Source organism: Haematobia irritans, chromosome 3 (assembly GCF_050003625.1).
Source record: "Haematobia irritans isolate KBUSLIRL chromosome 3, ASM5000362v1, whole genome shotgun sequence".
In the NCBI taxonomy this organism is placed as follows: Eukaryota; Metazoa; Arthropoda; class Insecta; order Diptera; family Muscidae; genus Haematobia; species Haematobia irritans.
In genome coordinates this window covers 81,698,694-81,770,782 of record NC_134399.1, presented here as the reverse complement: position 1 = coordinate 81,770,782, position 72,089 = coordinate 81,698,694, and the positions used below count along the sequence as shown (strand labels likewise).

Below are 72,089 nucleotides of genomic sequence, written 5' to 3'. Positions count from 1 at the left end.
CAAAATCGCTAGAAGTTGCCAAATCAACCGCTACAAATGTAATTAAAGTGTTTGGGGAACGTTTGTCAACAGCCAGTAAGTCTGGATCGGGGGGAAATCGAAAACCGGAAGCCGCTGAGACGACAAAGAGAGTTGCCGGTAGTTTCAAGCGAAACCCTAACCTCTCTCTCCGAGATGCCGCAAATAAGCTGGGTGTATCGTCTACAACCGTGCATCGAGCCAAAAAACGAGCCGGACTATCGACTTACAAGAAGGTAGTGACTCCAAATCGCGATGATAAACAAAATACGACGGCCAAAGCGCGATCCCGGAGGCTGTACACGACGATGCTGACGAAGTTTGACTGCGTGGTAATGGACGACGAAACCTACGTCAAAGCCGACTACAAGCAGCTTCCGGGACAGAAGTTTTATACGGCAAAAGGAAGGGGAAAGGTAACAGATATTTTCAAGCACATAAAACTGTCAAAGTTCGCAAAGAAATATCTGGTTTGGCAAGCCATCAGTACCTGTGGCTTGAAAAGCAGCATTTTCATAGCTTCCGGGACTGTCAACCAAGAAATTTACGTGAAAGAGTGTTTGAATAAACGTCTGCTGCCTTTCCTGAAGAAACACGGTTGTTCCGTACTGTTTTGGCCGGATTTGGCATCTTGCCATTACGGTAAAAAGGCCATGGAGTGGTACGCCGCCAACAACGTGCAGGTGGTTCCCAAAGACAAGAACCCTCCCAACACGCCAGAGCTCCGCCCAATTGAGAAATACTGGGCTATTGTCAAGCGGAACCTAAAGAAGACCAAAAAAACTGCTAAGGACGAGCAGCAGTTCAAGGCAAACTGGCTTTCTGCGGCGAAGAAGGTGGACAAGGTGGCTGTACAAAATCTGATGGCAGGTACCAAGCGTGAGGCCCGGCAATTCGGAATTGGAAAAGCGAAAGCCTAACTAAATATTTGTCCTGAATTTTGTACTAATTGAACTTGAAAAAGAAATTTAATTTGATTTTTTAAATAAACGATATCACCGATTTACACGCGTTTTCCCTTGACCAAATTTTGACCGTATCACCCTTAATATATACTTTATGGAGTCTTAGAGCAATATTTCGATGTGTTACAAACGGAATGGCAAAGTTAATATACCCCCCATCCTATGGTGGAGGGGTTAAACGCACTTCGATGATCGCAGAACCCTGTCAACGAAAACCATGATATTAAATTTCTTTTTGGACTTCGACCCACTTTTGGCATAATATTCAGAATATAATCGTATGTTTCCGGCTCGTAATCGTTGACAGTCTAAAATGCCCTTCATTACGTAGTATATATGGTCGCGATCATTTATTTTTATAGCGTAAGTAATTTGGATTTAATTGTATCTTAAATTTGGAATAGAAAACTTGCATCGCCTATCTTGTAAAGTATTTTGGTCTGATCTTATGAAAATGTCAAAAACTTTGTATAGGACAGTCCACGCTGAAGGGTATACGAGTTGCGGGTCGTCTGAACTCAGTTCAATTTTTACCTATTTTAAGAACCCCTAATACGAGTAAATTAACGTTTATTAATGTTTGGATGTATGTCAATGGTTATACAAATTCATTAACATACTAACCTAATGATATTATCTCTTAGAAGGTGGATGTGTAAACACATGTCTGTCTATCAGTTAAATGAATGGACAGACAGACATACAAACGAATGGCAGAGCAGAATTGAATGTCTTTTGCATAAATGTAACTTTATGACATACCCAGATGCAAATTAATTAATAGAATTTTTGATCCCCCTTCCTTCTCCCATACAACTGTTGCTTGTTGTGGCGACTCTGGTGCTGGCTTAGATTTAAATTCACGCCTGGACTCATTGTGAATCTATGCATTCTAATACGATTTTAATTGATCAGCGTAACGTTAAGTATTATTAAGAGTGACAGGCCTGAAACGCCATGGACTTACTCTGGGGCAGGTCTGAATGATTGCTAGTACTAGGTTGTATGAATTGAATGGATGCACGCCGAGAAAAAAATCATTTCTTTGTACATACCTACAACAGTTACTTAAAATTTCTTAAGAAAAGCGATGTGTTACAAACGGAATGACAAAGTTAAAAAGCTAACATACCCCCATCCTATGGAGGTGTGTATAAAAATGTGCTTACAATAAGTATGTATATTTTGGTCCAGTAACCCTACCGACAGTTTTGCATTTTTTGGAGATACTTATTGGTTTCACCCTTAAGTTGAAAAGATGGTGGACGACGTCGACATATTATCTAAATAGAGTCAGCATTGGTGTTACTAAATTAAATAATTGTTAGAGTGTCTTTTTTATGCGTCTATATTGAAACACCCAGAAAAACAATTTGGAAGTTCTTCTAAAGGCACAGCTTTAAAGGCACTTTCAAAGATGTCCTCCAAAAGATGATCTTCATTTTAACGACACAGGAAGTTCTTTTAATTCATTTTTTTATAACTCGCTTTTTTCATATTTTTAATGGGTAATTTTAACTTTTTTGTTTCAAATAGGTTTAAAACAGAATAAGAATTAACAAAATGGTACAATTAATTTAAATTTTGTCGAAAAAATGATGACAGATATTTTCCCAAGCAGATCAGTTCAACCAGTACGCTTCGCGAAGATACCTATGAAGACGAGATCTGATTCTGGATTTATAAGAATAATTTTTTGTTTGAGTTTTAGAGGAATCATAAACATCTCTTTAAAGTGTGCAAGAAAATGATGAAATAACGCCTTGATTTGAAATCTAAAATCTATAGATTTTTATCTCAATTATTTAAATACGAGAAATAAAATCTGGAAATGAAAATTCAGTTTCAAGCAATTTTCATGATCAGTGTACCTTCTGTACCCTCAAGATCTGATCTGATCGGTCTATATGGAGGCCTTTCCAAATGGACCGATAAAAACTATTCATATACACTTTTTTGTGGGTCTAAAATGCAAGTATATTTTCAATTGGTGGCAAATCGGATAAAAACTAAAATTTCTAGAAATCCTGGGAGTTAAATTGGGAGATTGGTCTTTTGGCTATGCCAAAAACTTGGAGGGATAAACACAGTATAAAAACTACGGATTCTAGAAGCTCAAGAAGTATAATCGGGAGATCGGTCTATATGGGGGCTATACCAAAACATGGTCCGTTAATCACCATTTTCGGCACACCCCATTATGGCCCTAAAGTACCTCTAGATTTCCAATTTCAGGCAAATTGGATAAAAACTACGGTTTCTATAAGCCTAAGACCCCAAATCGTGGGATCGGTTTATATGGTAGCTATATCAAAACCTGGACCGATGTAGCCCATCTTCGGACTTGACCTGCCTGCAGACAAATGACGAGATTGTGCAAAAATTCAGCACGATTGCTTCATTACTGAAGACTGTGGCGTGATTAGAGCAGACAGACAGACAGACAGAAAAACAGACGGACATGGTTATATCGTCTTAGAATTTCTCACTGATCAATTATATATATATATATATATATATATATATATATATATATATATATATATATATATATATATATATATATATATATATATATATATATATATATATATATATATATATATATATATATATATATATATATATATATATATATATATATATATATATATATATATATATATATATATATATATATATATATATATATATATATATATATATATATATATATATTTTATATAGTCGGAAATCGATATTTCGACGTGTTATAAATGGAATGACAAACTTATTATACCCCCATCGCCATTCTATGGTGGTTGGTATAAAAATATAAAAGTTATTTGGAGAAACATCACAAAATTGTTCAATTCACATCCAAAACACTTTTCGGATCACACTATAAGAAGAAATATAAACATATTGAAATATCGATTTCCAACTATATAAAAAGTATATACTTATTTTGATTGGGGAGAAACTCTAAGACGATCAAACGATGTCGATCGCACGGATGAAAAAGACTGTTTTTCATATGTTTGGCTATAAACATTATATGTTTGGAACACAAATTTTTAAACACAATATTTTTGAGTGCAAGCATATAATGTTCATAAACTGGCATAACATGTTTGGGACATATATGTTAATATGTTAGAACATATTATGTTTGGAACATAAAATGTTTGTAAATATAATATGCTTGGATGCAAACATATATTAATTTAGAAATAGCCTATAAACATATATGTGTTTAGTAGCTTGGAGCGCTATTTAACAGGGAGCGATATTGAATTAAGTTGGTGGTTGTTGCTTGTTATTACAAAATTAACATTTTATTTTTCCTTGGGCAATTGATCAGCTACTTCTTTGATCCCCGTCCGGCAAAAGGTAAAATTAAAATAAAAAAAATCATACAATTGAATAATTTCTTCTACAATGTTTGTATTACAGAAAAAGGTGCTAAGAACTAAAAAATCTCGTGGAAGTGAGAAAGATGTGGGGGAATATACAATTGGGCAGAAACAAAATTTTGAGCATTCAGGTCGAAAACCTATGTTGTTAGCACCTATATTACCTGTTTATTTACATAATTCATTATGATTGTAAATATATAAATAAATAAATAAAATTTTGAGAATTTTTTTTAAGCATATAATAATTTTGGGTACAAAATGCTTCGAAACATATTATATGTTCATATAATAACATCTTGTTTTTTGGAAGACAACATTATTGAATTTGGATGCAAAAATACAAAATGTTTGGAACTTAGACTACCCAAACATATATTGTTTAGACCAATATGCTTTCAAACATATTATATATTGGAAGAGATCAAACATATAAATGTTTGGGCAATACCCAAAAATGTATATGCTTGAAGCAAAATATGTTTGGGAGTATATGTTACAGAAGCGATTTTTTGTGAGCGTGCGGTCTGTTATACAGCCTTCATTAGTTGTGCTATTGCTCTGAAATTTGGCACTGCGTCGCTGTTTGTTTGCAAGCAGACCGAGTTCGAAGATTGAATTTTTGGATTCCTAATTATATATAAGCCCTCATATAGAGCCTCTCAGAGGAACGAATGACACTATCATCTGGACGAAAATACAATGAGGGAAAAAGTAGTGTAACACCAAGGCAACATATTTCTTGCGAATCGAAAACGCCGCTAGTCTAACTCGATTTTTGTCATCAAGTTAACTTTTGATGTTGATCAAAATCGACTTTTTATGTTGGTCATCATAAAAAGTCGATTTTGAAATTTTTCACCTAGAGAAATGTAAAAGTAAATTGACTTGCGACGTAGGCTAAAGCACAGACGTAAGCGCATAGGAGAATATTGGGGCAAAGTTAGATGAAAGGGGCATACAGACACATAGCGCGAGGTGGAAGGACTTGCAAAAACAAACTATGCTAAAAAGAAAAGTGCTGGTGGACTATTGAAGAAATGTTGGACGACATACGAAATCGGTGAAAGATGCAATTTGTATGTTTTTTTCGTAAGGAAAAATATTTATCAAAAAAAAAAATTGCAAAAATTTGATAAATTTGTGCATTGATAATATTTTATAAATGTGAATGTTATTTACAGATTGGAATCGATTTGGATCAAATAGTAGAATTTTTTTATCAACTTAACATAATGTTGATACATTTTATTTAAATTAAGGAGTTTTTTTTGTCGATATTAAACTTACAAATACAATATAATTGTTGAATAGTGGATTTCTTTATCGGTTTTGTGAGTGACCAAATGCCTAAAATATGTTTGTTTAATAGTGGATATATTTATCAATTAAAATTAGAAAACATTTTTGATAAAACTCCTACAACTCTAGACGTTTAAAAAATGTTTAAAAAAGTTTATGGCAAGAAAATCGAAAAATATTTCATTTGGATCTTAGTATTTATTTTTATCAAATAAAATTATTTTTTCGTTCTGTGTATTTGTCTCACTATGTTTACAAGATATAGAGCCCTTCGTAAGGTGGAATAGGTTATTCATGATGTGGCCCAGAATCACTGTTGTTATGAAAATGTCAAATGATCGTTGTTAAAGAGTTGCCAAACCATCATATAATTTTATACGAATATGATCGCGCTTTTCTGCGTGTACATAGAAGCCGTTAGGCTTTCGAGGAAAATAAAGTTGTAAATAACGATCATAATTTCCATTGATCACAAACTTGTTAATTCTTTGTTTAGGCATGGCCAACAGCTTTGACAGATTTAGACAAATTTTAATTTTTACTCCATTGGCAACTTGTCACTTAAATCGAGGATGGTGATTTCAAGGTAGCGGAATTAGAAATTAAAATAAAAATTGCATGACAGAAGGGCTAACATTCAGATAATCATGACAATTTTAAAAGGCTCTACAATTGCGCAGTATGTTTGTGGCATTTCATTAAAATGGAATTTGAAATAATATAAGACAAGTAAATATGACGCAATACTGCAATGAGGCTGAATCATATTCCCATTTTATAGACCTGTGGTTACACTGAACACAAAGCATGAACGGTTCCACAGATTTTGTCTAACTAATGATTTTGGTATTGATTCCGATGTAAAGAAGCGGAAAATTGAATTAAGCATATTTTTAAGACACAATTCTCTTATAATTTTGAGTTTACCGTACTTGATTCTAGGAAACAAATTTGTATTTATTCGTTCTTCTGCTTCTTTCTTCATGTGCTACCAAAGACCCTTAAAACTGTATTAACGACAATTTAAATTTTCAAATTCAGACTCGACATCAAATAAAAATTATGCTTTGTAAAAAACTTCTTTAAAATTAAGTGTTAACATGGCCGATGACCGATTTTTTTGCTTTATAGTTAAGATACAGAAAGTCAAAATACTTAAAGACGATTTCGTTAATTTTGAATTTTGAAGAAGTTTTCTGAATTAGTAAAGTCAAACTGTCTTTAGTCAAACAAAATTTTCTTTTTATCTCTATGGAAAATTTTGTCAAAATTTTGTTTAGGTTAGGTTAAGTTAAAGTGACAGCCCGATTAAGATTCAGGCTCACTTAGACTATTCAGTCCATTGTGATACCACATTAACTAAAAGTACCTATTACATATGGGCACTTCTAGTTTTAACTGCTGAACCTGCTCGATTATTTTTCTTCGCTGAACCAACCAGATTGTTCCAAAAACATTAGCAGACTGCTTAAGTTAACGTTTTCCAGATCCGCCAGTAATCTGAAGCTATATGCTCCTAAAAGTTGCTTGCGCTTTACACAAAATGCAGGACACTCACACAAGAGGTGTTTAATTGATTCTTTTTCCTCCGCATCATGACAGCTCATACAATAGTCATTATACTTCGCGCCAATAGTTTTTGCAAAATCGCCAATCAGGCAGCGACCCGTTATAGCAGATATCAGGAGTGATATCTGACGTCTCGAGAACATTAGCATATCTAGTGTGCGGTTTAAGTTTAAATGGGGCCATATTTGCTTGGTGTCGTTACAACCCTTGCAATTCTCCCATCGAACATTTGCCATCATAACAGCCTTCTCACGCAGTATGAGCTTCAGGTAGCTAAGGGCATACCAACAAATTCTAGTTCCCCGGGAATATGTAAGGTAGTCCCTAGCCTTGCCAACTCATCCGCTTCGCAGTTCCCCTGTATGTTCCTATGGCCAGGCACCCATATTAGGTGAATATTGTGCTGCTCAGCCATCTCATTGAGAGATTTTCGGCAGTCGATGTCCGTTTCCGAGTTGAGGAACACAGAGTCCAAGGATTTTATTGCAGGTTGACTGTCTGAGTATATATTAATGCCCACATTTTTTGGAACATTACCAAAGTGTAATCCACTACGTTAGGCACATCTGGCATTATTTTGAGGACCGAACTGTGACCGTAACTTTTTGCCGACCACAGCGATAGCTCGCGCAACCGCACAGCCGTTGTTGCAGCTGACTGTTTGGCCAAAATGTCTAAAGGCAATAGATGCAGCATGACATTAAGGGAATTTGTTCCTGTCTTGCTGAATGCGCCTGAAATACACAAACACGCCATACGCTGAACTTTATCTAAATAAGTCGGTTTCTGAAGTGCCGGCCACCAGACTACAACACCATATAGCATTATAAGTCTAATCACTGCCGTGTATAGCCAATGTACAATTTTTGGTTTTAGTCCCCACTTTTTCCCTATTGCCTTTTTGCACGAGTATAAAGCTACCGTTGCTTTCCTCGCCCTTTCTTCAATATTAAGCTTAAAGTTCAGCTTCCTGTCCAAAATAACGCCAAGGTATTTTGCACACTCCCTAAAGGGAATTTCAATACCCCCTAAGGAAATGGGCATAACCGTGGGAGTTTTGCGATCTTTGCAGTACATGACTAGTTCTGTCTTTGCAGGATTTACCCCAAGACCATTATCTTTCGCCCATTTCTCAGTCATCCGGAGGGCTCTCAGTATAATATCTCTAACTGTTGATGGGAATTTTCCCCTGACTGCTAGCGCCACATCATCTGCGTATGCCACCACTTGTATCCTTTCTTTTTTTAGGGAAACCAGAAGGTCGTTTATAGCAACATTCCAAAGAAGAGGTGATAGAACTCCTCCTTGAGGAGTGCCTCTGTTCACATACCTTTGAATGTTTGCTTGTCCTAGTGTGGCTGAAATGCGTCTCTTCCTTAGAAGTTCGTCTAACAGCCTAAGTATACCTGGATCAACATTCAGAGTTGTCAGTCCATTTAATATCGAGCTCGGATGGACGTTATTGAACGTCCGTTCGATGTCTAGAAACGCCACGATTGTGTATTCTTTGACAGATAGTGAGCTTTCAATAAAGCTGACTAGTTCATGTAATGCGGTCTCAGTAGACCTGCCCTTCGAGTATGCATGTTGTCGTTTCGAGAGCAAACTTGAATCGACGCTAGTTCTAAGATAAATATCAATCATCCTCTCCAGAGTCTTAAGTAGGAATGATGATAAGCTGATTGGTCGGAAATCCTTCGCATTCGAGTGAGAGGCTTTTCCCGCTTTAGGTATGAAAACGACTTTTGATTCTCTCCACTGTCGTGGAATATATACTAAGTTGATACATCCTCAGGTCCGGGGGATTTGAATGATCCAAAGCTATTTAACGCCCATTTTATTCTAGATTCTGATACAATTTCCTCGATAGGAAACGACCGCTGAGCCACTGTGGCACCGTCAGTGCATGGTTCAACCGTCTGATTTCCGGGAAAATGTGTGTCCAATAGTACCTCCAGCGTCTCCTCACTGGACGTTGTCCAATTGCCCTCCGATGTTTTAATGAAACCTGGAGCGGAGCTCCTGGATGCTAGCACCTTCCGTAGTCTGGAAGCCTCGGACGTATTCTCAATGCTGCTGCAGTAATCATTCCAAGAGTTATGCTGAGCCTTTCTTAGTTCTCGCTTGTATCCTCTCAGATTCTTCTTGTAAGCGTCCCAATCCTCAGGGGCTCTGGTGGACTTTGCCTTGTTAAAGAGCTTCCTGCAGGATTTCCTCATATTACTTAATTCCGTAGACCACCATGGTGGTCGATTTTTCCCCCTTGGCTTCCCTCCAGGGCATGCAGCTTTCAGTGAGATGTTGAAGGCCTTAGTAATCCGCTCCACTGCGTGTTCGATATCTTGCACATTTCTCATATTTGTCTCTGTTATTTCCGGTATCATCATATTGAACGATTCCCTATACCTATTCCAGTCAGCTTTCCTAACATTTGGCGGAAATATGGTCTTGGTGATATGAACATCAAATTTGAAACTGATGTAGCGATGATCTGAGAAGCTGTGTTCACTTAAAACCTGCCACTCAGATATCATTTCATTCAGTTCTTGCGAGGCTAAGGTGATGTCCAAAACCTCTTGCCTGTTTTTAGTGACGAAGGTTGGGGCATCTCCCTTGTTGCAAACTACCAGATTAGTACGCAAAATAAACTCTATTAGCGAATCTCCCCTTGCATTAGAATCACTACTTCCCCATATACTAAGATGTGCATTCGCATCGCATCGCATCCCATAGTGAGTTTCGTCTTTGTTTTCAGTGACTCCTCCACTAAGGACTTAACGGCACATGGAGGCATCTCCCTGTCATGTCCCATGTAGACCGAAGATACACAATATTTGCATTTGGCTATTTCTAAACTGGCAACGACAGTGTCTGTATTGCACATTGAAGGAAGCAGAAACAAGTTGAGCTCGTTTTTAGCAATTATACAGGCTCGATTTACATCATTACCAGTATACTGCAATAGTTTGAACCCCGGAGTACTTAATTCAGATATTTTGTTTCTATAAACATATGGTTCTTGAATAAGAACTATACCTATGTCCCCTTTCATCAGGAGAACTTTTAAGGCAGCACATGCAGCCTTACAATGGTGAAGATTTATCTGGAGGATCCATAGGACCATCGAAATTTTCAACAACCGTTACATCAGCCGCTTCAATCGAGTCATCAAGAATGTCCTCTTCAGAGATCTCGGTGACTCTCGCAATAACCATAGGATCAACTTTGGTGAGTTCTTAGGCAATAGAAACCTCCTCTCGCATACGGTGTCCATCCATGTCTTCAACGTTGGTATCTCCCTCGACTTCGCAAGAGGATCCGCTAACTTCTGAGGCTTGTCCATTTCTGAATCCTTTAGCTGATCGTTTTTATATACCTTCATTTGGATATAATGAAAACCATAACATACACGGCCCAGAGACTTTGCTACACGCTCACAAAAAATCGCTTCTGTAACATATACTCCCAAACATATTTTGCTTCAAGCATATACATTTTTGGGTATTGCCCAAACATTTATATGTTTGATCTCTTCCAATATATAATATGTTTGAAAGCATATTGGTCTAAACAATATATGTTTGGGTAGTCTAAGTTCCAAACATTTTGTATTTTTGCATCCAAATTCAATAATGTTGTCTTCTAAAAAACAATATGTTATTATGTGAACATATAATATGTTTGGAAGCATTTTGCACCCAAAAATATTATATGCTTAAAAAAATTCTCCCAAACAATATTGTGCTCAAATTTTTATTTATTTATTTATATATTTACAATCATAATGAATTATGAAAATAAACAGGTAATATAGGTGCTAACAACATAGGTTTTCGACCTGAATGCTCAAAATTTTGTTTCTGCCCAATTGTATATTCCCCCACATCTTTCTCACTTCCACGAGATTTTTTAGTTCTTAGCACCTTTTTCTGTAATACAAACATTGTAGAAGAAATTATTCAATTGTATGATTTTTTTTATTTTAATTTTACCTTTTGCCGGACGGGGATTCGAACAGCGGACCACACAGTTTGTAAGGATCAAAGAAGTATCTGATCAATTGCCCAAGGAAAAATAAAATGTTAATTTTGTAATAACAAGCAACAACCACCAACTTAATTCAATATCGCTCCCTGTTAAATAGCGCTCCAAGCTACTAAACACATATATGTTTATAGGCTATTTCTAAATTAATATATGTTTGCATCCAAGCATATTATAATTGCGAACATTTTATGTCCCAAACATAATATGTTCTAACATATTAACAGATATGTCCCAAACATGTTATGCTAGTTTATGAACATTATATGCTTGCACTCAAAAATATTGTGTTTAAAAATTTGTGTTCCAAACATATAATGTTTATAGCCAAACATATGAAAAACAGTCTTTTTCATCCGTGTAGATGTGGCAAAGACTGAGTGTTCAATATAAACACTGCATGCCGTCTTGGTCCATCCACTTCATCCAAACGACCAACCTTCCAATCAGCTGTTGGATAGATTCAGCGTCAGAAGGGTTTGCAGGTATCCACGCATGTGCTCTAGGTCAAGTCGGTATGTCTTTCTTCTCGACTAACTCTAGAGCAGATCCTTCCCAAACTTCACCAATTAGTATCAGAGCAGCTTTAAAACATTCTATAGACCTCTAGTCCTCAAATGCGACTAGCTTAAATCGTCCTTGATACCAACCAGCCTCTTGCTGTCGAGGATCTGGACCGGGAAACTTTTCCAGCACCTGTGAGTAGACGACAGACAGAGCATTCTCAATTTCCCCCCATTTTTGCTTTGGAACCATACCGTCCATTGCTCCTTTATTAATGATAGCCATCACAAGGCTGTCTTTAGCAAATGAGGCAAACGATCGTTGATCCCTTTTGGAGGATGGCAGCTCATCCGGTGATCGTTCCCTTTTTCCAGCCTCAAGAATTCCTTGAGCCCATTTTAAGGAATCTCTTTGTTTAGCCGACAGCGTGCTTGGGTCGGCTGATCCTAACTTCTTTAGGATAAACAAAGCATTTCTGCGTTCCTTGAATCTCTTTCGTGAGGGATTACCTCTTTTTGATGTCGTTACCTTAGAAAAAGTACGACTTGTCAAAGTGTCGCCACTTGTCGACCCGTCTACAGGTCGACTAATTGGGCCTAACTCTTGGTCATTGCCCAAATTTATAACTCCAGTCGATACCCGTCTACTGGGCCCTGAAGTTAGCAACCCTGTGGATGACATTGAATTTCGCTGCATGGTGGCTTAATATCCCACCACACTTGAAAGTCTTAGTAGGTACCTATTACGATGAGTTTATCCGCTATTAAAAACACACAAAATTTTGTTTACTCGTATATAGAAAATTTTGTCAAAATTGTATATCTATAGAAAATTTTTTGAAAATTTTATTTCTATACAAAATTTTGCGAAAATTTTATTTCTATACAAAATTTTGTCACAATTTTATTTCTATACAAAAATTTATCAAAATTTTATTTCTTTAAAAAATTTTGTCAAAATTATATTTCTATAGAAAATTTTGTGAAAATTTTATTTATATAGAAAATATTGTCAAAATTTTATTTCTGTAAAACATTTTTTGAAAATTTTATTTCCATAGAAAATTTTGTCAAAATTTTATTTCTATACAAAATTTTGTCAAAATTGTATTTCTATAGAAAATTTTGGCAAAATTTTATATATATAAAAAATTTTGTCAAAATTTTATTTTTATAAAATTTTATGAAAATTTTATTTCTACAGAACATTTTTTTAAAATTTTATTTCTATAGAAAATTTTGTCAAAATTTTATTTCCATAGAAAATTTTGTCAAAATTTTATTTCTATAGAAAAATTTTGTCAAAATTTTATTTCTATAGAAAATTTTGTTAAAATTTTATTTCTATAGAAAATTTTGTCAAAATTATTTCTATATAAAATTTTGTCAAAATGTGTGTCAAAATTTTATTTCTATAGAAAATTTTGTCAAAATTTTATTTCTGTAGAAAATTTTGTCAAAATTTTAATTCTATAGAAAATTTTGTCAAAATTTTATTTCCATAGAAAATTTTGTGAAAATTGTATTTCTATAGAAAATTTTCTCAAAATTGTATTTCTATAGTTTTTTTTTTTTCAGAACTGTATTTCTATAGAAAATTTTGTGAAAATTTTATTTCTATAGAACATTTTTTCAAAATTTTATTTCTATAGAAAATTTTGTCAAAATTTTATTTCCATAGAAAATTTTGTCAAAATTTTATTTCCATAGAAAAATTTTGTCAAAATTTTATTTGTATAGAAAATTTTGTCAAAATTTTATTTCTATAGAAAATTTTGTCAAAATTATTTCTATATAAAATTTTGTCAAAATTTTATTTCTATAGAAAATTTTGTCAAAATTTTATTTCTATAGAAAATTTTGTGAAAATTTTATTTCTATAGAAAATTTTGTGAAAATTTTATTTCTATACAAAATTTTGTCAAAATTTGATTTCTATTGAAAATTTTGTTAAAATTTTATTTCTATACAAAATTTTGTCAAAATTTTATTTCTATACAAAATTTTGTCAAAATTTTATTTCTATAGAAAATTTGTGAAAATTTTATTTCTATAGAAAATTTTTTCTAAATTTTATTTCTATAGAAAATTTTTTCTAAATTTTATTTCTATAGAAAATTGTGTCAATTTTTTTTTTTCAAAATTTCGTGAAGCGTATGAAGCCGTTAGAAGGCTATAATTTATGCTAAAAGCAGCCAATTTAAATAAGTCTAGAGGGATTCTATTTTGATTTCCGACATTTTTGGTTAAGAACAATAAATTTAAAAAATATAGCCCTTTCTCTGTTACATTACATATCAGCTTCCCTGTATACTTAATTATGCCACATTTTTCCATTTTTATATGACCTTATTGGTCCAATGCATTTTGAGAATAATCATCAAAAATCACCAATACACAGAAAAAAATATCACGAAAATTTTTCCAATTAAAATTTTAATTGAGTTTTAAAAAAATATTCAATAAAAAATTTAATTGAGTCAATTAATTTTTAATTGAAACAAAAATCAATCATAAAAATTTGTTGTATTAATTAATTTTTTAATTAATTTTGGTGATTGATACTATCATTTCGGTGATTGAAAACATTTAATTTTTTTTTGTTTCTTTTAATTAATTGGATCAATTAATTTCGTGATTGAAGACAAAAATTTTTTTTTGTATGTATGTATTTATTATTTCTATTATACCTTACAGGTAATGCAAATTGTAATAAGATGTGGGTGCCTAGTTTTTTTTCTGGGTGATAATTATTTTTTGCTGGCCTGCCTTAACATTTTAAATGAAACACATGCATATATGATTTTTTTTCAAATTTTTTTTTAAGAAATATTTTTTGTTGGTTTTTGTTTTTATTTAAATATTAAAACATAATTAAAAATAATAAAATAAAATAATACAAAATCATAAAGTGTAGAGGTAAATAAAATTAAAAATAATAATAATAATAAACTAAACAAACTAATTCAAATTGTACAAATGTGGGTATTTTTGTTTTGTAGGGGGGGTGGGGTTTGGTTTTTGTGGGTTTTTGTATTTTCTTTATGGTAAATGGGATGGGATTGTGTATCTATTTGTATAGCAAGGAAGAAATAAAAACTAAAGTTTAATATTATATTACAATTAAAAATAATAATTATTACAATTATCATAATAATAATAATAAAAAAGTAGAAGATTTTCATAAAGTATTAACAGAAGAGGAAAAAACAAAGAAATACAATTATATAAGAAGAAATTGCAAAAAGGGGAGGGTATAAATATCCTAAAATTGCCTCATTAGTTTTTCATTAGAAGTAGTGGCGGCAAACTATTTTGTAATTGTGAATTTGATAATTTTTTTAAACCTTCTTGTTTTCTTCTTATATCTCTGTATTAGGGTATGAATGGATGTGCGTTTATATGATTATTTTGGGTGGGGGAGGAAAGCAGAGCTTTTCTGGTAAACATGTTAAAATTTCTTTGTATTTATGTATAAATAAAAATATACATTTTTAAAAAAATTAAAAAAAAAACATTTGTTTTGTAAAAAAAAGAAATGTTATTTTTTTGTTGAGGAGTTTTTGAAAAAAATTAGAATTATTTCATTACATTATATTTTTAAAATATAATAGTGAAATAATATATTTTTTTTGTAATTTTTGTTATTGAATTTTTATGTATATTTTGTTTTGGAAAAGTTTAACAACAAATGTATATATAAATATGTATGGTTTTTTTTCTTTTTTTTGTAATATATTTTTATTTATGTACTATATATAAAGATATGTTGGCATGATGGGTTGATGGTGTTTTTTTTAAGGAATAATGTTTATGTTTATGGGTATACGATTTGCATGTAGTGATGAATATTATATGTATATAGAGTTGTTCTTGAGTTGTTGGTGGTTAGTAAAACAAAAAATAAAAATGTTTCTTTTGGATTTTTATAGTGAAAATATGGTTGGTTTTTTTTTTTTTTTGATTTTCTTTATGTAAAATATTTTGTTTTTTGTTTTCTCATTTATAATAATACATGTATGTTTGTTTATATGTATATAGTATGCATGTGGTATTGATGTAAGTATGTATGTATTTTTTATGTATGTATATCTCTTAAGCCTTAAAACTAAAGTTGCCATTCAGTCAATCAGTCGAAACTTTTGGGATGTGTTTCTCTATATAAATATTTGCAAAAAAATATTTCTCTTTGCCTTAGCTACCATACTCTTGCATTACTCATCTACATCATCAATATTTCTCTCTTTATCATCGTCATCATCATCACTCTCTCAATTTCATTTAGGATAGTCTCTCAAATTATTTGCCTACGTGTTTTTGTTGTCTCCTTTTCTCAGAGTCTAGATGAACTCTTATAGTTTAAGGACAGAAAATGTAGACTTTTTTGGGGGAGAGCAAAAGGTAGAGAATTTTCATTTTGTAAAACAAAACAATATGTTAAAAAGAAATAAATAATATTTGTTTTATAGTTTATCGTCTACTGCACTGGTATTTTTTTATAAGTGTATTCTCGTGTTTTTTGTTTCTCTATGTATTTTTGTTTATAATACAGTTAAGCTTTCACTCCCTCTCTCTATAAAAAAACTAAAGCTTTTTCTCAAAAGTATTATTTTTTTTCTGGAAAAACTATTTCTACAAATTGCAAAATGAAATGCATTAGGCATTTTGCAATTACAATCAGTTTTGTTTGCTGGGATGCTTGTTTAAGGTGATAGCTAAGAAAGATATTTGCTGCGTTTTATTATTGTTTCTGTTTTTGTTTATCATCATTAAAGAAAACGGTCAGCTTTCGTTCTTTCTCTTTGTATTTTCCCTCTCTCTCTATCTCACTCTCTTAACGGTTGGTTGATGGAAATTTTATTGATGTGTGATTGTTTCTCTATTGCTAGCATAGGTACTCTCATACTCAGCCTCTCTACAAATTTAATTTAGAGCGTTTTGTTTTAATTTAAAGTTTGCCTGAGAGAAATGGTAGGAGAAATTCAGCTGCTGACACCTCGTTTGTTAGACTGTTGTTGATCGGCTTGTTGTTGTTGTTGGGTTCTTCGGTGATGTCTTCTCGGCCGTTTGCATTGGGCCGAGCAGCATTCATCGAGTACTGGCTCGGATCCAGGTTTTTCAAAGACCTTACGTTTGGCTGAGACTCTGGTCTGTTGGCAAGTAGAGCGTGAGCAACGTTTACGATCACAATTGACCTTGGAGTCCTGGAAATATAAAAAAAAAAAACAAAACAATCAATAAGAATGTCTCCATTTGTTTGCTTTGGGTTTTGTTAACTTACCTTGCATCTACATTTAATGCATTTCTGTTCACCATGGGATGCCAAAACTGGATGCCATTCTTGGCCATTCTCATAGATTTTATTGACAACTTTACAGCCTCCTTGTGATAAGATCTCTTCACTTGATCTTACATTGGGCTTCAGGGATCCTTGATCTTGCAAAACATTGGGATTGGAAGGTCCCATTTTGTCTCCGCGGCTACTGGACATTTTACCCTCAGGACAGACTTTGCAACAAGCTTTCTTGTCGGGACGATAGGCTTCTTTCTCTTTGCACTGCAATGGGGGACATACCATGCGAGGACATCTGATTTCCAAAGTCAAAGCATCACAGGTACAGGTGGTGCATGTGTCAAAACCATTCGGCGGTAAGAAGGGATGCCATGTTGCACCGGCCACATGGAATTGATCGCCTAGACGACAACCGCGTTTGGTATGCTCAGCACCTCCATCATTGCCGCCTGCGGCTTCTGTCAGCTCTTTGCCATTTAGATTTTGAGGCACACACATAGCACAACATTCACCCTCTTCCTGGACAAGCTCTTCATTCAATTTACAATGCACAATGGGACACTTGATGGGCTCACAGGTAGCATGACCCCGCTGACAGGCACACATCTGGCAGGTATCTTCCGTGCTGCGCCATTGTTCGGTTTCATCATAAAAGCGGCCCGAGTGGTAACACTTGGTGTCGGCTGTTATTAAAATGTCATCCTTGCGATCACCGGGCAGGAATACATTGGGCACATTGTTGTCGGTGTAGATGGGGAAACAATGGGCTGGAACTTTGGTCGATTTCAATTTGCCGCGCAGCAGCAATTCATTTTTCTCCTTGGAATGAACTTCCAAATAGCAAACACTCGACTCCAATTTCACCAATTCATTTGAGGGCATACCCAAAACGAAACCTTCCATATAGGAGCCAGAGAATTCTTCCAAGAGTTTACGGGTAACTGGAGCTCCAATAGCCTCAATGGGTTTCTCTTCCAAATAGATTTGCAAATCTTGAGGGTGCGACTGGAAGCCACTTAGGGTCAATTCATAATGCAAATTACATTCATTGTCAATGGAAAGCCAAGCCATACCCATGGCATGATTGGGGGCTGAGTTGGAATTATCCGAACGTTTCAATAGAATAGGTTCAGCTGAATCACGGGCATCGGCCACAGGTCGGGGAACCAGACGGCCTCTAATCAAGCTGGTCTCATGCTCCACAGCAATATTGATACCCAAATCACCAGCATACAAAGACTCGATAACCTTGGGTCCCAATTTATCCACAGTACCAATGGCTTGATTAAAGTTAAAGCTGGGAGTCAAATCTTCCAACACAGCCTTGCGTTTACCCAAATCTTCGATCAAACTGATCTCAGGATGATCTCTAGCATTAACCTGGTCAGTTTCAATGTTATAGGCCAAGGAACCATCTGTGTTCAAGAATACCCAGGCCAAACCACTGCTTCTAGTCTTGATCTCTGTACTATGGGGAGCCAAGAGAGTTTGGAAAATCTCGCAAGTGGTCCGGGTAACAATGTGTCCCTGGATACGTAAATTGGGATTTTTCTTTGATTCCACAGTCAAGAGTAATTTTCCCCTGGACATCAAACGTAAATTCTGTATGGAAATGGGTGAGGAAATTTCCAAAACATTAACCTCCGATGAAGGTTTGCGCACCTTCTGGACCTCATCGAGAACCACTTCACGACGATCGGGAGACTCTATGCGAATATTTACAGGCGAATCCAAATAATCATCGGGTGAAAAGACCCCATTGAATACCAAAGTCAAATGCATAGAGGAAGCAGCTCCACTACTGGTTGACACAATAGCTGTACCACCGGATCCAGACATTACATCCGATTTCGAGCCAGGAGCAGGTTCCATTAAAGCACTAAACAATTCCGATTGTAATGCCGCATATTTGCCTATTCTACCGGCCAAGGCCAACTCAGTTTGGAATTTGTTGCCACCCCATAACAAAACGACATGCAGACGTTCATCACGCAACAAACGCTTATAGTCACGTGGCACACGACGCCATACACCACAAATTTTGCCAGTGACATTTTGATAAATCGATTGGGGTCCGGCGGGCAATTGCAATTGATGCTCTTCCAAAATAGTACCAGAATCATCGACAAATTGTATGGCACGTGGACGATTGACCTTGGACGAGGTGTAGAAGGAATAATAGAGATTCTTTTTGTGGAACATGAAACGGCCAGTGGCCACGATATTGTGGGGATTATGGGTGGTGTACATGGATTTCATTTCTTCGCCTTTTAAAAAGTGTGAAGTGCGACCCGTCAGAAGAGCAGCGAAATCTATAAACAAATAAAGAGAGGGAAAAGGGGGACATTAATTCATTTATTCATATTCAATATAAGAAAGAGAAAGATGTATGGACGTAGGGATGCCAAATACTTACGTTTCATATTGCGCTCCTCTTCTTCCATATGTGCCGGTACATCTAAGGCCATAGTGTCTGTAAGAACAATTTCAAAAAAAAAGAGGAAAAATTAGAAAATATTACAAAACCATAAAAATGTCAACAACTACAAAAAATTACTAGAGAAATTGAATGGAAAGGAATGTCTTTCTGAATGAATCTCCTATTGCTATGGTTTGGGACAATTAACAGGAAATTGCTCTCTGTCTTTTTTTGTCTTCTTCTACGGCAGCCACCTATGGAGTTATTGTAGAGAACCTGAAACCATAATCCAAAGAAAACTTCGAACAAAAACTCTTTGTGGATCAAAGTGTGAATAGAGGAGGGTAACGGATGACGACCCACACTAACACATCACATTTTTGTTTTTCCTTTGACATAATCACCCTAACAAGTTACCGCCTCTTGTAACACACGCTGCGATCGTAGATGCACACCTCACAAAGGTGAGCCAGCCACACACACAAAACCTTCAAGCAGCAGCTACAATTTAGGAGGATATCAATTTTCTGGGAAACCATTTCTATTTAATTCGTTTTCGTTGTTGTTGCTGTTGCTGTTGTTTCTGGGTGTTTTGTTTCTTTAAACTTTGAAAAATGGTTGTGACGTTTGATGATTAGAACATGGATGGATTTTCTTTAGGCCGCTCATCGATGACACCCTACAATGCCATTTATAATCCCCCTTCCATAACAATGGCCATGTTAAACAATAAAATCGAAAATTTTATGGAAAATCAGTTTAGAGTTTCGTAAAGCAAGAAAAAAAAACATGGCCTTTTATTTTTATTCAACGTCCATAGCTTCAGAGAAATAACCAACCAATAAAGGAAGTAAGGTCAAAGAATAAGGTGATTGGTTGAATGTTTAGTATGGGGGCATTGGACAATTAATTGATATACTTTTTGTTGTAATATATAAGCCGGATATCCGTTGTCATAGTAGGATATTATTGTAAAAAAGACAAAAGATTTCTAGGGAAATTTTTATCCCAAATTTAAAAGGGAAAATGTCTGAGAAAATATGTAAAAATGGAAATAGTTCAAGATTCTTTGAAATCTTAATATTTAAATAGTAGCAGGAGATAGAATTAAATAAAAGAAAATAAATTAAGGAAATAAAATAAAGTAGAACATATAAACTAAAATAAAATAAAACAACAATAATAAAATAAAATTTAATAATATGAAAAAAAAAAACAAAATTAAATTAAATTAAATTAAATTAAATTATATTAAAAGAGATTTCTAGGAACTTTTTCATTCCATGTTTAAAAAGGAAAATGCGTGGAAAAGTATGTAAACAACAAACTAGTTCAAGATTCTATTAAATCCTAATATTTAAATAGCAGCAGGAAATAGGAACTTTAATTTGAACAAAATAAAATAAAACACAAAATATAATACAATAAATATATAAATATAATAAATATAATAAAATAAAATAAACATATAAAATAAAGTAAAGGACAATAAAATAAAATAAAAAATATATTTTTATAAAATAAGATTTCATTAAATTAAAAGAGATTTCTAGGACAAATTTTATTTCACGTTTAGTAGGAAAATGTGTGGGAAAGTATGTAAAAAAGCAAATTGTTGATAGAAGCAGTAAGCAAAATGGAAAAAAATTAAATAATATAAATTTTAAAAATTTATGACTATTTCACGTTTAGAAGGAAAATGTCTTGAAACGTATGTAAAAAAGCAAATTGTTGATAAAAACAGGAAATAAAAGCTTTAATTTGAATAAAAATAAATAAATATCATAAATAAATAAATATCATAAAATAAAATAAAATAAATTAAAATAAAATAAAATAAAATAAAATAAAATAAAATAGAGTAAAATAAAATAAAATACATTAAGAAATAAAACAAAACTGGGAAGTGCACAAAAAGACAAATTGTTAATAGAAGCGGGAGGTAAACGCTTACATTTGATGAAAATAAAATAGATTTATTTATTTAATAAAATGAAATAAAATAAATTAAATTAAAGTAAAATAAATTAAATTAAAATGGAAGTGATTTCTAGGCACATTTTTATTTTACGCTTAGAAGGAAAATGTGTGGAAAAGAATGTAAAAAAGCAAATTGTTAATGGAAGCGAGAGGTAAAAGCTTTAATTTGAATAAAATAAAATATATTAAATAATAAAATAATATAAAGTAAAATAAATAAAATTTAATTTAATGAAATTAAAATTGATTTTATTAAATTATCAAATCCATTTTAATTTAGGATAATAAATTAAAGGAGATTTCTAGGAAAATATTTATTTTATTCGAAGAAAAATGCGTGAGAAAGCACGTAAAGCAATAGACCGTTCAAGATTCTCGGAAATCTTATTGAAATAGAAGCAGTGGTTAAAAGTCTTAATTTGAATAAAATAAAATAAAATAATTTAAAATAAAATAAAAAAAAAATAAAATAATTTAAAATAAAATAATTTAAAATAAAAAAATAAAATAAAAAAAATAAAATAAAACTAAACATAACTACGTTAAATGAAATTATTTATAAAAAATTAAAATAAAATAATATAAAATAAAATAATATAAAATAAAATAAAATAAAATGATATAAAATAAAATAATATAAAATAAAATAAAACTAAACATAACTACGTTAAATGAAATTATTTATAAAAAATTAAAATAAAATAATATAAAATAAAATGAAATAAAATAATATAATATAATATAAAATAAAATAATATAAAATAAAATAAAAAAATAAAATAAAACTAAACATTACTACGTTAAATGAAATTATTTTAAAATAAACTGATTTAATTTAAAATAAATTAAATTAAATTTGCTTTGAATAAATAAATAAATTTAAAAAATTTATAAAAAAAATAAATTTTTAATTGACAAAACATAGATAATTTATAATTATTTACTTTAGTTTAATATAATTTATTACAGTTTTATTTGATTAATTTTATTTATTATAACTACATTACATTACTACGTTAAATGAAATTAATTTAAAATAAATTGATTTAATTTAAAATTAATGAAATTAAATTGGCTTTGAATAAATGAAAAAATTTCAAAAATTTATAAAAAAAAATAAATTTTTATTGGACAAAACATAGGTAATTTATAATTATTTACTTTAGTTTAATATAATTTATTACAGTTTTATTTGATGAATTTTATTTATTATAACTATAGATTATAGTTAAATATAATTTAATTTAAGTTAACCTTAGTTAATTTAATTAATGATCAAAAATAATTTAACACATTTTAATTTGATTTATTTTAATATAATTTCATTTTTAACTAAATTAGTATTTTTTTGAATGTCTTTTAATGATTAATATCACAACTATGGGTATATCTTATATCCTCTGAAAATTATTCTTAAAGCATTTAGAATATTCTTGATTTCCAAACAAATTTTCTATTATAAATTTGTTGTTAAGATTTTTATCTCAGATCTTTTTGGTGTGTGCTGGTCATAATATTAGGCAACAAAATACAAAAAAAAAGAACAAAACAAAATATTTAGCTTATCGTTTTCGTTCTGTAAACATTTGCTAATATTCAATCATTTGTTATGTGTCACTTTTGCTTCTGCTGTAGATGATGATTATGCGATATGGTGATGATGAATCTAACAGGCTGGCCATTGTCATCACCATGGTTTCCGTCATCATCATCAACATCACAGTACTAAACTGCCTCATCTTCTGGCATTGGTTACTAAGACATGATGATGACGACTATGACCAGTGGCCACTCGCAGATCACAAATGATCTGCTAAATTCCTAAGTTAATAGTGGGGCCATTGTTTTTGCTGTTGTTTTGGGTGCAACATGTTATAAAAACAAAAACAAAAACTTACTTAAATAGATAAAATAAAGCGTTATAATACATTATGAAGATAAATTGGAGTTTGTAGCCACTTGTGTGGTATTACAAGTTTTGAATTTCGTTAAGCCCCACTTGCAAATGTTGGCATTGATCAAAACCACATTAGCTTTTCAGGTAAAAATATTTCAAATATTTTAATTTCTTTGTTACATTCCAGCTAGCTGGAGCCAATCAATATTGTCAGCTTTTAAGGTAATTCCAATGAATTTCCATTTTTTTATATTCAAACGGCAAGGAGTAGGTTATTGGCTTTAGTTAGGCTCCTAGTTTCTTCTATGGCATTCACCTATTATTATGGAAAAACCTATAATTCTAAAACAAAACTCTGCCATAAAAATTCCTTAGTCGTGGCAAGCTTAAATCATAAGCAAAACAAAAAGAAAATCAAAAACTTATGGGGGTTTGTCTTGCTCTGGATGCCTTGCTAGGCTAGCATAGAAAAAGCAAATTTTCACTTTTACTGCTAGCTAGCTAGCTAGAGAGTATCTAGAAGGAGTTAGGATCCATCTAAGGAATGAAGCCTACTCGTTCATCAGCAAAAACAAAGTTAGAGGAACAAAACTAAAGACAAAAAAAAAAAAAATAAAACAATGAACTGTAATATTGGCTTTACTTGGATTTTTGATGTCGACGTTAATGCTGATTACTCCGATGATGATGATCATCATCATCATCATCCGCATCGTCATAAGGTATCACTATAAATGCTCATATCAAAGACTTATAGCCATGCCAATAATGAAGCTGCTGGTGGAGTTAAAGCATTTATCAACCAACATGAACTTGTTTCCATAATAGTTCATGTTGTACACATAAAGTCACTATAATAAAAACAAGTTAAATCATAACCAAACTACCTCAAAAAAAAAAAAAAAAAAACGGCAGAAAATAAAACCAAGCATATATATACACCAAAGTATAACACAGTCGCCAATTCCATAGTTTAGGATGCCTCCATGAGAGCACCTACACTGATGGAAAAATTGAGAATAATAAAAGAAGTGACAACTATTCTAAGTGCTTTCCGTTCGTTATCTGATAATTCTAGAATTTATAATCGGAGATGATATTATCAATATTAAAATAATAAACATTATAGAAAATACCTATTCTCGTATTGGTGGAGAGTTTTTTTTTTCATAATTACAAAAAATAAATACAACTGTTACACACAACAAAGTAAAAATTAAAAAGTCTCCAAAAAGTGGAGAGTTTAAAAAATGTTGAATTGGCAAAATTCAAAAACGAAATAAAATATAAATGGAGATTTATTTTCTAATTATAAAAATTAAATCAAAACTTTCTGTCTTTTATTTGTATAAGAAAACATAAAAAATCAAAAATTATAAAGTCTCCAAAAAGTGTAAAGTTAAAAAGGAGGTGCAAATTTTGAATAAAAAAAATCTTGAAATTTTAATATTTAAGTTATAGTTAAATATATATGGGAGCCACCGTAGTGCAATGGTTAGCATGCCCGCCTTGCATACACAAGGTCGAGGATTCGATTCCTGCTTCGACCGAACACCAAATGTTTTTGAGCGGTGGATTATCCCACCTCAGTAGTGCTGGTGACATTTCTGAGGGTTTCAAAGCTTCTCTAAGTGGTTTCACTGCAATGTGGAACCCTGTCATTGAGCTTAACATTGAATCGGGCAGCACTCAGTGATAAGAGAGAAGTTCACCAAGTGAGCCTGATGCATCGGGCTGCCACCTAACCTAACCTAAACATTATAGAAAATACCTATTCTCGTATTGGTGGAGAGTTTTTTTTTTCATAATTACAAAAAATAAAAACAATTTTCTTCTTTGTCTTTGTGTGAGAAACACACAACAAAGCAAAAATTAAGAAGTCTCCACAAAGTGGAGAGTTCAAAAAATATTGAATTGGCAAAATTCAGAAAAGGAATAAAATATAAATGGAGATTTATTTTCTAATTTTAAAAAAAGTAAATAAAACTTTCTGCCTGTTCTTTGTATAAAAAAAAATATAAAAAAAAATCAAAAATTATAAAGTCTTCAAAAAGTGTAAAGTTAAAAAGGAAGTGCAAGTTTTGAATAATAAAAATCTTGAAATTTTTATATTTAATTTATAGTTAAATATATTAACATATAAACCCATATGATTGTGCAATATATATCCTTATCTCAAAATAATTTTGTCATTACTTTTAAGTATAATTTTTCCCCCAAAAACAAAAAAAGAAAATTCGCAATAATGCAAATATTTGAAAATACTTCTCGTGTAGTAATAAAGCCACCAACAAGCAATATAAATCTTTGGCCATTGAATATCATATGCCAATGAATAGACTGTAATGGAGTAATAGCAGTAGTGGACCAAAGCCTATATTTGATGACGATGATGATGATGATGGTGGTGGCCAAGTAGTTGCTTGCTGCTATAGCAAACAATTACTTCGACTAAATATGAATCTTGAGCTGCCAAGCTTTCAACAGTCAACACCAGCGATAAATGCCAGTTTTCGCAATATCCATGGCTCCTCTAAAAGCGATTTGAAAACATCAAAGACTTAATGGCTCTTGGCGTTTTTTTTGTTGCTTCTTTTTGATTACTTTGCTAAACATACCAACCAAATTTGGTTTAGAAAAATATGCCATTTTCAGTCCAAAAAAAGTCATTACATTTTTTTTTTGTTTTGGTGGAACTTCTTCTTTGGGAATAATTGAAAGCACAATGTACTTGTGCAAAAGTTGCTTCAATAAAAATTTCTCAAAGCAAAGACAACAGCTCAATATGTGCAAAAAGAAGTCGGAGTACAGAATTCCTAAAATTATTGTCAACAACATATTTAAGCCTTAACAAATCATTTCCACTTGTGCCTGTCTATGAGTAGGCATACAAACGATGACGATTACATTGCTAGGTTTCACCAAATCCTCCTGGAGTATCCCATCCTAGTTGTGGTAAGGATACTCTCCTGATGATGGTTTTGTTGGTAGCATGCATCATGCTTCATGGCCCATCATTGTCATCATTATCATTAAAATTTACAGCATGAAGCCAGAACTATTTTTCTGTCTGTCTGTCCATCCATTGCTATGGCCATTCTGGCCGTTTATCATTCCTTGTGTTAGTAGTTTGTTACCAAGTGCTTTATTCGAAGTTTATGCAGGCCCCATATAGAATGGTAACAATATTTGTCCATAGCTTCTTAATTATAATTAAATGAGTGCGTAAGTATAAGGAGATACAAAGGGTAACACAAACAAGGGTGATGAAACAAAAAAAGAAATAAACTGCAAGTCTCTGTAAGAAAAATTCTATTTTCATTTTAAAGGCCTCAAGTTTAGGAGTTCAAATTGTTTTTTATTGAAACAAAAAAAAAATTAACATTCTTTATATTAAAATAAATTCTAGTTAACACAAATTATTGAAAAACGCTTTGAACTCCATTTATCTTCAAGTACTAGTTTGTATTCAAATAATTTTCAAATGCTGATTGCTTAAAATTATCAAAAAAAAAAATTAAGTTATTTTTTGTTGTTTTTTTTTTTTTTTGATTTCATTGACTAAACTACAAGTGTAGCTTAACCAACAGAGGAAAAAAATGTTTGTCAAATTTATTTGGGCAAAGCCCTATAGACTGCAAGATGGTTGGATGGAAGCACGTTTCGGAATTACCACATTCCTCATCAGCATCCTCTACTTGCAGCAAAACTATCAACCAATTATCAGAATAAATTCAGGCAGTTCATTAAACCCAACAATGAACCACACTTGAACCTTCCGAAAAAAGGGTTTGCATGATAGCCGGCTTATGCTATTTTTTTAATATACAAAAATTGTGGACACTTTTTTGCCTAAGTCAAAAAAAATGTTTCCATTTGATTTCTTTAAAATCCATCATTCTTAATTTCTAGCTAGCTACACTCTTCGGATGTTTGTATTGCCATTGCTCAGACAAACCTTTTTTCGCTGTAAATTTTTTTTCTTCTGTTTTTCTTCTACATTGTTGTTGTTTTTTTTTTCTCCCTCCCATTTCATAATGACATAACTCGAGCATTTTAACGCTTATTAAATTATCTCATTTTAAGGTATTTCATGACGTTTCAACCTTATTTCATTCTGTCCAAAGAGTCACATGGAATGAAAACAATCTACTTATATTCCTGTGAAGATCTTGGGCCGATGACACAAAAACCTGCTAAAGAAAATGATGTTCATGAGTTGATATCATGATGATATGATGAAACAGCGGGAGGGTCGTTTTTAGTAATATCCCCCCAGTGTGAGTGTGCAACAGCAAAAATGAAAAAGGTAGGAACGATGGTAACGATAGCACAGCAGCACAAGACTCTGGACCAGCCACAGAATTCGTATAAAAAAAAAATTATCTTAGAAAAAGATCTGTATTTTATTGGCCTAAAATGTTGAACAGAACACAAAATTTATAACTTAAATGTCGCTGCTCTGGCTGATAATATGGGCGTCAATGTTTATTTGGCATATTTTCGAAAAAGGAAAAAAACACAACGAAATGAGTGGACTTAAAAATTCTTTGCCTTGGACTTTTAAGGAATTTGAAATTTAATGATACCCACCTCACAGTGGCAGTAGTTACAGGAGAGGCGGCATGACAAACCCTGTTCATACCGAAAATGGTGACAATAATTTTTAGAATTTCCTTGGTTGATAAGACGCCACCATGATTAGGATGAGACAAAAAAGGCCAGACTTTGAAATCAAGATTTTAATCTTTAACGATCAATGACCAAAAAAGAGCTAACATATGAAGATTAAAACCAGGGCACCTAATAAAACTCACAAGATGGTCCATAAGATCATGGAATAGAGCCATATAAAAAATTGAAAGTAAATGGATTGGATTAAAAGAAAATCTCCTTTCAATTTCACACCCGTTTCTATTACAATGATTTCATTTTGTGGGCTTAGGAATTCTTGATTCATTTATTACAAATCGTAATTCCAAGAAACCTCATTTATTTTGGCTTTGAAATTCATTCATTTTTCATTGGAGCGGCATTGAATTGAATTCTTTAAGAAAAATGACCCTCACTACAAAAAAAAAAAAAAACTGAAAAGAAAAAGAATGTGGTTCAGTGTTTGCACTCTGGTTGGTCAAAGATAGTGTGTGCTCAACTCTTTACATGCCAAAGATCTAAAGATAAGATCAAAAGAAAATTACCAGCAACCACTGACGTTGGGCCAAAAATACTAGCCTGCTCGGGCCATATTATAAGCATACCTCGAAAAAAAATCTTGTTTGCTTCGTTTTTTTTTCATGTTCACTTGAAGATAAATTTACAATCGGTGTTGTTGTTTTTTTCTGTTGGTCTTAAGTTTCAAGATAAATTGTACTGATTTTCTTAAGGGGGCTTTAGATGTTGGCTATATGGTGTTAAAAAAGGTTTATGGTCCAAACCACATTAAATGTGGGTTTAGGGGGGAACTTTAACTTTAATTGGTGTAAAGATAGTTATACAATGGAAGTTGAAACAATAATTTTCCATACCCTATACAAAAAATTTACTGAAATCGTTTCTTTTATGATGAAAATAATTTAAATGTTATATTTTTATATATAACATAATTTAATAAAACAAATTAAAAATGTTTATTCATAAGGACAATGAGTTTGCATAGCTATTGATTATAAAACATGATTGTTTACTATATTTTATATAGTGGAGAGTTTTGTAATATGGTCAAAATGAAAAGAATTCAATGTTTTCGGTATTCTTTAGAAGAAACTATTGAAATTGGTGTAAAATAAAAAGTCTCCAAAAAGTGGAGACCTTTTAAAAATCCTAAACTTGTTCTATAGTGTTGCCAAATAGAATTGCAACATATTTCAAAAGAAAATACTTAATTATACAAGTCTCCAAAAGTGGAGAAAATAGAAAAGTTTTTAAAATGTAATTTTAGAGCATACGGATCTATGAAGTCCATAAATTCTTTTCTAAAAGTCTCTATACAAAGCCTTATAATTAATAATGTTAACTAAATTCAGTTTTGTAATATGGTCAAAATGAAAAGAATTCAATGTTTTCGGTATTCTTTATAAGAAACTATTGAAATTGGTGTAAGATAAAAAGTCTCCAAAAAGTGGAGACTTTTTAAAACATCCTCAATTTGTTCCCTAGTGTTGCCAAATAGAATTTACAATAGTTTTCAAATGAAAATACTTAACCCTGCAAGTCTCCAAAAATGGAGAAAATCGAAAAATTGCTATAATGTAATTTTAGAGCATACGGATCTATGAAGTCCATAAATTCTTTTCTAAAAGTCTCTATACAAAGCCTTATAATTAATAATGTTGACTAAATTCAAGAAATATATTATATTTTTTTCTCTCTTATTTTCATTTATGTGATACTGTGTGTTTTTTCTACCTCTAATAGCTGGATTATGTGAAAGTACTATTTCGGATGGTATGACATTGTCGACATACATACATATTATCCCAAAAAAAGCTGCTTATTATGTATGCTGCTATTCATGCAGAAAATTACTTAAACCAAAATAAGGTTAATTTTTGTTCATCTCTAGCTTTCAATTGCTTCAACCCTCTCCTCTTCCTCTAGAGATAAACGAACATTCTTTTCAAATATTTTGTATTTTCGATCATTTTGTATTTTTCCTCTTTTTTTCATGGGTTTTACTTTTGAGAAATATAATTAAAGCGTATATGCCAAATTGTGTATGGACACTATTTTTTTGAGCTTCTACGTTCGGACAAAATGTGGTCATGCTTCTTAGAGAGGAGCGTATTTTTGCGGTAATAATAGCGATGCTTGACGCGGAACCTCATTATCATGGTGGCGGTGTTCCTGGGGGCGGTTAGAAGTATTGGTGGTGGCAATAATGATAATAATGATGATGATGCTGTCAATTCATGTCTCCTTCCCCCCCTCGACCTTCTCTCCCACACACCCTAGCTCTTTCATTTTTTTCTTGTATGGGGCCAATGATGCCAAAAGAAATTTTGTATTTATTTTATTTCGTTTCTTTCATTTTTGGACGAGGTCGATTTTGTTTTCGTTTTTTTTTTCACGCGTGTATTTTTTTATTTTGATAGACATTTTTATATGTATATATTGGTGTTTGTGTTTTTTTTTGGTTTTTGCCCTGCTTACTATAGAATATTGGCTAGGTGTTGGTGATGATGGTTCATGTTCCCGTTCTGTTTTCTGGTTTATATTATTTAATAATAAAAAAAAATTAACCAAAAAAAAATATATCAAAACGAAAAAAGAGCAGATGTTGTGGAAATTAATTTTCCCCAGAGGTATGGTCTTTGGACAATAGCAAAAGAGATAAAGATTTGTAGACAGACACCTCTTTTTTATGCAAACGATGAGTATAGTATGTTTATGAAGATATTCTACTTGATGTCTGCCTTAGTGGCCAATAAATAATATTTTTATGAGAAACAGAAGAAGAAGAAGAGTTAAATATATATAAAGAGGACGTCTAGTAGGAAATGAATGACTGTGGGGGAAAAAAAAAACTCAAAGAAAGTTGAAATTTAAAAAAAGAGGGGTTAACATAAAAAATATTTCTCAAGGAGACAATGCATTTTTTTTATTTCTATATTAATTAAAAATTAATATGTAAGCAGAAAAGTCTCTATATATACTTATTTTAACATATACCATCCTTCATATATCATACAAATCTAGGGTGTCATTGAAAATATTGGGGTTATACTTCCCCATGCAATTTATGTATAATTGCAAAAATCACAAAAAAAATCACTATCTGCAAAATTATTTATAGTAGATCTATCTACGAAAATCCCTCGTATTATTATCTATGTTATAATAAAATGTATTAAAATATGTTTATTTTGATCAGAAATGACAAAAAACACTTTTATAAAATTTGCAAAATAATGACTTAAATATATTAAAAAATATATGTATACGTATTATTGTATAAGGAACATCATCCATGTCTAGTCAGCCACTTTTGTGGATATTATCTTGCTGCTATATAGTATGGTGGTGATGTGTATTTAAAATTTTGTTTCAATTTTTTTTTGTTGATATTTTCCGTGTTGTTTTTTTTTTGCTTCTCTTGCTTGTTCGTTATATTTTACTGGGTAATCTATAACAGACAATTTATTTTGGTATGGCTGAAATGTTTTATGATTTATGTAGGATTTCTGTCTTTATGTATATATATATTTCTTTTTACTATAGCTAGTGGGAGTGTTGAATGGAGAGGTGAGGCGTGAAAATAGTAATGTCTGATGTCTGAGTGATTCATTCAAGATAGACCAAAAGTGGAAAGGGGTTTCTTAAAAAAAAAAATGAAAAACAAAAACTGATAAAGACTTACCATTTTTATCACCGGGACAGGTTTTGCAACATTTACCGGGCAACAAGACGGGATCATCACACAAAGCTGGAGGACATTCATTTTTAATATTACGGCATTGAACTCGGGCCACAATACGGCGTTTCTTGGGAACCTGGAAAATTAAAAACAAAATCATAAAATTAAAAAAAATGCGTTCGAAAATACAAATTGAATTGTAGGTATTCTATTTAATATATTTACATATATATTTTTTGATTTTGATTTTATTTTTTATTATTATTTTTTAATTTATTTGCGATTTCATGAGAAAATTTTGAAAGAATTTGCTTAATATTTAAACTTTTGGTAACAATGGAATTTTTACAGGACACAACGATCTGTGCATTCTGAAGCCAATGATTTTGAAGAAATCTCCTATTTTTAATTTAGTCCAATTGTATGAATACTTTCCAAAATTTACAACAATTTTTCGTATCAATTATTTCCATAAGAAAACACATACAACATTTTATCTATTTTTTTTTGTTGTTTTTTAATATTATTTAATGTATATTTCTTATTTTATTGTTTTATTCTAGAGCCAATTTTAATATTTTTTAATTTTTGTTTTGTAAATAAAAACAAACATAATAAGTTGGCATATGACACTAAACCATATAAACAAAACAAAAAAAAAACATATAATCCAAATGGCTTAAATAAAATGTCTTAACAATATTTAATGCCATTTTCGTTTGGTCGCTTGTTAATCATTTTTTGATTAATGGAATTATAAAAAAGCATATGTCTTTTATTGCCTCAAAGGTGTCCCATATTTTTCGCCATACACTCGTTATATTTTATGGATGTTTCTCTGTGCTGCGTTTGCGTTTTTTTTTGGCTCCCCCTTCTTTCTGTCTCGTTTTGTTGGTAAAATTTTAATTGCCCTATAAATTATTTGTTAATTAATTAGAGAGTGTAAAAAATATATACGCAAATGCATGGGACTATATAATGGAAATTTTCAAAAAAAAAAGTATCTATAAAAACATAAGCATATACAAAGCTCTAGAAAAGTATATTATTATTGTTTTTTCTTTTATTTTGTCGAGGCATTGCTTTTTTTTTTTTGCGTAATTCTTAACTAATATATAGATAAATAAATATATGAAGATAAAATATGGGATATGGAGAAAATCAAAATGCATTTTGATTTTAAATAATAATAATAAAAAACAAATTAAAAGAAAAACAAAAGACGAAAGAAAATTATTGGCACCATCAGTTGATGAGAAATGCTTTAGCCACTTAGATGATGATGATAACAAAAAGACTTTATGGCGTCAATTTAGAATTTTTTTTGATAAGGTGAAGGAGAAAAAGGGGGTTTGGTATAGTTTTTCAATTTCTTCTTGATATCTTTTGCCATCCGTATTAACAAAATCAAGCCACATCAGTGTCATGTGTAGAAAATATACATGTATAAATATGTTTTTCTATTTAGTATTAAAATCTGAATTTGCGTTATTTCACTAGTCGAACAGATAAAAAAATATGCTTGTGCTTAAAATCAGTTGAAAGAATATAGTATTTTTTGCCATGAACCAACAAATTATTAATCACTTAAAAATTCTCTTGAGACAAGTAGCGTACGCAAGCATGGGATTTTGTTTTCATTTTTTAAGGAATTTAAATATTTTTCAATTGATCTGGGCAATGAGTTAGATAGATTTCAATGTTAAGTATTTTTTGAACATATTTTTTGGTGATTTATTTTCAAATCAATTCTCTGTTGGAATTCTACGTAACAATTCAAAAAAAAAAAAATAGAGATACAAAACAAAATCACATGCAAAAGTTATTTAAAATATTGGATATTTGGAAATTAAAAAAAAAAAATATATATATATATATATATATATATATATATATATATATATATATATATATATATATATATATATATATATATATATATATATATATATATATATATATATATATATATATATATATATATATATATATATATATATATATATATATATATATATATATATATTTTAGTTATATATATTTAAATTTTATTACCGTCAACAAAAATTTAATTTTCTTCAATTTTTATTTTATTCAAATTTTTAGTAATAATCCATAATCATACTTACCGCTACACATTCGCATTTTATGCAATACATAACGCCAAAAGGTGGCCCCAAATCTGCATACCATGTTGATCCCAATTCTCGTAAGGTTTTGCCAAATTGACATTCGGATACTGTAATAAAATAAATAATATTGTATATTTATAAAACTGTTACATCATAATTTTATATATTTATTAAGAATTATTCATTATAAATTATTCATTATTAAAAAATATTATAGACCTAATTGCATAAAGGAAATTGGTTCGATTAATAGTTTGTATTTTTGCAATATGGCCTTTGTATATATAAAATTTCTAAATGTAAATAATATCACAATGGACTGAATAGTCTAAGTGAGCCTGAATCTGAATCGGGCTGCCACTTTAACCTAACTTTAAATGTAAATAACAACAACAATGCTGACTAAAAAATATTATATATACGATTGGCAAAGGGAGAAATCAATGAGATGTAAAATATTCTAGAAAAAACCTTCAATGTAATAATCTCCTAAACTCTCCAATTCGTGGAGACCTTAAATTACATAAATTTTAATGACTGAATACTTTAAATCCTCTATTTAGAAGACTATATGGGATTTTAAGGGTTTTTGAAAACTCTCCACTTTTTGGAGACTTTTGAAATTTTATAATTTTTGATATTTGCTGATAAAATTGATATGTAAAAACACATTTAATATAGATTTTCATAGTATTTGGCAACTCTCCACTCTTGTTTGCTTTAATTTACAACAATTAAAATGAAATCTTCTCGCCTAGCAATCTCTTCTCGCCTCATTATCTTAATTCATGATCCATTATTCATTGTTTCTACTCAAGGATTTTTTGATTTTTCATTTAGTTCTTCTCAAGGATTTTTATGCAATGGATCATTGGCCAAGCTATTTTTCTTGTTATTATAAACTCATGTTTAATAAATTAACATGTTAATTTGATTGCTATTCTTTTAGTCTATTCCAACAACTGCGAAATAAATAACAAATGGTATATAATACAAGACACCCATCTTATACAAATACTAAATGTTTTTTTTATTGGAAAATCCTATTGATAGACTTGAGATGAACAAGTCAACAATTGTGGCCAACCGTCTGCAGATACTCTTTGATGTTTCGAAATAAAACAATTCAAAGGCAGTTTATGATTCCGGCTATTAACAAAAAAAAAAAAAAACAATGTTCAAATAAAAAGATCGAATTCCTCAAAATGGGAACATTCTCAATACATTTTGTTTTGGAATTTTATTATAGACAACAATATCATTAGGCTAAGCCATAAGCATAAATGATTGACTAAGATGCAATGCAATAGAATGAATAAATGGATAAACGGTTGGATGTTGAATGACCCATGGTTTTGGTTTAGACAAAATGTTTCGGCGTTTCATTAATGAACTCGATCAATGTGTTTGGGTTTTCTTCTGAGGAGATGAGTTTTTTTTTGTTATTTTAATTAAATGAGACCGCCCATGTTGGCCCTTAATTGGAATTTTTATTTTATAAATTGGAATTGTTACTATTACCTAATTCTTCCCCCTACCCTTTTGCAATATTAAATTCCCTTAACATTTTTTTATTACTACTACGGAAAAATGCGGTTTATTGTAAGATTTTTCATAGACTTATTAGACCTTAAGACGTCGTTTTGTTTTGTTTTTTTTTTTTAGTTTTGTTTTTGCTTGTTTGAATATTATTTTCATTCTCGTTTTACTGAATGAAACCTTATAAATGCCACTTTTATTTATAAACTACAATAATTGTAACAAGTTATTCTATTTATCAGTATACTATATAAGTGGGCAATAGGTGGAATAATTTGTGTAGTTTTTTTTTGTTTTCAATATTGATTAAGGATTTGAAATTTATATAAAAAACAACAAATGAAAAAGAAAATTTTATTAATTTTATTTTTATATTGTTTTCCATCCTTGAGTTTTTATTTTTTGTGTGGTTGTTCATCATAATTTTGGTGGCCAATTGAAAAATGATTTTCAATTAAATAATTCATTAAAACAACAACTACATACACATAAGATATATGGATGTTGTAGCAAAGCTATTGACCAAATGTAGCAACTCGTATATATATATTTATATTCGTTCATATAAATATACATATTTTTGTATAAACATTTTTCTCCTTTATTGACGTGAACTGCCAACTCTGTTAATGGAATAAATGCATAAATGATTCTTAAGGCGCCACAAAGCGAAAACTTGATCACTGAATAACTCAAAACCCAAAAGCAAAAAAAAAAAAAATTGGCCAAAAAACGAGACGCACACAAATCGAGATTGGCGTATGGACAGACGGCACGAACGGACAATGATATTGCATGGCCAATGGTTTTTATGCAGACTGGAATTTTTGTGAATGAAAAGTCAAGACAACATGGTATCCGTTCGAAAAATGTTATCGAAAATGGAAAAGAAAGAAAGGAAAATTGAAAACAAAAATTAGAGCAAATATTTTAAACACAAAAAAAATAATTTATAAAAAAAATATAAAAAAATATTTGTTAAATATTTAAAAAAAAAAATTAATTTTCATAGATTGATACACTCAAAACAAAGTGAATTCTCTATTTCACTAAAGTCAATTTAACTTTATTTTAGTTCATGGAATTATTATGTTTGGAGAAAGTTTCCTTTACTCTAATAATTTTTTGTGTACGTTAGTTAAATTAACTAAAACCGAGGAAAAAATATACTCAAATGAAGCATAAAGATAAACTAAATTCGTGTCTTCCCCAATTTGGTTCAAAATTTCTTTAAATTTGTAAATTTTACCAAAAATGCGTCCATCATGAACATCGTATGTCACTAAAGACATTCTTGCAATTTTGAACTCCAAGTTTTCTTCCTGGTGGATTCACTGTTTTTTTCAGTGTAATTGTTTCAAAATATTTGTTACAAACATTTTGATCTGTTATACACGATATTTAGGATATTTCTGTGAAGATTTTTCCATATGAAGTAAATGATTGACACCCTTCAGATTACTCGCGACAAGTTCTCGGGTGTATCAACGAATTCTAAGGTATACACCAAAAGGGACTGATGACCTGTTTGATTTTATTAATCAAGAGTAATGAAATGAAAGATAGAAGGGAAATTGAGTTTATTAAATAGCTGCGGCCCATAAAGGGATAAATGTTTATCATCTAGATTACTGCGGACCGTTTTTGGGACAATTTCATAATTGTGCAATTTAAGTGAACATTTTTTATTAACGCTCATTTTATTATCTTTTGTAAAGCATATATAGTTCTTTTGTAGCCTTGTTTTGGATCTTTTGCTACTTTTTTTTAAGGTCAGGGTGTTTGGCAAAAAGTTTTCTGTATATTTAAAGCATACAGAATTTTGATTATGGATAATATCCATTTATTTTGTAAATCATTCTTTTTGTCTGTAGGACAATATGTCACTGTTGTAAAATGAATTTTCTAGTTTTCCTTAAGAATAACATTTTTTTGGGAAATTTTAAATTTAAAGGCCGGTACTCTGTTCGGTTTTCGCGTTGAAACTCCATACAAAACCAAAAAATGCGAAAAATTTGCGAAATTTTTTCCATTTGTGATACTTTGTTTTTTTCGTGTTGAAAAACTGACGTTTATAGCACGACGCCATTTGCAATGTGAATTAAGAAATAATTTATTTATTAAAAACTATTTGTGCGGGTTTATAAATCAAACACGGACCATATTTTTGTTCCGAAACTATACAAAGGATCAACGGAATAGCAGATCAATTGACCAAGGAAAAATAAAATGTTATTTTGTAAAAACAAGCAACACCACCAACTTAATCCAATATCGCTCCCTGTAAAATAGCGCTCCAAGCTACCTAAAAAAACGCCGCTTTCTATGTGCGAAATAATGGTTTCCATAAAAATTTTTCGCAAGAATGAACATAGTACCGGCCTTAAGGTAAGGTAAGGAAAACAGAGGGAAACTGAGAAATATTGTTTACCGATCTATTTATAAAAAAATTATTTAATTTTTTAAAAACTAATTAATTTAAAAAATGATTATATTGTTCTTATTTTCTCTATTAATGTGAAGATGGATCTCTTCTTTCAACTTTAAAAATTAATTTATTTTGTAAATTTCTTTTTTCTTAATTTTTCAATTATTTTATTTATTTATTTATTTATTTATTTGGATCTCTTCTTTCAACTTTAAAAATTAATTTATTTTGTAAATTTCTTTTTTCTTAATTTTTCAATTATACCCTACAGAATTATATATATAACATGTGTATGGCATATATCATTACTGCAATTTAATTGTCGTTAGTTTATATTTAATGCATAAATACTTGATGAAATATAGAGAATGTATAAATTGTCCACACATATATGGCATTACAATAAATCTTCTAGTTTATGATAACTATTTGCATATACTACGACTTTAAGAATAATTACACAAAAAACATTGCGATAATAGTGTAATTCTAAATTACGTCTTTTCTTCGATTTACTCTGTGTATATAGATGTAAAATAAAATTAAATTAATTTAGCAGAACCAAAACAATTTGTGGTATGTTAAAAATTTACAAAAACACAAATATTTTTGGCGCCATTTAATTACACACATATAAGAAGGATAAGGAAAAAAAATTTCAAAAATGTTCTAGAAGCAATTTGTAATCTATGTCAAAGGCATTTAAGATAATATAAATATAAAAAAAAAATATATTTATAGATTTCTGTAATTTTTTTCTTCAAACCTCCTCTTAATATATTAAAGCAAAAAAAATCCCCATTAACAATGTTGCTCCTGTTTTGGTTTTGCATGGTTAACACAACAACAAGGCCCAGAAAACATGTCAAACGCCTACACTGAAAATCTTTAGCATTTAAGAATGAAACCAACATTGTCTTTCGTTTGTTTTCAGACAATTGGCGGTAGCATTGCTGGTCGGTTTCTTATTACTGGCGTTTATGTGTTCGTTTTGTTTTTTTTTTTGTTCTTAGTTTTTCTCCTTTTCGATATTGAGGTCAGCGACCGTTGTTTTACGTTTTGTAGTGCCCCTTTCGAATTTGAATGTGATGGCAAAGTAATGCATTTTTGTTGTTGATTTTTTAGATTATTGTTATTTCAACACCTTACAAAAAAAAAAAAAAACTGGAAAAATAATAACAATGTTGAACCACCACTTTATGTATGATAATATTTGGAAAACAAACAAAAAACTCCCTGGCTTTATTAAGACAATATAATGAAATATTTTCCATAAATTTGATTGGTTTCCAAAGAAAAAAAAAATGAATATAAATATTATTGGTTCTTAAATATTTTCTTTAATTTGTATAGTTTATTTTCCACTTGAATTGCTATATTGATTATTTCATACCATTATGAATACTACCAGGCTTACGTATTTTTTTTAATGATTAATAAAAGCCCAACAAATAATATCATAATTTTTTTTTGTGATTGTCTAAAGCCTATATTGTCCGTCTATCCATTATAACCCATTAGCAAAACTCAGGCGACACATCGACCGACTATTCATTTGATTTGTTTATTACAGTGCAGAAATATTTTGTTTACTATTTTAACAACTAGAGAAAACATTTGAGATTTTTGTTTATTTTTTTTTTTGCTTTGCGTTGATATTCTTTTAGTGTCACTGATATTTTGATATGTGTGTGAAAAAATAGTTTAGATAGACATTTAAATTATGTTATATATTTTTAAAGGAAATATAATAGAGTTTGTTAGATTGGATCTTATCTCAATTGAAAACACAATTAAATTAATATTGTTTAAATTTTATTAAATTAAACAAAATTAATAATAAATCAATTAATAAATAATAATGATAAAGCTGGAAAAATCCCAGCGAAACGTTGGATGAAAATAATGGAATAATTCAATATTTGTTTTATTCGCATTCAAAAATGACCTTGAAAGCCCAGAGAAAATACATACAGAGAAAACAATAATAATAATAATTTAATTAAAATTATATTGAGTAAATTTAACATTAATTTATTTAAATTAAATTAAGTAAATTTTAAATAAATTAATTTTAATAAGTTTAAGATAAGATTAAGATAAATTAATAAATTCAAGATAAAATTAACTATGTAATAATCATTTACATTTTTTTATTCTTATAGAAATCATTATCGTATTCAGCCATTTGAGATTTTATTAATAGTTTTGTTCTTATCTCAATTGAAAAAAACTATTAAATTAATATTGTTTAAATTTTATTAAATTAAACAAAATTAATAATAAATCAATTAATAAATAATAATATTAATAATTTAATTAAAATTATATTGAATAAATTTAACATTAATTTATTTAAATTAAATTAAGTAAATTTTAAATAAATTAATTTTAATAAGTTTAAGATAAGATTAAGATAAATTAATAAATTCAAGATAAAATTAACTATGTAATAATCATTTACAGTTTTTTATTCTTATAGAAATCATTATCGTATTCAGCAATTTGAGATTTTATTTATAATTTTGTTTTATTTGCTTGTTTGAATTTTTTTATAACATTTTAAAATGATTTTTTTTATATTTTTTTCTAATAAAGAAATTAATCAAATTTCGTTATTCACCGTATAACAGTCATCTAAAAGTCAATTGTTAATTCATTTTTGATTTGTTAAAAAAATATTAAGGTTAAAATCGGAATTTATACTTAAGTCCCTAGCAACCAAAACTTACAAGTATATTTATAGTTAATGGTAAATGTTAATAAATAAATAAAATAAAAATGATTTTTAATAAAAAAATACAATAAATTTTATAATGTTTTGTGTTAAGTATAATTGTAATATTTATAAATATTAAATTATATATTTATTTATTTAAATATTTATTGTAATTAGAAAATTGCAATTTATTTTTATTTTATATTTATTTTTATTTTATTATTAAATATTTATTTTTATTTTATTATAATTGTTTAACTTTGATTAATAAAAAACTGAATTTATACTTAAGTCCCTAGCAACTAAAACTTACAAGTATATTTATAGTTAGTGGTAAATGTAATAAATAAATAAAATTAGAAGAATTTATAATAAAAAATAAAACAAATTTTATAATATTTTGTGTTAAGTATAATTGTAATATTTATAAATATTAAATTATTTATTTTTTATTTATTTAAATATTTATTGTAATTAAAAATTACAATTTATTTTTATTTTATATTGATTTTTATTTTAATATTAAATATTTATTTTTATTTTATTAGAATCGTTTAACTTTGATTAATACAAAAACGGAATTTATACTTAAGTCCCTAGCAACCAAAACTTCCAAGTATATTTATAGTTAATGGTAAATGTAATAAATAAATAAAATAAAAAGAATTTTTAATAAAAAAGTACAACAAACTTTTTAATGTTTTGTGTTAAGTATAATTGTAATATTTATAAATATTAAATTATATAGTTTTTTATTTATTTAAATATTTATTGTAATTAACAATTACAATTTATTTTTATTTTATATTTATTTTTATTTTATTATAATTGTTTAACTTTGATTAATGCAAAATCGGAATTTATACTTAAGTCCCTAGCAACCAAAACTTACAAGTATATTTATAGTTAATGGTAAATGTAATAAATAAATAAAATAAAAAGTATTTTTAATAAAAAATACAACAAATTTTATAATCTTTTGTGTTAAGTATAATTGTAATATTTATAAATATTAAATTATATATTTTTGTATTTATTTAAATATTTATTGTAATTAAAAATTAAAAATTACAATTTATTTTTATTTTAATATTTATATTATATTTATTTTTATTTTATTATTAAATATATATTTTTGTTTTATTTTATTAATTTTATTATAATCGTTTAACTTTGATTAATACAAAACATTTTATAATATTTTGTGTTGAGTATAATTTTAATTACAATAAAAAAACATAATATAAATATATACTTTTTTAATTTTATTATTATCGTTCTAGTTAGTAATTTTGTCTGTATTTTATTTATACAATAAAATTTTGTTTTTAATATTTTTTTTTTTTTTTTTTTAATTATTTTGTATTTTTTTAATATTAATTCTTCTGTATTTTTAGGGCATTTCATTTTGCTTTTGTTTCCTCTCTCTATATATATGCACACTCAAAAAATGCATTTTTTTCATATTCCTTTTGGCGTCTAACATCCGTTGGTTATCTGTGACAATGACAGGCTAAGTTTGTTAAGCGTAGGTTAAGATTTCTGGCTCGCCAGCAATTTGATATAAAAACAGTCTTGTAATACTATACCTAAAATTACATGTGTAGGAATCTGCTAAATGTAATTTGGCGCCTGAATGGCTTGCAACGTAGGTTTGAACGTACAATGCCATGAAGACAGAAGAGAAATTTTTGCCAATAAACTTGAATTTTTAACAACAACAAACAAAAGCGAAATCAACCTCCTTTAACCCAAACTCACAAACAATGACAATAACAATTTAAATATTTAAGTAAGCATTTCCGGCATAAAGCAAAAACGACAAAAACTTTTGGTAAAAAAAAATAAAAAATAGTAAAAAAACAACATTTAGGGAGTTTTAGCATAGGTATATTTTTCTGGAGCTCTTATTACCTTAGATCATGTCATTAAATATCCATTTATAAAGCTTGGAGTGTCGCCTGGGGTTTGTTTTTGTATAACAAAAACCAAAAAACATATTTAGCCAAGAAAATTAAAACACTAAAATTTTTTTTGTGGCGCCATTTAATGTCAATGTGTCAAGAGTATGTGAAAATTTTCTATTTTGGGGGGGCGAGGACATGTAATTAAGCGTAAGAAATGTTTTTAAAAGAATTGTATGCCAAAAAAGATAACGCCATAAATATTTGCAACACAAAATAAAATAAAATCAAATGAAAGAAAATTTGGCAATTAGTTTGCTCAAGATCAAAATTTCATTTAAAGTCCATGAGAAAATAAGGGTTCGAAAAAAAAATTATAAAATAATAAAAAAAAATATTAGAAACAAAAAAACCAGGCTAATAAAAATGAAAAAATAAACTTTCTTCCATTTCTGTTGATATCTTTTAATTGGCATGTTTGCTATTTGCCGATTTAAAGATATATTTATGGTATACTCGTGTCTACATTTTGGCGCCTAAGAAGATTAAATTATTTTTTTTTTGAAATATTTAATTTTTATGTATAGTTTAGATAATTATTGCAAGGAATTAGAAACAACGATTTTAAGATTTAGAATAACAAATGAGGATTTTCTCTTCCTAACACACAGAACAAAAGCATTTTTTTTATTTAACATTTAAAATATTAGCACCAATGTCGATGTTTGTTGGGCAAACATTTAACCATGCAAGGGAAGCACAGAATGATGATGGATATGGGCAAAAAAACAAAATGTTATATCTTTGCTATAAACCATACATTAATTTGTTCAAGTTTATAAAAATTTTTAACATTTAGGTTAATATAAAAAAATTTCAGTTTCCTTTTTTGTTAATGAATTTTATATATGTTTGTGTGTGAAGACATTAATATATGGTAAACATAAATTATAGGTCAAGAGTAAAACAAAAGAAAAATGAGTTTAAAAAAATTGCAGACCATGGTATTCTTTTTCAATTAACTTATAGCCCCTTTCAAAAAAATAAATAAAAATCTTTATTAATCGCCCCCCAAAAAAAGTCTTAAAATTAAAACAAAATGGATAAAATTGCTCTCTCTTCCTGCCTTAATTCACTATGAGGTGGGACTTAAGACTTGTGGCCAAACATTTTGTTTCTTTATTTTTTTTGGGGTTTCTGATAATAAAAATGCTAATAATTCAATTGAATTTATTATTAAAGGAAATGCTAACAAACGCTAATGCCAGCAAACGCACATAAACTCGCATTTTGTCTAACATGAATTGAAACAAAAAAAAAAAAAAAAACATTTCAAAACTTCATAAATTAAAATGATTTATTATTGTTTTGCCAGAAGCGGCAAGAATTAACCAAGAGAAAAGAAAAAAATACAAAATCATAAAAAAAACAATACAGCACAATACAAATAGCATTTCAAAATGTCTTAATTAGTTCAGACTGTAAGGTGGGAGCTGGAAGAGCTGATGATGCCGGGGCTTCATTTATATGGATGATATATATAGTTTTTTTGGTGATGCAATGATGGCCAAATTTCAACATATACAAAATTTAATTTATAATTCAAATACTATAAATTTAAGTAATTTTGATAGATTTTCCCCATCGATTATTCCACAATTTATTCATAATAATAAAAATGAAATTAAAATGGTTTTTATTATTATTGTTGCAAACATTTCAGAGTAAAGTAAGAAACATGCAATTAAAATTTTAAAAAGCCCTCATCTGTTCTGTTTGCAAAATAATTATAATTTTGCAATATTTTTTGAAATGTATGGGAAAATTTAAAATATTGGCATCATACTTTTTAACTATGAAATTATTAAGAAGACTAACAAACAACGTTGTCAACCTTTACAAATTTTGTGAAAATTTTCCCTTTTGATATTGTGAAAAAGTAGATCTTTTTAAATTTAATAAAAAAAATTGCAAATCTTTATTTGTTGCTTAAAAAATCTCTATGAGAAAAGGGAATATGTAAGATTTCTTTTCAATTAAATTTTGTTGACATTGATGCTAAAAAGACTTTGAACTGGGTTTGATAACACCAAAACAAAAAAAAAGATTCTTGGTTTTACTAACTACTTTCAAGGAAATTCTTTGGAATACAAAATCCATTTAACATAAAGTACACATAAAAAATACCTTTAACCTTAAAGCCATATAAATATATGAAAATAATATACCCTCCTGGGTTTAAGCTTAAATGGCATAGCCCACATAGTTAAAGTCAAGTTTACACCTTCACTCACAAAACCAAAAAAAAAAAAAAACTGACGGCCAACATAGATGGTTCGAGAGCCATATAAACCTACTGGATACAGAATATAAACAAAAAAATGTATTGTACAAAAACAAAATATTCAAAGGAAAGACGGAAGGATGGACGGACGAATGTATGGATGGACAGACAACCAAACCAACCAAAAGAATCAGAAGTAACCTTTTTAGCATAAAAAAAAAATTCCCCCTCCTAACATACAAATCATTGGAGAGCAAAATCTCCCAATAAAGTCATGGAGGGAAGTGATGGGATGGCAGCGGCGGCGGCGGCCAAAGTGAGAGCTACATTCTTGGCATGGCTTAAAAGATGTAGCCTTGTCTTGTATGGCATGTGTTATTTTTGCAGTCAGCAACAACAGCATATCCAACACCAAAACGGACCAACAACATTTTTGCCCAGAACTCAATCTTCAGCGGAATCGGGTTTATTTTAAAGCCACCAACCGACCGACCAACCAACCAACCAGCCAGCCAGCCAGCAAGCAAAGCTTGCCACTGCCACTGATGTTTTCCTTTATTCATTTGGGATTCTTTTGTGGCTCTGACGTTGGCCGTTGTTGTTTTTTCCTTTGATTTTTATTTTCGCACGTTAAATAATTTGCTTTGCACTTCAAAACCTCAGAACCGAAAACCTTAGCCTCCACTAACCAATGCAAAGGCAAAACTTCCCCACCAAAAAAAAAAAGAGGAAACCACAAAATGTATAAAAAATGTAAAATATGCCAATACTTCTCTGCCAATTTTTTTTTTCGTCATTTTCGAATAGCTGGTCCTAAGGAGGATTGTTACTTTTTTTTGAACAATGAGATTATTGGAAACCATTGGTAAAGGAGATGAGGAGAGGAGAAGCCTCAAAGACCATGGAGCAAAAAAATATCGCACTGGCCTAAAATGCTAAAAGGAAGATTCCTTAGAATAACTGGGTACCTTGGCATCCAAAACGAGATTGTTTTGTGTGACAGAGGTCTTAACAAACGCGTAAATTGGATACAATTCCTCTTTTTATTAACAATCAACATAAGCCGATTTAAAGATTTTTCGTTTCTTTAGGAATAATATAAAAATTTTTCATAAGAAAAAGAATGAAATTGCAAATAAAAAGAATATCCAATGTATTTTAGTAAAAAAAAAAACAACCATCATCATCATCATATATATATTGGCCAATTCTCCCATTGATTGTATTGACAAGAAGGTGAACTTGCGGCCTCATATTTTTAAGATAAGCATTCATTTTTATGAAAAGTCATGATCAAGAGAACTCAAAGCTATGTGGCATATCTTCTTTGGAAACTCATTTAATTAATAAAATGTCTTTAGGGTCGAAACGGGGAAAGAAATTGGTAGGGGCCCATTTGTTAACAAAATCGCCTTCGATGTGATACACTTTGAAAAATTGTTGCCTTTAAAATTTAAAATTGCCGCCTTCGATGTGATACACTTTAAAAAATTGTTGCCTTTAAGAATTTATTTTTTTGCAAGGAATTTTAAAAGTAATTATGTTAAATGAAGCTAGGAGATCTTAATAAAACCCCAAATAAATTTTAGACATTTTTTTATTGATGGCTTAGATATACAAATACTCTTAATGCCATATTGTATATAAAGTCTTTAGATATTGCGGAGAAATCCTTGGAGTCCCATTTGAAAGATCACAAATCTTTCAATGAGATGACCTAACAGCTCAATACCAGGTTATAGAAAAAGCTAAATGTTCATGCCTATCTTCAAAAGCCGACTAATCGACTTTCGATTTTTTGAAAACTTAGAAAACTCGACTATTAGATTTTTATAGCTAACGCAAATCGACTAATCGAACTTTAACGGATAAAGTGGGAAAATCAACTTTGAACGGAAATGAAATTTTAATGAGTTTCTTTAATCAAAATTTGGAAAGTTTCTACAATAAAATCAACTTTTCAATAATCGCAAAGACGAAAGCCAAAGAAGAGTCGATTTGACTTGATTCTGAGTGCTTTACTTGTGCTTTAGCTCAGTTATACACCAAAAGAAGAGTTTTCTTTTCTAAGTAACGAAATTTTAGACAAGCAAAGTTTTCTTTTGATGCTAAAAAAATTTTCTTTAAAAGCAAATAAAAATGTTTAGAGACAATCGTTGTCTCGCATAACATAAAGTGAGACAACGATTGTCCCTAATCAAAAGAAAACAAGCAAAGTTTAGCATGAAAAGAAAACAAGCAAATTTTTCTTTTGATGCTAAAAATTTTTTCTTTAAAAGCAAATAAAAATGTTTAGAGACAATCGTTGTCTCGCTTAACATGAATTCGGTTTTATTTGATCCAAACGAAAATACTTTATAAAAAATTGGAATTTCGTATGTCTAAATTTCGTTCCGGAGGAATGTATTTTTTCTTTGGGTATGTACAATATTTTGCTGTGTGAATGATTATTCAGCTTTAAAAAGATTCCAAATATTTTATATTTGTCTCCAATCATTAAATACTATATATAAATATTAAATGATTACAGGCAAATATAATAATAAAGCTGTATACACATAATATTTTACTGGATATTAAGTTCATTTCTCTTTTTTTGCTAAAGACCTATCTATCAAATATTTTCTGATTTCAAAAATATTTTTTATTTTGTTAACAATAATTTAACAAAATACATACTTCAATTTAATCATAATATATTTAACCAAGGAAATATTTCATATTTACGAATATTGGTCTTTTTCTATGTGTATTATAGCTAGTATCATAATTTATAAGGTGTAACTTAAAAGGAGTCAAACGATGAACGCCCTCTTCTAGACTAAGTAGCTTTGATGTCTGGGCATGGGCGTCTACTAACTCGTTATAAATTGTAAGCCACCCAAAACGACCAGCAAAAAAAAAACACAAAAAAGAGAGGCACAAACGGCATATCTTATTCCCTTTATTGACCCAACAAAGTCTAGGCTTGGTGGTTATCTTCGGGCTAAAATAGCTAAAGATTTCAAAAGTCATAAATATCGTATGTGTTGTGCGTGTATTAATTATAAAGATTCAAGGTGCTAAACTAGAGTGCTGCTATAGACCAAGTTAGCTCTGAATGACAACTGGCTTGAAGTTGGTGAGATTGGACTCAATCGTCTAACTGACTGACTGACTGTCCAGCATAAAGGCGACAAGTTTTCGTAAAGCTGTTAAAGGATTATGACATGCTAAAGTTGTGAGAAGTTGGATTTTGTTTTTTTTTTTTGTCTGTCTCTTGGCTCCATCAACATCATCCTCTTCATATCCTCTCCATAGTCATCATCGTTATGGCTTAAGACCATGTGATTGTTTTGTTTTTTTTTTTTTTGTTTTTATGAAAAATATCCATGGAGTCTAAACTCCAGTTTTTACCATGATGTGGCTGATGAGAATTAGTATATGGACAATGGTTTTATATGAGTGTGTGTTGCATATTTTATGATTATTGCAATGATTATTGGCAAGTCAGAATGCGTTTTTTTTTCTCTTAAAGAATTTCATACTCACATATAGACAGTGCAGTGGTATTCTTTAAATGAAATTAAAATGTGTGGATTTTTACACCTTAAATTAAGTTTATGATCTAAGTGGGCAATGTCCATGAGTTTGGAGAAAACCCGAATAGATACTGACATTTACTTATTACAGTTTTATTTTAAATGAAATGTTCAAGTTTATGACATTCAAGGTTAATGATATTTAGAGTGGAAAAAAGGAAGGCACATTTTAGAAACTATGATCAAAGTGATAGAATAAAAATTTTCTTGTTTAAAACCCCTTTATTCAGCATAGTTTTCTTGATAAAAAAAAATTGAATTCAGCAATGCTGAATAATGTTTCTACAAAAACTCGAATTTCAGTGGGAAAAGTATCATTCATCTTCAGCTGAATGAAATGTTTTGAATATTAATATATCAATTCAGCTATGCTGAATAAGTTGTGTACAAAGAAATTTTTCCCATTAAGGAAATAAAAAATATCTAAACTCATGAAGAATATGTATTTTGACAGAATTTGTTTGAATGTAACTGAAAAGGCTTTGAGAAAAAAAAGTATTTAATTCAGTCTTATTAAAAAAATTCTTTAACTTATTTTAGTTGAATAAGATAAAAATACTTGAATTCAGCTAGTTTTAAACTAAGGAGAATTTTAATTTCTATGCTTGATTATAAGCATTTAAATTCTCATTTTAAGAACTTCCCCCCAATGTCCATATTAGGTTAGAATATGTGGCAGCCCGAGGTATCAGGCTCACTTAGACTATTCAGTCCATTGTGATACCACAGTGGTGAACTTCTCTCTTATCACTGAGTGCTGCCCGATTCCATGTTAAGCTCAATGACAAGGGACCTCCTTTTTATAGCCGAGTCCGAACAGCGTTCTACACTGCAGTGAAACCACTTAGAGAAGCTTTGAAACCCTCAGAAATGTCACCAGCATTACTGAGGTGGGATAATCCATCGCTGAAAAACTTTTTGGTGTTCGGTCGTAGCAGGAATCGAACCCACGACCTTGTGTATGCAAGGCGGGCATGCTAACCATTGCACCACGGTGGCTCCCAATGTCCATATTAAAGACCACACTGAAGAAGAAGAGTTTTCTTTTGTGAGGAACAAAATTTTAGACAAATGAAGTTTTCGTTTGACGCCAAAAAATGTTCTTTTAATCGAAATAAAAAAGATTAGAGACAATCGTTGCAGAGCTTGTTACAAAATTTCGGTTTTATTTGCTCTTAAAGAAAATACTTTCTTGAAAGTTTACACTGAAAAAAATATTGTCGTGAGGCCAAAGATTTCATGTCTTTAAAATACGAATGCAAATTGTGCTTACTATAGAAGACACATTTCTCTAATATCAAGTTTTTTTCCTTGTCCAAAAATCGATAAACTTTTCAGTGAAGTCGTATTGTCCTTATAATAAAGTGATTTGACTTAAAAATGGGTATCATACCAAGAAAAAAATTTTTGGGGCTTGACTTTAATAATTCAGATTTTTTTTTAAATTTAATGAAATTGTATTTAAATTTGTAGTCTTTTTGCATCTTGACTACAAAGCAAAAAATCTTTCAAATATAGGACATGTTTTTCAACACTTTATTTTAAAGACGTTTTTTACTTGAAACATAGCATAATTTCTACTGGAAGTGGAGTCTGAATTTTGAAAATAAAGTTGTCGTTACCTAGTTTTTAAAGGACTTTGTTGGCATATGAAGAAAAAAGGCTGAAAAAACGATAAATTAAAATTTGCTTCCTAGAAACAAATTTCACAAAACCCAAGTTTAAAAGAGAATTGTGTCTTAAAAGTGTCCTTACTTGTATTCTCCGTTTCTTTGGCTCGGAATCAATACCAAAATTTGTAGAATAAAGACAAAATCTTTAGGACCGGACATGCTTTTTTTCAGTGTATTTTTTTTTTGTGTATAAGGTGGCAATTCTAATAATCTTCTCTAAGTATTCTTGAGATTCATGTGATTTTGAACAATCCTCGATATTCATTCGTTTGTCATTTTAACATTTTGTGTCTGACATTTAGTAAATTTGTTGAACATGAAAGAAAATTTACAAAATCTTTCAATAATTTCGTATTTCTATCCTCACCCAAAAGTGTTGTTTATTTTGCTTACATTTAAATACTACATATTCACCAATTTTTATCATGTAAAATCTATAAATATTGTTGGGCCCAACAGTGAAAGAAAGCGAGAGAGAAAAATCTCACATCTTTGGGGAGAAAACAAAATAACCTCTAGGAAAAAAAGGCTGCAAAAGAAAACTAAAGCAAAAAAAAAAAATTAACCAAAAAAAAAAAAAAAATCACGGCAATTGCTAAAAATACTTGAAATTCTTAATTAATTACAAGCAGACATCACAAAAGAGAAGGCAAACTACTAGCGAAACGAAAGCGACACGCCTACTAGACATTCAGCAAAACAAAAAAAAAAACGTTAAAAAAATAAAACAAAACTACAATAATAACAAAAAAATGGGAGAGCATAAAATCCGCAACAAAAAAATACACTTTTTATGTATATATATAAATATCCGTGTAGTTATGTATATTCAGCAAAACTATATAGTTTTATTTTTAGTTACACTTACATGATAATAATGAGCTCTAAAACGACATCATCACCATCATCATCATATGGCTTTTCATCGTCAAAAATTGCATATGCATTATTTAGTTGGCGATATGTATAGACAGAAAAGTGCTTAGAAGTGCATTGACTTGCTTGCCCCAATGCAAAATGCAATGGCCAACCCCACATGTATATATAAAATTTGTTTATGAAGGGAGAACAGTTGGAATTGAGGAAAGCCCATAATGAAAATGCAGAAATGTAGCCAAATTTATATGATCTGTATTTGTTTTGGGGGATTTTCGTTTTTGTGTTTTTTTTTTTTGGAAAAAAATAAATCTAAGTTTATGGCAATTGAAATAATGGCTACACTTAAAAAAAAAAACAACTTAATATCTCAAACATAAATTTATTGGTAGGTCGACAAATAAATGGTCCTTCGAGTATAAAGGCATTCTGGTCTGAGGGTGTTTATCGTTGAGATTAAATTTATAAGCGGCCTGATTGAATATTTCCTTGTTGTTCATTGAAGTTCATAAAAAGCAATTGACTATCCAAAATCTCTCAACAAAATGGTTTAGAAATTATTTAATTAGTACTAATACTAAAAAAGGAAATTTTATGTTTATTCTAAGATCAATTAAATTTTTTTTTTAATATTTTTGCTTTATTTAAACAATTTTTTATTTATCCCATATGATTCGAAAATAATTTTATTTTATTTTATAAAGGGTAAATCTCTCAATAAAATGGTTTAGAAATTATTCAATTGGTACTAATACTAAAAAAGGAAATTTTATGTTTATTCTAAGATCAATGAAAATTTTTTTAAATATTTTTGGTTTATTTAAACAATTTTTTATTTGTCCCTTATGATTCCAAAAGTATTTTATTTTATTTTGTAAAGTGTAAATCTCTTAACAAAATGGTTTAACAATTATTCAATTAGTACTAATACTAAAAAAGGAAATTTTATGTTTATACTAAGATCAATGAAAATTTTTTAAAATATTTTTGGTTTATTTAAACAATTTGTTATTTGTTCCATATGGTTGAAAAAATTTTTTTTTTTGTAAAGTGTAAGTGGATAGCAATCTAACTTGTTTCTTTGGCTAATTTTTTCTTCTGGGATTTTTTAACGTTCAATGCTTCTATCGCATTGAGTGAGTGCATCGATAATTTATAACGCAATGCAACAATAACAACAACAACATTAACAATAATAAAAAAAAAACAATCTTGTCTAAAATATTTGGCGCCCAACTGACGTTTGGCTCAAAATACTGAGAAAAAAAAAAACACAGCTAAATTGCAAAACTTAGACACATGTATTGGCGCTGCATACAATACCAGCGGCAGCAGCAACAGCCACCAGCATTGCCACCATGAAGGCGCTTACAAAGCCAGCAAATGTCTATAAAATTGATATTTAATTAAAATCAAATTGCTGAGGTCAGCTTTTAAGTAATTAATCGTTCAAACTAATTACACTCTCTATCTCTCGTTTCTACATACATATATATATAGGAACAACAATAACAAAAATGTATAAAACAGCTATTCGAAAAATGAAAAAAAAAACAGATTTTTAAATTGCATGAGAATACAAAATTTTCACATTTAATTTAATTTCACATTTTTTTTCTTTTGCTAGACAATATGTGGGATTGAAAATAAAACTTATCTTGATTGTTGCTAAGAAAATAGATATAAAATTAAATAAAATTCATTTTTTTAAGAGACAAAGTTCAAAAGATCTAAATGAATGGCCACTGGGCTAATATCTTGATGATATTTTTTGGCCTAAGTAAAGTCAAAACATTTGTGTTTTATTGTAGAAATTAACAAAAAAAAAAAATATATATAAATTAAATAAACAAAACATAAATTTTCCCAAAAGACATTAACTAACATAGAAAACTAAATATAAGCAAAAATCCTATTATACAATATTAGGGTGGTCATAGACTTGATTATTGAAAAAAAAAGATAAATTTCTTTGGTTTTTGGTATTAGTTGATATTGGAACATGTCAATCATATCATTTGTCCTAGTCAATCAATTTGATAGTTTTTGTTGTAAACTGGATTGTTTATTTAAGGCGGAAATTATTCTCTTTGAATTGTGTGTTTTTTTTTTCATAAAAAAATCCTCATTTTTTTTTACTTTGGTCATTATGGACCAACACTCAAAATGTCGGGGAGAAAAAAACTACAAACAAATAAAACAAAATAAATAAAAGGTTTATTTATGAGCCTGTCTCTTTGGCTTGCTCTTCAAAAACACAAAGAAAATAAATATTTACTTTTCTATGATGAGTGAAAACTTAAGACAAGACATTTTTCTTTACAATTCATTCCCTAAGGTCTTTAAGAGTACTCCATTCACATGAATGGCGCTTCATGAAAGTCTATTTATTTTTTGTGTTTTTTCTCTGTTATTTTTTTTTTTTTTTTTTGGATAGTCAAAAAATTGATTGCCTTATTTGTCAAAATGTCATGTAAAATGTTGACAAGTTTCTGTTTGATATGTTACCCGTATCGGTTCGATTGCCTCATCGACTATGTGCTTGTATTTACTTTTTGGTTAGTGACCATAAATGGGTTCGTATTCTAGAGTAGAAATGTCCAAATAAATAGCCATCATAAAATAAAATAAAAAAAAACACTTTTTGTGATCTTTTGGAGATGTTATCATCAGAGCTCTAGTACTAGTTCTTCATTATTTTTTTATTATTATTATTATAGGTAATGCCATTAACTGTGACTTTATAATTTATGATCTAATGATGAATTTATAAACTCTCCAAAAAAAAAGTTTTAAAAAAGAAAAAAGGAAGCCGAAATATTGTTATGTGGTCTCTTTAGAAAATGGATAAAGATTTTTATTAACAGTAATCCAAGATTTATTTTATATTAAAAATAAACTATATTGGAAATTTAATTTAGTAATAAATAAATATCATAAATAATAAAATATTGGGTTTTATTGAAACAATAAAAACCAATTAATTTAAATGAATGTATACGAAATAAAATTAAATCGATTGAATTGATTTAACATATATTAATGTAATAAATAATTAAATAAAATTAGTTTAATTATTTTAATTTTTTTGCCTAGAATGTTTTTACGTGTGATATGTGTGATTTATTTTTAAATTAAGTTAAATCAATTTATTAAATAATTAAGTAAACACAAAGAAAATTTCATTAAAAGTCAGCCAACGAAAATTTTTCATTGATATAACGAAACAGTTTCATTAATACAATGAAAATATTCGTTATATTAACGAAAACATTCGTTGTATTAAAGAATTTATTTCATTGGCTGACTTTTAACGACACATTTCGTTAATATAACTAAACGTTTTCTATTAGTGTAGTAATATAAAATAATAATGTTATAAATAATTAATTAAAACTAAATTAATATATTTTGGCTTAGAAATTTTTTAACACTTTTCTCATATTTTACTAAAGAAAATTTGTAAAAGAAATTGGCATCTGAGAAAATTTTTAAATTGGATCAAATTAATTTTTATTATTTTATTATTTATTGTTAATAGTTTACTTATTTATTATTTTTTATTTTATTTATTTTTATTTTTTATTTATTTTATAATTATTTATTTTTTGAGCTTTATGGACAAATTACATCAAGGAATTTGATCTATGGAACCATTGAAAAGAAAACGCCAGATGGTTCCATAGATCAAATTGTTTGATATAATTTGTCCATTAAACTCTAGAAATATAAATAATTGTAAAATAAAAATATCATGCATTTGGACGTGAATCGCCTGTTTCGGTATCAGGCTAATATGAAAAATAATTTTTTATTTATTTTTATTTTTTTTATTTTTGTTAATAGTTTTGTTGATTATTTATTTGGTATCTTAAATTTTGCTAAACTAATTTGTATGCCTAGAATATTTTAAAATTAGAATAAAGTTTGCTTTAGTTGTTACCAAATGGGCTTAATATTTATACAATTTTAAAATGTATACAGCTTTCTGAGAAAATATTTAAATATAGACAAATTTAGGTTCAAGAATTATATAAAGAAATATAGGCCTTTTATTATCGATTTGCAAGTGCTACTAAACATTATAAATATTTGTAATTATTATTGATATAGCATTTCTAAAAAACATTGTTATATTTCTTATTACTCTGAGAAAATGTTAAAATTAGAAAAATTGTATTTATGTGACTTCATGTAAATCAAAAAAAAAAAAACACACACACATACATAAATACAAAAATCAAATATATTTACTATAGGCTTTTATTTACAAGTCATTGCAATCTAGAAATAACTGAAGCAAACCCATCATATCGAAGCCAACAAATAAATTTTAAGAAAAATGATACTAATTTTGTTTAACACCTCACTGGCAATTTTTCAACAAATTCATTAAATTGCAAAACACATAATCAAACAAATACGAAAAAAAGCAAACAAACACAATAACATATAATAAATAAAACTATAGCCAAAATGATCTATATTAACAATCAGTAATTGATTTGACAATAGTCGAGTAAGAAAACGTAAAGAAAAAAAAAAACGAACAACAAACGCGAAACACTCCTAGCAACAGTAAGAGTAAAAACCTAACGCAAAATATGAGATGCCCGTATGGGTTACGTGACTTAATGTCACACGCCGCTAAATTAAAACCCAGCGATATATATTCGCTTGATACCTTAGAAATACCGCAAAAAAAAACAACATTTTGATAATTTTCTTCTAGACAAGAGCCGCCCAATACTCGTATACTATAAACGATTACAATTTACGTAAAAAAAAATGAAAATTATTGCAATGTAAATTGTGTGGTGACAAAGGGGTAAAGACATTATTATTATATATATAATAACATTTAAAAAAATATATATATATATATATACAAATTTTATTATTTTTTCTCTCTTGCGATTTTAATTGATAATTCACAATATCAAAAATTTTAACAAATTTTTAATTACATTTTATTATAATTTATTAATTTTGCTATTTATAAATTTGCCCTTGTTTGACAAACATTTTGTATTTCAAAAACTATTCTTATCATTTTAGGATTATGATGACCCCAAGTTTTTTTTTGTTTAAATAGTCTCACATTAAATGTTGTTGGTGAATAAAAGATTTTGTTTTTGTATTTAACCTTAACAATCAAATCACGAGACTTTTAGTCATATCCCCGTAGCCTCTTCCCCATGAGAGATGTCTGGGAGGTTTCCGTCATTCTCTTGATCATCAATATCTGCTACTTGATGATCATTAAATTAAATTGTATGAATAATGAACGAATGTTGTTGATGATGATGATGATGAAAATGTTGAAAAAGGCTGAGGCTACTGCTCTGTATTCGCTGTTAGCTTATATTTATAACAGAAATTGTTGTTGGCTTAAAAAAAATCAAATCAAATACCGCCGACAATTTTTTTTATGTGTATGTGTGTATAAATATGTAAATGTTAAACTTTTTGTTTCTACTTTTTTTGTATATATTTCTAAAAATAATCCATTTGCTATATTTGCTGTTAGTCAGTGTTTTTGTGATGTTTTTTTTTCGTATTATGGTCATTTGTTATGGTATAAGTGAGGTGTGTGAGAATAACCGTGAATGTTTGTTGGTTCGATCATCATCATCTTCCTTATCTTCATTATGTAGTTTTAACACCAACAACATTGCATCTCTGTAGTGTTTCCCAGTTTTGTTTTTGTTTTTGGCTAATAGGTTTGCTCTATTACTCTTTACAATGCTGCTACTGCTGCTGCTGCATTACTTCTTCGGTCAAATGTTTAAACACGAATGCTATTGCTACGAGGACTAATGTTCTGAACGTGCAGAGAATGATGATAAATTTCTAAACTATTTGTTGTGCAAAATATTTGCAAATGAGTCTGCTATCAATGTTTTGTGATTTAGACTACCACATCACATGTTTCCTAGTCTTTTTGGCATTTGACTTTATTTGTCGATTTTCGGATGCTAGCAACAACAACAACAACAACGACAACAAACACATTCATGCACCCATCCCCTATGTCAAAGAAGATGAGAGACAATGTATGGCTTAGTTTGTTATTTTTGAAGGCGTGATAGGAAACACACCCCCTTTTTCATCAGTTAACCGTAGCACGAGGATCGACCACTTCCCCTTCATCCACCCACTACTCTCTTTAAAACACTCACTTTTTGATTTGATTTAGTTTTTAATGAGGGGAAATATTATGGGCAGACAAAAGAGAAAGTAAAAAATTAAAGAAGGTCTCTGAACATTGTTTTTTTTTTTTAAGGATCCTACAGCACTCGTTAATAGAAGAGTAGGCAATTAAACTTGTAAAATTAAGTAAAATTAAATTAAAAATAAAAAAATTTATAAATTTAAATTAATTAATTATAATTATATTTAAATTAATTTAAATATAATGCAATTCAATTTGACATAATTAAAAAAACTATATTTGAAGCTTAATTAAATTATGCCACATTAAATTACATTATATTTAATAAATAATTTTAAATTAATACATAATAAATACAGTTGAATTTTAAACAAAAAAAAAATGAAAAAAAACAAATACAACAATTTAATTAAATTATTTTTTTTTTGTAAAATTAAGTAAAATTAAATTAAAAATAAAAAATAATAAATTTAAATTAATTAAGTATAATTACATTTAAATTAATTTAAATATAATGCAGTTCAATTTGACATAATTAAAAAATCTATATTTGAAGTTTAATTAAACAATGCCAAATTAAATTACGTTATATTTAATAAATAATTTTAAATTAATATCTTATACATACAGTTGAATTTTAAACAAAATTAAACTACAAAAAAAATTTAAAACACAATTACAACAATTTTAATTAAATTATTTTTTTAAACTATGTTTAATTAAATTATGCCAAATTAAATTACGTTATATTTAATAAATAATTTAAAATTAATTAAAAACAGTTGAGTTTTAAGCTAAATTAAACTGAAAAAAGAATTAAAAAAAAATAATTACAACAATTTTAATTAAATTATTTTTTTAAAATTATGTTTAACTAAATTAAATGTAAATTAAATTACTTTATATTAAATGAATACAATTGTATTTAATATAGTAATTATTCTATATTAAATATAATTGTATTCATTTAATATAATATTAATTAAATGCAATTGAAGTTTGATTTATTTTAAATTAATTTTTATAAAATAAATTAATTGACTACTAAATTAATATAATTTAGTTTAACTAACATAAAATTAATTTTTTAATATTAATTAATATTTAATTTCATTTAATAGCTTTTAATTTAGTTTCGTTTATTGGTTTTAATAATAATTTAATTTAGTTTAATTTTATTTGCCCTTATTTAATTTATATTAATTTAATTAAATTTAATATTCATAGAAAAGAGATTCATAATTGAATTTCAGGCATGCAAATTACATTAAATTTAATTTAATTTAAATTTTTGATGCAGTTTAACTTTAATATAGATTAAATTTAGTTTGATGTAAATTAAAAAATTAATATAATTTATTTTAATTGAAAGGAATTATAGCAAGTCGTCGGCAAAGACAAACACAAATAATTTTCTAATTCAATTAAAATAAATTAGATTAATTTTTTTTGTAAAAAAATTAATATTATAATTATAATAATTATATTATTATTTTTTTACATTAATATAATTTATTTTAATTGTATTAGAAAATTATTTGTTTTTGTCTTTGCCCCCAACTTGCTATAATTCCTTTATTTCTCTCAGTGTATATTCATTTACATGCTTCACTGAGTTGGCTGGTTCGTCAAGAAAAGTAGTTCATTTTAATGTGCCGTAATGTCTGTCTTTCGTCTATCTAGATTTTCAAATTTGGTGAAGCTTAAAGAAAATTACTCATGCAATGTGTATGCCGGCAAAAATTGAAAAACCACAAAAAAAAAAAAACAGAAACAAAACCGACAACGTGTAAAGAAAAAAATATTTTTTCGTATGCTAGGATATTTAAAAGATTTATATAAATAAGTAATTTTCTCATGTTGGTTTGGTTGCAGTCAGAGATTATCTTACATTTATAATCAAAGAGGAATGTAGCATGAAAATAATGAGCAAAAAATCAAAACGGCAACAAATTATTGAACAGTCAGGCAAAAATTATTTTTTTTTTTTCGTTTTGAATATCCCATAATGTAGGACAAAAATTTTGTTGTTTTGTATTTATTTTTTTTTCATATCGTCAAAAGAGTTAATACTTTTAGGTATCTGTTGAAGCAGTTGTGTGTGCGTGAGTGTTTATTTGATTATGAAATCTTGTTGGATTTAAAACTTCAATCCTTTCCGTTCTGCTTTTCACTTGTAAATGCAATTTTGTGTTGGCTTTTCATTTAGATTTCTTTCAAATACCCAAAAGCCAGACAAATCCCCCAGAAACCAGGCGCATGCGCTTACTGTGTAGGCTTATGATGGAAGGGGGCTTATGCTTTTTAATTGAAATTGGAAATATTTTTTTTTAGTTAACGTTTTATTTTTTATGGTTAACTCTACAATTTCATTTCCCTGATAAAGTTGGGATTTAGAAATTCAATTTTATAAAAAAGTGTTTAAGCTTGAATGGCATAGGCCTTTACAAGTTAATTGAAATTGGGTTTGGGATTGTTGTTATTTTATTTTTTTTCTAGCCTAGCTTTTTTATTTGCCATAATGTTTAACAATCCATTAATATAATGATTTTATTTTTTATTTTAATTATTTGTGTGTTAATTTGACACCTAAGTGGGCATATAAAGCTTCCTCTGCCTACATAGAAACAAATAAATTGAAATTGAATACTCTCTGGCGAAACAAACAAATAAAAAAGCTATTAGAAAAAAAAAAGAAATATTAACAAGTTTGTTTTAAGTGATAAACCAAATAACCAATATGACTAGTAACTATGTCTGTCATAGTTGGATATATTTTTTGGTTTTTTAATGACGCCTTAAAACCTTAAACGGCTGTGATTTGAAAACTTGTTACATTACTTGGTTAGTTTAAAGCAAAAATCATATGAAATATAAGGCAAATGGTAAGAAACAAAAAAAAAAAAACGAATTTTTCACCTCTGTCTTTAAGTCCAGCATCAAACAAAAAAAATCTCCTCAAAGAGTGCGTAGTTACAATTTTTCATTCATTGCTGTTAGGCCTACTTATTTTTTCTAGGCTTCCCCATAGCTGTTGTCTGATTGTCTGTTTAAAGTTTTTCTGTGTGGAAATTAAAAATGAGCCAACTTAAAACAAGCAGCTAGTCAGTCATTCATTCATGAAAACCAAACAAACAATTTGAGATTTCATTCATTAAAATTAAATTTTATATCTTTCGAAAATACAACAAGAAAAAATTATTTATATTGGAAACAGAGACGAAAAAATACGCCGACATTAACTTATGGAAGTTAACCTGTAGACGTATTGTACGCCTAACCCACATACATATGTTTTCTTGTACATCCAGACGGACAAATTACATATGTTATGTTTGTTTTTTTGTTTTTAAGTCTGAAACTATCAATGAAATACGAAGGGGTTGTTAGCATGGGCAAAAAGCTTGTGGGTTTTATGTTTAAATCACTTATAATTAAAGCCTGGTTTATTTCACCGGTCGCCGACACAGTCGCCTCTATGTTAACTCAAGCTCTATAACAGCAAATGTATTGGTGATCGTGATAATGATGATCTTACCTTGCCTACTTGGCCTATCAGCCTCTGTAAATTTAGGCTTTATTAAGTTATAAATCTATATTGAGCGTTTTTGTTTTTTTGTTTGTTTCTAGATTTAACAAAAAAAAAACAGGCAATAACGCCAACGTTAACTATGCTATGGCTTCCGTTAGAAATCCATAAAAAAAACTCCTCTAGCAATATTGTGTTTTTTTTTTATATAATAAAAGGAAATAAATTATTAAATTAAAGATGTATTCCATAGAGAAGATTACAAACAACTGCTAATGGTGGTTATAACAGCAACTATTCTGTAGACGCCATATGCGCCATTCGCTATACAAGACGCCACATAGTCAATTCCTCTACGTTTGAGATATAAATTGTATGGTCTATAAGTAAATGCATGTCCAAAGAAGGAAATCGTTTTAATATGAAGCATACAAGAAGAAAAAAAACTAATAATAATTGTATGCAGTTTTTTCTCTGATAGTTAATTGTTTGAAAGATTTCTTGACTTGGAAATAAACAAAACAAAAAAAATATATGTATGAAAATAATAAAAAAAGAAAGGGTATAATAAAATAAAACAGAGTAAATTATAAATTACATAGTTAAATAGAATAATATTTTTTTTAATTTAAATTAATTTAATTTTGTTACTTAATTTGTTTTGACCATAGATTTACTAGATACGATAGCTTAAAAAATAAGCCTGGCTCAAAATTTACTTTTCTCGTATACATTTTATATACATATACAAGGCAATGTAATAAATTATGAAGAGAAATAAAAGATCAAAGAAATTATAACTTTTTAATTAAATTTAAATTATTTTTATTTATTATATTTATATTTTTATAAATATTAAAATATTGAAATTACTAAACAAATTGAAAAAATATTAAAACAATTTTTCAATTTGATTTTAATATTTTTATTCAATTTAATTTTTTATAAATCTTATTTATTTACACAATAAAAATATATAGTTTGTTTTTAATTATTTCGAATAAGGTTGACTAAAATTAAATTAATTAAAGCTAATTAAACTAAATAATTATATTGTAAGAAATTATAATATAATCTGATTTGTTTAAATTTTATTAAATTAATTTAATTTTATTCAACATATGTTTAAATAATTAAAATAAACTATATAATTTTCATGTGTAAATTAAAAAACGTTTTAAAATAAATATTAAAATTATTAAACAAATTTTAAAAAAATTAAAACAATTTTTCAATTTGGTTTTAATATTTTTATTCAATTTAATTTTTTATAAATCTTAGTTATTTACACAATAAATATATATAGTGTGTTTTTAATTATTTCAAATAAGGTTGAATAAAATTAAATTAATTTAAGCTAATTAAACTAAATAATTATATTGTAAGAAATTATAATATAATCTGATTTGATTAAATTTTATTAAAATTATTTAATTTTATTCAACCTATTTTTAAATAATTAAAAATAAACTATATAATTTTATTGTGTAAATAACAAAGGTTTATAAAAAAATTAAAGTGAACAAAACAAATAAAAAATATGGAAACTGAAATAATTTAATTTTAGTTTATGCATATTATTGAGATAAATATTTTCAGGTTATCTTAAATTGAACTTTTTAATTATGAATTTATTTACCATAGTTTAATTTAGATTTATTTAAAATTAAAAAAACATTAAAAAAATCCACTAAAAAATTTTTAATGTAATAAAAATAATATGAAACTAAAATAATTTAATTTTTGAGCTGGACAAAAACCAACAAAAAAAACCAAAAATATAGTCAAACACAGGTCAACAATCCAAATAAATAATAAAAAAAAAGTAATTTATTGCTATAAAAATGTTCAAACTATCATAAATTTAATTATTTTAACTATTAATTTATTTAACTTAATTTAATTTAATTTAACTAAAATTATTTTTTATTAAATATCAGTTTTTTTTATTTATTTGATGTTACTCTGACCAACTTTTATCTTTTTAAATTAATTCATTTTATTTAATTTTATAGTTTATTTATTTGATAAAGTTCATAATAATTTCCAATTTTTTATATAAAATTAAACTAAATTAGAAAAATTTTGTTCTATCTACTGGATTAAACGATTTATATAAAAACTATTAATTTTATCAATACGATTGCTTGCTTTTTTGTTTGTGTATTTCAAATATATTACTGAGTATAATCTGGATATTAATGTTCTTGTTCGAATCCCTTTTGGTTTATCTGTTATCATCTTGGGGATTACATGTTTTACCTCAACCCAATGAAAACAAAAAACAATTTTGCCCTATTTAGAAATTAAAAATCTCTATTAGAGGCAATTAAATCTCAACAGAAATGTTCCAAATCTTTTGTAGAAAATAAGCAAATAAACATCTGTTAGATTTTATCACAAAATTGTAAAAATTTCAAAATTTTTACAACAACATTAGCATCTTACCAAAAGCGAAAAACAACAATAAAAGAACACCTAAAAACCTGCTAAATCGAACAACAGAGTTTTTCAAAAACGACAAAACCTTGGCTGAAATTTCAAGAAAGAAAGAAAAAAATCCCTTCTAACAAAAGAGAACAACAGGAAGCAGCTAAATCTCTAGGCAAACTGGAGATCAAATAAAATTAAATCAATGTACGGTCGTATGGTCATTCATGGAGGTCCATTCCAAAGGAAAAAAATACCTTAGAAATGAAAAGAATTTTTAAGCGGCTTAAGAGGGGTTAATTCTGTGTATTTGTTGGAAAGAAGAATAAAAAAAAAACAAAATAAAATCCATAGAATTATTTTAAGAAATGGATTTTTCAAAAGCATAGACGTTCTCAAAACAACAAGACAAGAAAAATCGAAAAACCGATAGACAAATTGGCTCCACTAAAGAAATGCCGAATGAGTTTCACCCCCCCTCCCCTTTTCATCGGTGGCTTGGCCAATGTGGGAGCTTAGGTTGCAGACCAATTCGAAGGAGCGCGATTAAGGGAATGCGACCTCAGTGGGGTTCTAAATGCTTTCATACAACACAACCATAAAAAGGCAATAATAGATGGATCGATGGTATTGATGAGGTTTAGTTTCTTTTCCAACGAACCTTAAATGGTATAATCATGCTGTTGTACAACAGTATTGAGAAACCACACTTTTTCTGTCTGAGACATTTAGCCTGCCATACCAAAGTCTTATGACGTCTAAATATCTAACATTTACCATGACTCGGAAGATAGCTAATGTCTTAGGCTTTGCAGTCATAAGTAGCATTGGAATGGTATCCATGAGATGCAACAAAACTTGCCAACTATTACAATGGTTGTTCAAATAAACAATAAAAAGATATTTACTCAAACAATTAGAGCTTCAGAAAGATGGATGTGGATGCTTGGCACATGGATGCACTGAGAGGCTTTTCAAACCAAGTCAAACAAAAAATACACGTTCTCTTTGAGGAATTTCCCACATTTAATGTGTATCCAATTGTGAGAGCTGGTGCTGCTGCATCATATGACATCCTAGGGGATTAAATGACATGGTAACATATTATCATTGGGATTGTTATTGTGGTGTGTGGCAAGTTTATGGGAGGCATGTTAAGATAATGGCATCGACTAAAAGTGACATTTGAATTTTCACACACAAAAGCTTGTGAGGACAGCCAAATAGCATAGCTCACATGTTCTGGGCCTAGGGAAATGTGCGAAAATTTGCTCTTGGATTTCCCCCTCCCCCCTTTTCGCCTAAGGGTGGTTAGCAGGTACTTGGGTTATTGTCACATTTGTACATTCCATTGCAACACATGCATTATTATATGATGGGAAATTCCGGATTTGTTTTTTGCAGCCCAAGAATGCTTGGTGCAATAGCACACATGTCGTCAAATGGAACAAAAATTCCAAAAGCCAATGACATATGATGTTGCCTATTTGCCAGTGCACGTATATTTTTATTGTCTCTGTAGTTGCCTGCATGTCTACAGATGAGATGTATCCGTCCGTCCGTCTGTCCTTTTAATCCATAGTGAAAATTCAATTGTGTGTGCGTGAGTATAAATTTAATTTAACAGGTCATAAAATCATAAAAATTTTTATAAACACACATTGCACATACACATGTCGGGGCATTGTGGGAATTTCCCATATTTTCCGGTTTTGTTGTTGATACTTTAGAATATCCTAGCAACATTTTAAAAGGGTTTGAAAATGTTGCTAATGGTTTTGTGTGTGTTTCAGAGGAACAAAATCTAATTAGAAAATGGGCATGAGAGTTTAAGAGAGACAATTTTTGGGGAAAGGAGAGCGTGGCCAACATTTGTTTTGAGAATATATGGAAAAACCATGTATGAAGATAAGGGACCCCAATGATGTTTTGAGGAAATTAGTTTTATGATCAGTATGTAATATAAGCTGCACTATATATTCTGTATGTAATATATAGATTGGTGGGTGGATGGTCCATCCATCTATTCCACGTATATCCTACAGATTGACTTTTAATCACTGGTCTTCGATGCCTCTATCGATAATTAAAACTTTTTCTTTTATTAAATTTAAATTAAGTTAAACTAAATTGAAATAAATTATATATAATGAAGTTTGCTCAAATTAAACCAATTTAAAATATTTAATAAATTAAAATGATTTTATAAATTACATAGAATAAAATTAAAATAATTTTTTTTTTTAATTTAATTTAATATACACAATTCATAAAATTTTTAAACCCAAAAAAAAATAACTTCAAAATCTTTTGTTTTAGTTTTAGATAGAATTTTATAATAATTTAATGAATTTGGCATAGAAAAGTTTAAGTTATTTTTTTATATAGTTAATTAAATTAAAAATTTCAATATAATTTCGTTTAATTTATATTTGATTTAAATTATTTTATAGAATTTTTATTAATTAATTTTGATCATGAATATTTTCAAACTGAACTAATTTAAAATATTTAATAAATTAAAATGATTTTAAAAATTACATAGAATAAAGTTAAAATAGTTTTTTTTTTTAATTTAATTTAATATATACAATTCATACAATTTTTAAACCCAAAAAATAACTTCAAAATCTTTTGTTTTAGTTTTAGATAGAATTTTATAATAATTTAATGAATTTGGCACAGAAAAAATTAAGTTATTTTTTTATATAGTTAATTAAATTAAAATTTTCAATATAATTTAGTTTAATTTATATTTGATTTAAATTATTTTATAGAATTTTTATTAATTCATTTTGTTCATGAATATTTTCAAACTGAACTAATTTAAAAAATTTAATAAATTAAAATGATTTTAAAAATTACATAGAATAAAGTTAAAATAGTTTTTTTTTTTAATTTAGTTTAATATATACAATTCATAAAATTTTTAAACCCAAAAAATAACTTCAAAATCTTTTGTTTTAGTTTTAGATATAATTTTATAATAATTTAATGAATTTGGCACAGAAAAGTTTAAGTTTTTTTTTATATAGTTAATTAAATTAAAATTTTCAATATAATTTAGTTTAATTTATATTTGATTTAAATTATTTTAAAGAATTTTTATTAATTAATTTTGTTTATGAATATTTTCTTTAAATTATTTTATATTATTTAATAATTTTTGTTTATATTAATTAAAGGTACTACATTTTTAATTTATTATTAATAGAAATTCTTTCAATTTGTGTTAACTTAATTAATTAAATTAAAAATTTCAATTTAATTTAGTTTAATTTATATTTGACTTAAATTATTTTATAGAATTTTTATTAATTAAATTATTTTATATTATTTAATATTTTTTGTTTATATTAATTAAAGGTACTAAATTGTTAACTTATTATTAATAGAAATTCTTTTAAATGTGTTAAGTTATATTAATATAAAATATCTCAATGTATTGTTTAATAAAATTTTAAACTAAGGTAACTAAAATATTAATTTATAATTAATTCAATTTAATAATTTTTTTACTAATTAATAATTACTTTATTTAATTTAAATTAATTACTTTTGTACTCTTATTTTGATATACTTTCTTTTATATTTTTATAATTACTTAAAATTTTTTATTCAATTTAAATTAATTATTTTTCTAATGTTATTTTGTTTTAATATTTTTTTTATATATTTATTATTTACTAAGTTTTAGTTTAAATTAATTAAAGATATTGAGGTGGTTTATTTAATTTTAATATATATATATATATATTATTTGATTATTCATTTTAACAAAAATTTATTTAGTTTATAAATTTATAATTTTTCAAAATTAACATAAAAACAAAAAAAAATAAAAAAATGTGAGCATACATATATTGGTCATTTAAAACTCGTAAACTAGAGCGAAAAAGTACAAATTTCTATAACAGAATGAGCTGTACAATATTGCAAAAATTTGGTTAAATATTTGCTTTTTTTAAATTCCGTAGGGTTTCTAGAAAGTTACTATATAAGATTTTTTGAAATAATCAACAATACTTATTAAGATTTAAGATCTGACGCTTAGGCTTGGAATATTTCATAGATATGGGTTTTGCATTTTTCCCAATTTCCTTTATATGCCTAAATTTTCTATATATTTATTGGTTTTTAATTAATAATAAAAAAATTGTAAACTTACCGGCTGGTCTATTGTTCCGTCGATTTCCATCGGCCTCATCCACAATTAAAGGTGAATGTTTGCGGCCATAAGTCATGGGAGTTTGACTAAGGCATAGTAGACTGATGATCAAGATCTTGAACATTACTGATGTTAATTCGCTTAGGCGATTTTGTGATGATGATGATGGAATTTTATGCATTTTTATAGAGATTTCCGTTATTTTTTTTTTCAAATTAAAACACTTTTATATTTTTTCGTGTTATTTTAGATTTTTTTGTAAAACACTGTCGTTGTTATTATATTTTCGTATTGTTTCTTATTTTTTTTTGTTACTGGGTTTACACTTTATATGCCAGGAAAAAAAAGCAAAAAATCGAAAAATTACAATTTATTATTATATTATTATTAAACACATATGTATATGCGCCGAGGTTTTTAAGGAAGTGGGGGGAGGTGTATGATACAAGTGGTTTTGTTGGGGAGAGTTATATATGAATGAATTGGTGAGTAAATTGTGGAGTAGATGTGTGGACAATTGTTTATTTGTTTAATATTTATTTTTTTTCTTCTCCTCTACTGAGTAGATTAGATAACACTTGCAGAATTGAAAAGATATTTATTTTTCAGAAACTATTTTTTGGCACTTTTATTATTTGTTTGAATGAACTCTTTTTTTTGGATGATTGATTAATTTCTTAACATTTTTTTATTATCTTTAATATATTGAGAAAATGTTTGCCGTTAATTTTATTTCTCACATGTGCTAAATATTTCGTTCGCTTGTAAGGTAAGGCGGGCGGTATATTTTTGGTTTACTTGTTAAAAATATTTCTTTTTTCTTTATTTATTCTTACACGTTTGCTCGTTATTGGTTTGTTGCTGTGGATTTGAGATTTTTTGTTATTGCTTTTTTTTGTAGCACAATACTTTGCTGTTAATTTTCTTTAAATAAACTAGATTTTTGTTGTTGTCGCTATTTTGGTATTATTCTTGTGTTATTTTGTGGTGACGATGGTGGTACATAAATTCGCAATACAAATAGATATTTTGTTGTTTGCCCAAAACTAAAAGATTTTGGTTTTTTTTCTTATATCTCGAAGTTCATTTAAACTCGTTACGTTACGTTTTTCTTACTTTTTTTCATGTATTCTTACACTTTGAGATACACTTATTTTGCGGTTAGCCAAACATACGCGGCGGCATTCTTATTAATGGATGGGTGTAGTGTAAAGTAGAGTAGAGTGTTTGGTGGTGGTGTTGTTATATGTTGCGCGTTTCGGAAAATAATGTTCACACACGGTTGTGGTCGTTGAATAAATAAACCTAACGAGAGCTGTTTTTGTTGCTCGATACACACAACGAAGGAGGCCAACAACGACGACTCACACACAGGGCGACTGGGCGGCTCACTCTCTGAGTATTGGGTAGAGAAGAGACAGCAAAAAATCCAAACAACATAAAACAAAACAAATAAACTTTTTTCCACTTTGGCGATGTTGCTGCTTTTTGGTGACTCTGTTGATTTGTGTGTTAAACACGAGGGGCGAGAGTATTGAAACTCTTTGGTTTTGCGGGTTTTATTCGTTTTTTCGTTTGTTTTGTTTTTATACCCCTTCACTTGATGGAGACATACATAGAGATGTGATATCTACTGCTCTTATTTGTTTGTTAGCAAAACTTTGAGCACAAGAGAGTAAGAGGGGAGATCTCTTGGGACCCAATGCTGTATGACGATGGTGGTGGGTAGATGTGGTCGTTTGCGTATATCGTATTCGTGGTCTACTCTCGTGCCAAAATGTATGTAGCAAAAGCTCCCCGTCTGTCTACCGTTTAGACGAGTGGGAACTACTTTTTTATTTTTATACACACTTTTCGTATTTAGAAAAAACAAAAACTCAAAAATAAATCACAGACAGTTCACTTTATTCTTTTTTAGTTTTCGTAAAAAAATGCACTATTCTCTCTTTCGTAAAGAATTTCTTCTTGAAAAAATCTATATTAGCTCTTTTTCTATTACTGCTGCTGTTGGGCACACGATCGGCTCTGTTTCTCGCTGCATACTAATGGCATGGCAATGTGTCGCAAATCCACGAAGCCTCGTCTAAAAGTTGCTCAGAGTATAATGCATAGTGTGTTTGTGTGGTATGGCCAGGTCAAAACAAAACGGCAAAATGTTGCCAACGACCATGAGTATGAGTATGTGAAATGCTAGTAAATTAGAGAGAACCGCAACAGGTAGTTGAATACCAGTGTTAGCAACAAATGTTGTGAAACATTTCAGCATCGTATACAACAGACGTCAGTAATCGTGTATGGTCGTTGTATACACGACAGTTTTCCGGATATCCGGTCTGATTGTAAACAAGTGGTGCTACTTAAACCGAGACACATACACACTCAAACATGTGAATCGTTAGAGAGCGAGAGGGCTCTATGGAATTTTCATACCTGCTTAAGCGAATCTAAGGGGGAAATACGCTGATTTTTATATAAAATTCTTAGACCATCCCTTTCTTATGATTTTAGTTAGACACCGTAGTATTGTATGCTAGTCCTCGACTTATGTTAGATTTTTTGTGGGTTTTTACAGATTCTCATATGTAAGTTACACACATGGCTTGTATACGAATTAGCCAGGAACTATGATGGTTTATGAATGCAAAAAGTGTGAAAAATGCAATGTATGTTATACAATTTTAACACCTTGTCTTCTGATACACTGCACAGTGGTACAAAAAGGGAAAATACGAGAGGAAAAATGCAATATACGAGAGAAAAAATATCTCCTCAAAATTTTAAAAATTAAAAAAAATAAATAGTGGAAAATCCTATTTTTAATTTTTTTTCTTTTTTAAAATTTTCGTTAAAGTATTGAAATTCGATAAGTCACTAAAACCATTAAACGTGAATGAAATTTTAGACAAACCAAGTCTTTTTTTGACGCTTAAGAGATTTTCTTTAAAGCTAAATAAGAACAAGTATATACGGCGGTAAGTTCGGCCAGGCCGAAGCTTATGTACCCTCCACCATGGATTGCGTAGAAACTTCTACTGAAGACTGTCATCCACAATCGAATTACTTGGGTTGCGGTAACACTTGCCGATGGTAAGGTATATTAAAATTTGCTAATACCATAATATATACCACGTAGTCCATACGTGGTATATATTAAACTAAAAAAGGCCAATGAAATACGTATTTAATTAAGTTCGACAAAATTTTCTATAGAAATAAAATTTTGACAAAAGTTTCTAAAGAAATAAAATTTTGACAAAATAAAATTTTGACAACATTTTCTATAGAAGTAAAATTTGGACAAAATTTTCTATAGAAATAACATTTTGACAAAATTTTCTATAGAAATAAAATTTTGACAAAATTTTCAAAAGATTTAAAATTTTGACAAAATTTTCTATAGAAATAAAATTTTGACAAAATTTTCAAAAGATTTAAAATTTTGACAACATTCTCCATAGAAGTAAAATTTTGACACCATTTTCTATAGAATAAAATTTTGCCAAAATTTATAATGGAAATAAAATTTTGACAAAATTTTCTAGAGGAATAAAATTTTGACAATATTTGCTATAGAAATAAAATTTTGACAAAATTTTCTATAGAAATAAAATTTTGACAAAATTTTCTATAGAAATAAAATTTTGACAAAATTTTCTATAGAAATAAAATTTTGCTAGATTATTTTTGGCTCGAGTGGCAACCATGATTATGAACCGATATGGACCAATTATTGTGTGTCAGCCAGATCGGATGAAATTTGCATCTCTTAGAGGATCCGCAAACCAAATCTGGGGGTCGGTTTATATGGGGGCTATATATAATTATGGACCGATATGGAGCACTTTTTGCATGGTTGTTAGAGACCATATACTTACACCACGTACCAAATTTCAACCGGATCGGATGAGTTTTGCTCCTCTAAGAGGCTCCGGAGGTCAAAACTGGGAATCGGTTTATATGGGGGCTACATATAATTATCGACCGATATGGATCAATTTCTGCATGGTTGTTAGAGGCCATCGGTGTAGATTTAGATATATATATATATATATATATATATATATATATATATATATATATATATATATATATATATATATATATATATATATATATATATATATATATATATATATATATATATATATATATATATATATATATGCTTCGTCCGATTTATACAAATGTGACACAGAGACCAAAGTTTTACTCCGATTTACGTGAAATTTTGCACAGGGAGCAGAATTAACTTTCTACCAATACATGCCAAATTTGGTGGAAATCGGTTCAGATTTAGATATAGATTTCATATATATCGTTCACGTTATATGCGCTTTTTTGGTCCCGGAGGCCAGAGTTTCACCTTAATTTGCTTCAAATTGCTCACAAAGATGGCTCTATTGGAAAGGCCTCTTATTCTGTGAATCCTCGATTCGTTTTTTTGCATGATCAAGTCTTTATTATAACATTTATTTCTATTTGGTGAAGCATTTCCCGCAAACAGCCAATGAGACGCATCTGCTCTTTGTGTTTCTTCCATTTTTGTTTGGCTCGAGCCGGACTCTGCCGGAATTAAACCACATGAAAGTACACACAATAACCTTTCTTCTCATGCCAAAATGTCGGTGATTACAAGTGAATACAGAAGGTGCCATTCCACGAAACACAAACATTACATGAAAATTATAAAACAAAAAATTACCACTTTAACATAACACATTTCTTTTCGCACAAATACAAACGAATTTTTAATATTTTTATATTATTTTACGTACTTGTAGTACTATTTTCCATTTTACGCAATGTAGATTCGCTTATTATTTTATTTTTTACAGCCAATTTTCTACAATGTGTTTTTTTGACTAGCGATTCAAAATGTTAACTATCTAAAAGCAGCCAACATTGCCAGCTTG

General features: G+C 28.8%; 1 protein-coding gene across 4 annotated transcripts; it reads right to left on the bottom strand.

Annotated features, from left to right (window-relative positions):
- Positions 1-14,594: 14,594 nt before the first annotated feature.
- On the bottom strand, positions 14,595-69,203 carry sog (chordin short gastrulation). Of its 4 annotated transcripts, none has more exons than XM_075298194.1 (7): positions 67,917-69,203; positions 67,177-67,501; positions 33,868-33,977; positions 31,742-31,874; positions 19,506-19,562; positions 17,078-19,401; positions 14,595-17,000 (listed from the first exon to the last, which is right to left on the bottom strand). In XM_075298194.1, the coding sequence occupies exons 2-7, from the start codon at positions 67,355-67,357 to the stop codon at positions 16,779-16,781; spliced, it is 3,027 nt and encodes a 1,008-aa protein (XP_075154309.1). In that variant the 5' UTR covers positions 67,358-67,501; positions 67,917-69,203; the 3' UTR covers positions 14,595-16,778. The 4 variants fall into 4 exon arrangements, with proteins under 4 accessions (XP_075154309.1, XP_075154310.1, XP_075154311.1 ...); XM_075298195.1 differs by having other exon boundaries at positions 68,013-69,203; XM_075298196.1 differs by having other exon boundaries at positions 68,293-69,203.
- Between the last annotated feature and the right edge of the window lie 2,886 nt (positions 69,204-72,089).

Excerpts from the sequence above, each read along its gene's own strand:
- sog (XM_075298194.1), bottom strand. The coding sequence starts at position 67,357 with ATGCATAAAATTCCATCATCATCATCACAAAATCGCCTAAGCGAATTA. Across the intron at positions 33,978-67,176 it reads ACGGAACAATAGACCAGCCG|TATCCGAATGTCAATTTGGC; the intron begins GTAAGTTTACAA and ends ATTTTATTACAG. Across the intron at positions 19,402-19,505 it reads AGAGGAGCGCAATATGAAAC|ATTTCGCTGCTCTTCTGACG; the intron begins GTAAGTATTTGG and ends ATTTGTTTATAG.